This window comes from Alosa pseudoharengus, unplaced genomic scaffold, assembly GCF_046254945.1.
Source record: "Alosa pseudoharengus isolate Yale_2024_CS ecotype anadromous, Long Island Sound unplaced genomic scaffold, YU_APseudo_1.1 YU_APseudo_1.1_scf_33, whole genome shotgun sequence".
NCBI classification, from domain to species: Eukaryota; Metazoa; Chordata; class Actinopteri; order Clupeiformes; family Clupeidae; genus Alosa; species Alosa pseudoharengus.
Genome location: NW_027468734.1, coordinates 424,232 through 496,088, shown reverse-complemented (window position 1 = coordinate 496,088; position 71,857 = coordinate 424,232). Strand labels below are relative to the sequence as shown.

General features: G+C 47.2%; 2 protein-coding genes and 4 long non-coding RNA genes across 8 annotated transcripts; all 6 read right to left on the bottom strand.

Moving 5' to 3' along the window:
- Positions 1–35,292: 35,292 nt before the first annotated feature.
- Positions 35,293–37,048, bottom strand: LOC143101361 (uncharacterized). Its single transcript, XM_076264654.1, has 4 exons — positions 36,908–37,048; positions 36,609–36,795; positions 35,939–36,066; positions 35,293–35,845 (listed from the first exon to the last, which is right to left on the bottom strand). Exons 1-4 carry the CDS (start codon positions 37,046–37,048, stop codon positions 35,528–35,530), a joined length of 774 nt encoding a protein of 257 aa, XP_076120769.1. The 3' UTR covers positions 35,293–35,527.
- Positions 37,049–37,081: 33 nt separating this feature from the next.
- Positions 37,082–38,099, bottom strand: LOC143101356 (uncharacterized). Of its 2 annotated transcripts, XR_012982286.1 has the most exons (5): positions 38,047–38,099; positions 37,701–37,837; positions 37,513–37,606; positions 37,269–37,368; positions 37,082–37,167 (listed from the first exon to the last, which is right to left on the bottom strand). It is a non-coding gene; the product is annotated as an uncharacterized LOC143101356 (long non-coding RNA). The 2 variants fall into 2 exon arrangements; XR_012982285.1 differs by having other exon boundaries at positions 37,701–38,081.
- Positions 38,100–38,110: 11 nt separating this feature from the next.
- On the bottom strand, positions 38,111–38,712 carry LOC143101355 (uncharacterized). Its single transcript, XR_012982284.1, has 3 exons — positions 38,548–38,712; positions 38,321–38,461; positions 38,111–38,186 (listed from the first exon to the last, which is right to left on the bottom strand). It is a non-coding gene; the product is annotated as an uncharacterized LOC143101355 (long non-coding RNA).
- A 14,018-nt stretch (positions 38,713–52,730) lies between these two features.
- On the bottom strand, positions 52,731–54,486 carry LOC143101360 (uncharacterized). The gene is made up of 4 exons (XM_076264653.1): positions 54,346–54,486; positions 54,047–54,233; positions 53,377–53,504; positions 52,731–53,283 (listed from the first exon to the last, which is right to left on the bottom strand). The coding sequence occupies exons 1-4, from the start codon at positions 54,484–54,486 to the stop codon at positions 52,966–52,968; spliced, it is 774 nt and encodes a 257-aa protein (XP_076120768.1). The 3' UTR covers positions 52,731–52,965.
- Positions 54,487–54,519: 33 nt separating this feature from the next.
- Positions 54,520–55,537, bottom strand: LOC143101354 (uncharacterized). Of its 2 annotated transcripts, XR_012982283.1 has the most exons (5): positions 55,485–55,537; positions 55,139–55,275; positions 54,951–55,044; positions 54,707–54,806; positions 54,520–54,605 (listed from the first exon to the last, which is right to left on the bottom strand). It is a non-coding gene; the product is annotated as an uncharacterized LOC143101354 (long non-coding RNA). The 2 variants fall into 2 exon arrangements; XR_012982282.1 differs by having other exon boundaries at positions 55,139–55,519.
- Positions 55,538–55,548: 11 nt separating this feature from the next.
- LOC143101353 (uncharacterized) lies at positions 55,549–56,150 on the bottom strand. Its single transcript, XR_012982281.1, has 3 exons — positions 55,986–56,150; positions 55,759–55,899; positions 55,549–55,624 (listed from the first exon to the last, which is right to left on the bottom strand). It is a non-coding gene; the product is annotated as an uncharacterized LOC143101353 (long non-coding RNA).
- Between the last annotated feature and the right edge of the window lie 15,707 nt (positions 56,151–71,857).

The following is a 71,857-nucleotide window of genomic DNA, read 5'->3' as shown; positions in this document are numbered from 1 at the left end:
CGGCCTGAAGCACCGTCCGAATCGGCCGCTGGCTCACGTTGTTTTACGCGACGGTGCCCTCTGCTCAGCGTCTTCCCGATCGCCCGCGACATCTTATGAAGCAGAGAACCTGAGTGTTTGTAACTGTTTGCGTCCTGTTTCTAGTGTTTTTTTTACTGAGGGCAATCATATGAATCATTGATATCCATTGCAACACCCAGAGGAGTAAAAAATAATTTTACAAAATAGGGGAATGCCGCGATCAGCGGACTTTGACCTATGCACGCACGCAGTAGCCGGCAGTCACGAGACTCTGATCATGTATAATGAGCACTGCATTAATCAGCGTCTCCGTAGCACATATGGGAAAGGCAGCGCTGTGCTACATAGCACTTTAAGAATGGCGTCGCCGGTTCGAATCCGGCCTGAAGCACCGTCCGAATCGGCCGCTGTCTCACGTTGTTTTACGCGACGGTGCCCTCTGCTCAGCGTCTTCCCGATCGCCCGCGACATCTTATGAAGCAGAGAACCTGAGTGTTTGTAACTGTTTGCGTCCTGTTTCTTGTGTTTTTTTAATGAGGGCAATCATATGAATCATTGATATCCATTGCAACACCCAGAGGAGTAAAAAATAATTTTACAAAATAGGGGAATGCCGCGATCAGCGGACTTTGACCTACGCACGCACGCACGCAGTAGCCGGCAGTCACGAGACTCTAATCATGTATAATGAGCACTGCATTAATCAGCGTCTCCGTAGCACATATGGGAAAGGCAGCGCTGTGCTACATAGCACTTTAAGAATGGCGTCGCCGGTTCGAATCCGGCCTGAAGCACCGTCCGAATCGGCCGCTGTCTCACGTTGTTTTACGCGACGGTGCCCTCTGCTCAGCGTCTTCCCAATCGCCTGCGACATCTTATGAAGCAGAGAACCTGAGTGTTTGTAACTGTTTGCGTCCTGTTTCTTGTGTTTTTTTACTGAGGGCAATCATATGAATCATTGATATCCATTGCAACACCCAAAGGAGTAAAAAATAATTTTACAAAATAGGGGAATGCCGCGATCAGCGGACTTTGACCTACGCACGCACGCACGCAGTAGCCGGCAGTCACGAGACTCTAATCATGTATAATGAGCACTGCTTTAATCAGCGTCTCCGTAGCACACATGGGAAAGGCAGCGCTGTGCTACATAGCACTTTAAGAATGGCATCGCTGGTTCGAATCCGGCCTGAAGCACCGTCCGGCAGTTTCCGCGGACTCACGTTGTTTTACGCGACGGTGCCCTCTGCTCAGCGTCTTCCCGATCGCCCGCGACATCTTATGAAGCAGAGAACCTGAGTGTTTGTAACTGTTTGCGTCCTGTTTCTTGTGTTTTTTTAATGAGGGCAATCATATGAATCATTGATATCCATTGCAACACCCAGAGGAGTAAAAAATAATTTTACAAAATAGGGGAATGCCGCGATCAGCGGACTTTGACCTACGCACGCACGCACGCAGTAGCCGGCAGTCACGAGACTCTAATCATGTATAATGAGCACTGCATTAATCAGCGTCTCCGTAGCACATATGGGAAAGGCAGCGCTGTGCTACATAGCACTTTAAGAATGGCGTCGCCGGTTCGAATCCGGCCTGAAGCACCGTCCGAATCGGCCGCTGGCTCACGTTGTTTTACGCGACGGTGCCCTCTGCTCAGCGTCTTCCCGATCGCCCGCGACATCTTATGAAGCAGAGAACCTGAGTGTTTGTAACTGATTGCGTCCTGTTTCTTGTGTTTTTTTACTGAGGGCAATCATATGAATCATTGATATCCATTGCAACACCCAAAGGAGTAAAAAATAATTTTACAAAATAGGGGAATGCCACGATCAGCGGACTTTGACCTACGCACGCACGCACGCAGTAGCCGGCAGTCACGAGACTCTAATCATGTATAATGAGCACTGCATTAATCAGCGTCTCCGTAGCACACATGGGAAAGGCAGCGCTGTGCTACATAGCACTTTAAGAATGGCATCGCCGGTTCGAATCCGGCCTGAAGCACCATCCGGCAGTTTCCGCGGACTCACGTTGTTTTACGCGACGGTGCCCTCTGCTCAGCGTCTTCCCGATCGCCCGCGACATCTTATGAAGCAGAGAATCTGAGTGTTTGTAACTGTTTGCGTCCTGTTTCTTGTGTTTTTTTACTGAGGGCAATCATATGAATCATTGATATCCATTGCAACACCCAGAGGAGTAAAAAATAATTTTACAAAATAGGGGAATGCCGCGATCAGCGGACTTTGACCTACGCACGCACGCAGTAGCCGGCAGTCACAAGACTCTAATCATGTATAATGAGCACTGCATTAATCAACGTCTCCGTAGCACATATGGGAAAGGCAGCGCTGTACTACATAGCACTTTAAGAATGGCGTCGCCGGTTCGAATCCGGCCTGAAGCACCGTCCGAATCGGCCGCTGTCTCACGTTGTTTTACGCGACGGTGCCCTCTGCTCAGCGTCTTCCCGATCGCCCGCGACATCTTATGAAGCAGAGAACCTGAGTGTTTGTAACTGATTGCGTCCTGTTTCTTGTGTTTTTTTACTGAGGGCAATCATATGAATCATTGATATCCATTGCAACACCCAAAGGAGTAAAAAATAATTTTACAAAATAGGGGAATGCCACGATCAGCGGACTTTGACCTACGCACGCACGCACGCAGTAGCCGGCAGTCACGAGACTCTAATCATGTATAATGAGCACTGCATTAATCAGCGTCTCCGTAGCACACATGGGAAAGGCAGCGCTGTGCTACATAGCACTTTAAGAATGGCATCGCCGGTTCGAATCCGGCCTGAAGCACCGTCCGGCAGTTTCCGCGGACTCACGTTGTTTTACGCGACGGTGCCCTCTGCTCAGCGTCTTCCCGATCACCCGCGACATCTTATGAAGCAGAGAATCTGAGTGTTTGTAACTGTTTGCGTCCTGTTTCTTGTTTTTTTTTACTGAGGGCAATCATATGAATCATTGATATCCATTGCAACACCCAGAGGAGTAAAAAATAATTTTACAAAATAGGGGAATGCCGCGATCAGCGGACTTTGACCTACGCACGCACGCAGTAGCCGGCAGTCACGAGACACTAATCATGTATAATGAGCACTGCATTAATCAGCGTCTCCGTAGCACACATGGGAAAGGCAGCGCTGTGCTACATAGCACTTTAAGAATGGCGTTGCCGGTTCGAATCCGGCCTGAAGCACCGTCCGAATCGGCCGCTGTCTCACGTTGTTTTACGCGACGGTGCCCTCTGCTCAGCGTCTTCCCAATCGCCTGCGACATCTTATGAAGCAGAGAACCTGAGTGTTTGTAACTGTTTGCGTCCTGTTTCTTGTGTTTTTTTACTGAGGGCAATCATATGAATCATTGATATCCATTGCAACACCCAAAGGAGTAAAAAATAATTTTACAAAATAGGGGAATGCCGCGATCAGCGGACTTTGACCTACGCACGCACGCACGCAGTAGCCGGCAGTCACGAGACTCTAATCATGTATAATGAGCACTGCTTTAATCAGCGTCTCCGTAGCACACATGGGAAAGGCAGCGCTGTGCTACATAGCACTTTAAGAATGGCATCGCCGGTTCGAATCCGGCCTGATGCACCGTCCGGCAGTTTCCGCGGACTCAGGTTGTTTTACGCGACGGTGCCCTCTGCTCAGCGTCTTCCCGATCGCCCGCGACATCTTATGAAGCAGAGAATCTGAGTGTTTGTAACTGTTTGCGTCCTGTTTCTTGTTTTTTTTTACTGAGGGCAATCATATGAATCATTGATATCCATTGCAACACCCAGAGGAGTAAAAAATAATTTTACAAAATAGGGGAATGCCGCGATCAGCGGACTTTGACCTACGCACGCACGCAGTAGCCGGCAGTCACGAGACTCTAATCATGTATAATGAGCACTGCATTAATCAGCGTCTCCGTAGCACACATGGGAAAGGCAGCGCTGTGCTACACAGCACTTTAAGAATGGCGTCGCCGGTTCGAATCCGGCCTGAAGCACCGTCCGAATCGGCCGCTGGCTCACGTTGTTTTACGCGACGGTGCCCTCTGCTCAGCGTCTTCCCGATCGCCCGCGACATCTTATGAAGCAGAGAACCTGAGTGTTTGTAACTGTTTGCGTCCTGTTTCTAGTGTTTTTTTACTGAGGGCAATCATATGAATCATTGATATCCATTGCAACACCCAGAGGAGTAAAAAATAATTTTACAAAATAGGGGAATGCCGCGATCAGCGGACTTTGACCTATGCACGCACGCAGTAGCCGGCAGTCACGAGACTCTAATCATGTATAATGAGCACTGCATTAATCAGCGTCTCCGTAGCACACATGGGAAAAGCAGCGCTGTGCTACATAGCACTTTAAGAATGGCATCGCTGGTTCGAATCCGACCTGAAGCACCGTCCGGCAGTTTCCGCGGACTCACGTTGTTTTACGCGACGGTGCCCTCTGCTCAGCGTCTTCCCGATCGCCCGCGACATCTTATGAAGCAGAGAACCTGAGTGTTTGTAACTGTTTGCGTCCTGTTTCTTGTGTTTTTTTAATGAGGGCAATCATATGAATCATTGATATCCATTGCAACACCCAGAGGAGTAAAAAATAATTTTACAAAATAGGGGAATGCCGCGATCAGCGGACTTTGACCTACGCACGCACGCACGCAGTAGCCGGCAGTCACGAGACTCTAATCATGTATAATGAGCACTGCATTAATCAGCGTCTCCGTAGCACATATGGGAAAGGCAGCGCTGTGCTACATAGCACTTTAAGAATGGCGTCGCCGGTTCGAATCCGGCCTGAAGCACCGTCCGAATCGGCCGCTGTCTCACGTTGTTTTACGCGACGGTGCCCTCTGCTCAGCGTCTTCCCGATCGCCCGCGACATCTTATGAAGCAGAGAACCTGAGTGTTTGTAACTGATTGCGTCCTGTTTCTTGTGTTTTTTTACTGAGGGCAATCATATGAATCATTGATATCCATTGCAACACCCAAAGGAGTAAAAAATAATTTTACAAAATAGGGGAATGCCACGATCAGCGGACTTTGACCTACGCACGCACGCACGCAGTAGCCGGCAGTCACGAGACTCTAATCATGTATAATGAGCACTGCATTAATCAGCGTCTCCGTAGCACACATGGGAAAGGCAGCGCTGTGCTACATAGCACTTTAAGAATGGCATCGCCGGTTCGAATCCGGCCTGAAGCACCGTCCGGCAGTTTCCGCGGACTCACGTTGTTTTACGCGACGGTGCCCTCTGCTCAGCGTCTTCCCGATCACCCGCGACATCTTATGAAGCAGAGAATCTGAGTGTTTGTAACTGTTTGCGTCCTGTTTCTTGTTTTTTTTTACTGAGGGCAATCATATGAATCATTGATATCCATTGCAACACCCAGAGGAGTAAAAAATAATTTTACAAAATAGGGGAATGCCGCGATCAGCGGACTTTGACCTACGCACGCACGCAGTAGCCGGCAGTCACCAGACTCTAATCATGTATTGAGCACTGCATTAATCAGCGTCTCCGTAGCACACATGGGAAAGGCAGCGCTGTGCTACACAGCACTTTAAGAATGGCGTCGCCGGTTCGAATCCGGCCTGAAGCACCGTCCGAATCGGCCGCTGGCTCACGTTGTTTTACGCGACGGTGCCCTCTGCTCAGCGTCTTCCCGATCGCCCGCGACATCTTATGAAGCAGAGAACCTGAGTGTTTGTAACTGTTTGCGTCCTGTTTCTTGTGTTTTTTTAATGAGGGCAATCATATGAATCATTGATATCCATTGCAACACCCAGAGGAGTAAAAAATAATTTTACAAAATAGGGGAATGCCGCGATCAGCGGACTTTGACCTACGCACGCACGCACGCAGTAGCCGGCAGTCACGAGACTCTAATCATGTATAATGAGCACTGCATTAATCAGCGTCTCCGTAGCACATATGGGAAAGGCAGCGCTGTGCTACATAGCACTTTAAGAATGGCGTCGCCGGTTCGAATCCGGCCTGAAGCACCGTCCGAATCGGCCGCTGTCTCACGTTGTTTTACGCGACGGTGCCCTCTGCTCAGCGTCTTCCCAATCGCCTGCGACATCTTATGAAGCAGAGAACCTGAGTGTTTGTAACTGTTTGCGTCCTGTTTCTTGTGTTTTTTTACTGAGGGCAATCATATGAATCATTGATATCCATTGCAACACCCAAAGGAGTAAAAAATAATTTTACAAAATAGGGGAATGCCGCGATCAGCGGACTTTGACCTACGCACGCACGCACGCAGTAGCCGGCAGTCACGAGACTCTAATCATGTATAATGAGCACTGCTTTAATCAGCGTCTCCGTAGCACACATGGGAAAGGCAGCGCTGTGCTACATAGCACTTTAAGAATGGCATCGCTGGTTCGAATCCGGCCTGAAGCACCGTCCGGCAGTTTCCGCGGACTCACGTTGTTTTACGCGACGGTGCCCTCTGCTCAGCGTCTTCCCGATCGCCCGCGACATCTTATGAAGCAGAGAACCTGAGTGTTTGTAACTGTTTGCGTCCTGTTTCTTGTGTTTTTTTAATGAGGGCAATCATATGAATCATTGATATCCATTGCAACACCCAGAGGAGTAAAAAATAATTTTACAAAATAGGGGAATGCCGCGATCAGCGGACTTTGACCTACGCACGCACGCACGCAGTAGCCGGCAGTCACGAGACTCTAATCATGTATAATGAGCACTGCATTAATCAGCGTCTCCGTAGCACATATGGGAAAGGCAGCGCTGTGCTACATAGCACTTTAAGAATGGCGTCGCCGGTTCGAATCCGGCCTGAAGCACCGTCCGAATCGGCCGCTGGCTCACGTTGTTTTACGCGACGGTGCCCTCTGCTCAGCGTCTTCCCGATCGCCCGCGACATCTTATGAAGCAGAGAACCTGAGTGTTTGTAACTGATTGCGTCCTGTTTCTTGTGTTTTTTTACTGAGGGCAATCATATGAATCATTGATATCCATTGCAACACCCAAAGGAGTAAAAAATAATTTTACAAAATAGGGGAATGCCACGATCAGCGGACTTTGACCTACGCACGCACGCACGCAGTAGCCGGCAGTCACGAGACTCTAATCATGTATAATGAGCACTGCATTAATCAGCGTCTCCGTAGCACACATGGGAAAGGCAGCGCTGTGCTACATAGCACTTTAAGAATGGCATCGCCGGTTCGAATCCGGCCTGAAGCACCGTCCGGCAGTTTCCGCGGACTCACGTTGTTTTACGCGACGGTGCCCTCTGCTCAGCGTCTTCCCGATCACCCGCGACATCTTATGAAGCAGAGAATCTGAGTGTTTGTAACTGTTTGCGTCCTGTTTCTTGTTTTTTTTTACTGAGGGCAATCATATGAATCATTGATATCCATTGCAACACCCAGAGGAGTAAAAAATAATTTTACAAAATAGGGGAATGCCGCGATCAGCGGACTTTGACCTACGCACGCACGCAGTAGCCGGCAGTCACCAGACTCTAATCATGTATTGAGCACTGCATTAATCAGCGTCTCCGTAGCACACATGGGAAAGGCAGCGCTGTGCTACACAGCACTTTAAGAATGGCGTCGCAGGTTCGAATCCGGCCTGAAGCACCGTCCGAATCGGCCGCTGGCTCACGTTGTTTTACGCGACGGTGCCCTCTGCTCAGCGTCTTCCCGATCGCCCGCGACATCTTATGAAGCAGAGAACCTGAGTGTTTGTAACTGTTTGCGTCCTGTTTCTTGTGTTTTTTTAATGAGGGCAATCATATGAATCATTGATATCCATTGCAACACCCAGAGGAGTAAAAAATAATTTTACAAAATAGGGGAATGCCGCGATCAGCGGACTTTGACCTACGCACGCACGCACGCAGTAGCCGGCAGTCACGAGACTCTAATCATGTATAATGAGCACTGCATTAATCAGCGTCTCCGTAGCAAATATGGGAAAGGCAGCGCTGTGCTACATAGCACTTTAAGAATGGCGTCGCCGGTTCGAATCCGGCCTGAAGCACCGTCCGAATCGGCCGCTGTCTCACGTTGTTTTACGCGACGGTGCCCTCTGCTCAGCGTCTTCCCAATCGCCTGCGACATCTTATGAAGCAGAGAACCTGAGTGTTTGTAACTGTTTGCGTCCTGTTTCTTGTGTTTTTTTACTGAGGGCAATCATATGAATCATTGATATCCATTGCAACACCCAAAGGAGTAAAAAATAATTTTACAAAATAGGGGAATGCCGCGATCAGCGGACTTTGACCTACGCACGCACGCACGCAGTAGCCGGCAGTCACGAGACTCTAATCATGTATAATGAGCACTGCTTTAATCAGCGTCTCCGTAGCACACATGGGAAAGGCAGCGCTGTGCTACATAGCACTTTAAGAATGGCATCGCCGGTTCGAATCCGGCCTGAAGCACCGTCCGGCAGTTTCCGCGGACTCAGGTTGTTTTACGCGACGGTGCCCTCTGCTCAGCGTCTTCCCGATCGCCCGCGACATCTTATGAAGCAGAGAATCTGAGTGTTTGTAACTGTTTGCGTCCTGTTTCTTGTTTTTTTTTACTGAGGGCAATCATATGAATCATTGATATCCATTGCAACACCCAGAGGAGTAAAAAATAATTTTACAAAATAGGGGAATGCCGCGATCAGCGGACTTTGACCTACGCACGCACGCAGTAGCCGGCAGTCACGAGACTCTAATCATGTATAATGAGCACTGCATTAATCAGCGTCTCCGTAGCACACATGGGAAAGGCAGCGCTGTGCTACACAGCACTTTAAGAATGGCGTCGCCGGTTCGAATCCGGCCTGAAGCACCGTCCGAATCGGCCGCTGGCTCACGTTGTTTTACGCGACGGTGCCCTCTGCTCAGCGTCTTCCCGATCGCCCGCGACATCTTATGAAGCAGAGAACCTGAGTGTTTGTAACTGTTTGCGTCCTGTTTCTAGTGTTTTTTTACTGAGGGCAATCATATGAATCATTGATATCCATTGCAACACCCAGAGGAGTAAAAAATAATTTTACAAAATAGGGGAATGCCGCGATCAGCGGACTTTGACCTATGCACGCACGCAGTAGCCGGCAGTCACGAGACTCTAATCATGTATAATGAGCACTGCATTAATCAGCGTCTCCGTAGCACACATGGGAAAGGCAGCGCTGTGCTACATAGCACTTTAAGAATGGCATCGCTGGTTCGAATCCGGCCTGAAGCACCGTCCGGCAGTTTCCGCGGACTCACGTTGTTTTACGCGACGGTGCCCTCTGCTCAGCGTCTTCCCGATCGCCCGCGACATCTTATGAAGCAGAGAACCTGAGTGTTTGTAACTGTTTGCGTCCTGTTTCTTGTGTTTTTTTAATGAGGGCAATCATATGAATCATTGATATCCATTGCAACACCCAGAGGAGTAAAAAATAATTTTACAAAATAGGGGAATGCCGCGATCAGCGGACTTTGACCTACGCACGCACGCACGCAGTAGCCGGCAGTCACGAGACTCTAATCATGTATAATGAGCACTGCATTAATCAGCGTCTCCGTAGCACATATGGGAAAGGCAGCGCTGTGCTACATAGCACTTTAAGAATGGCGTCGCCGGTTCGAATCCGGCCTGAAGCACCGTCCGAATCGGCCGCTGTCTCACGTTGTTTTACGCGACGGTGCCCTCTGCTCAGCGTCTTCCCGATCGCCCGCGACATCTTATGAAGCAGAGAACCTGAGTGTTTGTAACTGATTGCGTCCTGTTTCTTGTGTTTTTTTACTGAGGGCAATCATATGAATCATTGATATCCATTGCAACACCCAAAGGAGTAAAAAATAATTTTACAAAATAGGGGAATGCCACGATCAGCGGACTTTGACCTACGCACGCACGCACGCAGTAGCCGGCAGTCACGAGACTCTAATCATGTATAATGAGCACTGCATTAATCAGCGTCTCCGTAGCACACATGGGAAAGGCAGCGCTGTGCTACATAGCACTTTAAGAATGGCATCGCCGGTTCGAATCCGGCCTGAAGCACCGTCCGGCAGTTTCCGCGGACTCACGTTGTTTTACGCGACGGTGCCCTCTGCTCAGCGTCTTCCCGATCACCCGCGACATCTTATGAAGCAGAGAATCTGAGTGTTTGTAACTGTTTGCGTCCTGTTTCTTGTTTTTTTTTACTGAGGGCAATCATATGAATCATTGATATCCATTGCAACACCCAGAGGAGTAAAAAATAATTTTACAAAATAGGGGAATGCCGCGATCAGCGGACTTTGACCTACGCACGCACGCAGTAGCCGGCAGTCACCAGACTCTAATCATGTATTGAGCACTGCATTAATCAGCGTCTCCGTAGCACACATGGGAAAGGCAGCGCTGTGCTACACAGCACTTTAAGAATGGCGTCGCCGGTTCGAATCCGGCCTGAAGCACCGTCCGAATCGGCCGCTGTCTCACGTTGTTTTACGCGACGGTGCCCTCTGCTCAGCGTCTTCCCAATCGCCTGTGACATCTTATGAAGCAGAGAACCTGAGTGTTTGTAACTGTTTGCGTCCTGTTTCTAGTGTTTTTTTACTGAGGGCAATCATATGAATCATTGATATCCATTGCAACACCCAGAGGAGTAAAAAATAATTTTACAAAATAGGGGAATGCCGCGATCAGCGGACTTTGACCTATGCACGCACGCAGTAGCCGGCAGTCACGAGACTCTAATCATGTATAATGAGCACTGCATTAATCAGCGTCTCCGTAGCACACATGGGAAAGGCAGCGCTGTGCTACATAGCACTTTAAGAATGGCATCGCTGGTTCGAATCCGGCCTGAAGCACCGTCCGGCAGTTTCCGCGGACTCACGTTGTTTTACGCGACGGTGCCCTCTGCTCAGCGTCTTCCCGATCGCCCGCGACATCTTATGAAGCAGAGAACCTGAGTGTTTGTAACTGTTTGCGTCCTGTTTCTTGTGTTTTTTTAATGAGGGCAATCATATGAATCATTGATATCCATTGCAACACCCAGAGGAGTAAAAAATAATTTTACAAAATAGGGGAATGCCGCGATCAGCGGACTTTGACCTACGCACGCACGCACGCAGTAGCCGGCAGTCACGAGACTCTAATCATGTATAATGAGCACTGCATTAATCAGCGTCTCCGTAGCAAATATGGGAAAGGCAGCGCTGTGCTACATAGCACTTTAAGAATGGCGTCGCCGGTTCGAATCCGGCCTGAAGCACCGTCCGAATCGGCCGCTGTCTCACGTTGTTTTACGCGACGGTGCCCTCTGCTCAGCGTCTTCCCAATCGCCTGCGACATCTTATGAAGCAGAGAACCTGAGTGTTTGTAACTGTTTGCGTCCTGTTTCTTGTGTTTTTTTACTGAGGGCAATCATATGAATCATTGATATCCATTGCAACACCCAAAGGAGTAAAAAATAATTTTACAAAATAGGGGAATGCCGCGATCAGCGGACTTTGACCTACGCACGCACGCACGCAGTAGCCGGCAGTCACGAGACTCTAATCATGTATAATGAGCACTGCTTTAATCAGCGTCTCCGTAGCACACATGGGAAAGGCAGCGCTGTGCTACATAGCACTTTAAGAATGGCATCGCCGGTTCGAATCCGGCCTGAAGCACCGTCCGGCAGTTTCCGCGGACTCAGGTTGTTTTACGCGACGGTGCCCTCTGCTCAGCGTCTTCCCGATCGCCCGCGACATCTTATGAAGCAGAGAATCTGAGTGTTTGTAACTGTTTGCGTCCTGTTTCTTGTTTTTTTTTACTGAGGGCAATCATATGAATCATTGATATCCATTGCAACACCCAGAGGAGTAAAAAATAATTTTACAAAATAGGGGAATGCCGCGATCAGCGGACTTTGACCTACGCACGCACGCAGTAGCCGGCAGTCACGAGACTCTAATCATGTATAATGAGCACTGCATTAATCAGCGTCTCCGTAGCACACATGGGAAAGGCAGCGCTGTGCTACACAGCACTTTAAGAATGGCGTCGCCGGTTCGAATCCGGCCTGAAGCACCGTCCGAATCGGCCGCTGGCTCACGTTGTTTTACGCGACGGTGCCCTCTGCTCAGCGTCTTCCCGATCGCCCGCGACATCTTATGAAGCAGAGAACCTGAGTGTTTGTAACTGTTTGCGTCCTGTTTCTAGTGTTTTTTTACTGAGGGCAATCATATGAATCATTGATATCCATTGCAACACCCAGAGGAGTAAAAAATAATTTTACAAAATAGGGGAATGCCGCGATCAGCGGACTTTGACCTATGCACGCACGCAGTAGCCGGCAGTCACGAGACTCTAATCATGTATAATGAGCACTGCATTAATCAGCGTCTCCGTAGCACACATGGGAAAGGCAGCGCTGTGCTACATAGCACTTTAAGAATGGCATCGCTGGTTCGAATCCGGCCTGAAGCACCGTCCGGCAGTTTCCGCGGACTCACGTTGTTTTACGCGACGGTGCCCTCTGCTCAGCGTCTTCCCGATCGCCCGCGACATCTTATGAAGCAGAGAACCTGAGTGTTTGTAACTGTTTGCGTCCTGTTTCTTGTGTTTTTTTAATGAGGGCAATCATATGAATCATTGATATCCATTGCAACACCCAGAGGAGTAAAAAAGAATTTTACAAAATAGGGGAATGCCGCGATCAGCGGACTTTGACCTACGCACGCACGCACGCAGTAGCCGGCAGTCACGAGACTCTAATCATGTATAATGAGCACTGCATTAATCAGCGTCTCCGTAGCACATATGGGAAAGGCAGCGCTGTGCTACATAGCACTTTAAGAATGGCGTCGCCGGTTCGAATCCGGCCTGAAGCACCGTCCGAATCGGCCGCTGTCTCACGTTGTTTTACGCGACGGTGCCCTCTGCTCAGCGTCTTCCCGATCGCCCGCGACATCTTATGAAGCAGAGAACCTGAGTGTTTGTAACTGATTGCGTCCTGTTTCTTGTGTTTTTTTACTGAGGGCAATCATATGAATCATTGATATCCATTGCAACACCCAAAGGAGTAAAAAATAATTTTACAAAATAGGGGAATGCCACGATCAGCGGACTTTGACCTACGCACGCACGCACGCAGTAGCCGGCAGTCACGAGACTCTAATCATGTATAATGAGCACTGCATTAATCAGCGTCTCCGTAGCACACATGGGAAAGGCAGCGCTGTGCTACATAGCACTTTAAGAATGGCATCGCCGGTTCGAATCCGGCCTGAAGCACCGTCCGGCAGTTTCCGCGGACTCACGTTGTTTTACGCGACGGTGCCCTCTGCTCAGCGTCTTCCCGATCACCCGCGACATCTTATGAAGCAGAGAATCTGAGTGTTTGTAACTGTTTGCGTCCTGTTTCTTGTTTTTTTTTACTGAGGGCAATCATATGAATCATTGATATCCATTGCAACACCCAGAGGAGTAAAAAATAATTTTACAAAATAGGGGAATGCCGCGATCAGCGGACTTTGACCTACGCACGCACGCAGTAGCCGGCAGTCACCAGACTCTAATCATGTATTGAGCACTGCATTAATCAGCGTCTCCGTAGCACACATGGGAAAGGCAGCGCTGTGCTACACAGCACTTTAAGAATGGCGTCGCCGGTTCGAATCCGGCCTGAAGCACCGTCCGAATCGGCCGCTGGCTCACGTTGTTTTACGCGACGGTGCCCTCTGCTCAGCGTCTTCCCGATCGCCCGCGACATCTTATGAAGCAGAGAACCTGAGTGTTTGTAACTGTTTGCGTCCTGTTTCTTGTGTTTTTTTAATGAGGGCAATCATATGAATCATTGATATCCATTGCAACACCCAGAGGAGTAAAAAATAATTTTACAAAATAGGGGAATGCCGCGATCAGCGGACTTTGACCTACGCACGCACGCACGCAGTAGCCGGCAGTCACGAGACTCTAATCATGTATAATGAGCACTGCATTAATCAGCGTCTCCGTAGCAAATATGGGAAAGGCAGCGCTGTGCTACATAGCACTTTAAGAATGGCGTCGCCGGTTCGAATCCGGCCTGAAGCACCGTCCGAATCGGCCGCTGTCTCACGTTGTTTTACGCGACGGTGCCCTCTGCTCAGCGTCTTCCCAATCGCCTGTGACATCTTATGAAGCAGAGAACCTGAGTGTTTGTAACTGTTTGCGTCCTGTTTCTAGTGTTTTTTTACTGAGGGCAATCATATGAATCATTGATATCCATTGCAACACCCAGAGGAGTAAAAAATAATTTTACAAAATAGGGGAATGCCGCGATCAGCGGACTTTGACCTATGCACGCACGCAGTAGCCGGCAGTCACGAGACTCTAATCATGTATAATGAGCACTGCATTAACCAGCGTCTCCGTAGCACACATGGGAAAGGCAGCGCTGTGCTACATAGCACTTTAAGAATGGCATCGCTGGTTCGAATCCGGCCTGAAGCACCGTCCGGCAGTTTCCGCGGACTCACGTTGTTTTACGCGACGGTGCCCTCTGCTCAGCGTCTTCCCGATCGCCCGCGACATCTTATGAAGCAGAGAACCTGAGTGTTTGTAACTGTTTGCGTCCTGTTTCTTGTGTTTTTTTAATGAGGGCAATCATATGAATCATTGATATCCATTGCAACACCCAGAGGAGTAAAAAATAATTTTACAAAATAGGGGAATGCCGCGATCAGCGGACTTTGACCTACGCACGCACGCACGCAGTAGCCGGCAGTCACGAGACTCTAATCATGTATAATGAGCACTGCATTAATCAGCGTCTCCGTAGCACATATGGGAAAGGCAGCGCTGTGCTACATAGCACTTTAAGAATGGCGTCGCCGGTTCGAATCCGGCCTGAAGCACCGTCCGAATCGGCCGCTGTCTCACGTTGTTTTACGCGACGGTGCCCTCTGCTCAGCGTCTTCCCGATCGCCCGCGACATCTTATGAAGCAGAGAACCTGAGTGTTTGTAACTGATTGCGTCCTGTTTCTTGTGTTTTTTTACTGAGGGCAATCATATGAATCATTGATATCCATTGCAACACCCAAAGGAGTAAAAAATAATTTTACAAAATAGGGGAATGCCACGATCAGCGGACTTTGACCTACGCACGCACGCACGCAGTAGCCGGCAGTCACGAGACTCTAATCATGTATAATGAGCACTGCATTAATCAGCGTCTCCGTAGCACACATGGGAAAGGCAGCGCTGTGCTACATAGCACTTTAAGAATGGCATCGCCGGTTCGAATCCGGCCTGAAGCACCGTCCGGCAGTTTCCGCGGACTCACGTTGTTTTACGCGACGGTGCCCTCTGCTCAGCGTCTTCCCGATCACCCGCGACATCTTATGAAGCAGAGAATCTGAGTGTTTGTAACTGTTTGCGTCCTGTTTCTTGTTTTTTTTTACTGAGGGCAATCATATGAATCATTGATATCCATTGCAACACCCAGAGGAGTAAAAAATAATTTTACAAAATAGGGGAATGCCGCGATCAGCGGACTTTGACCTACGCACGCACGCAGTAGCCGGCAGTCACCAGACTCTAATAATGTATTGAGCACTGCATTAATCAGCGTCTCCGTAGCACACATGGGAAAGGCAGCGCTGTGCTACACAGCACTTTAAGAATGGCGTCGCCGGTTCGAATCCGGCCTGAAGCACCGTCCGAATCGGCCGCTGGCTCACGTTGTTTTACGCGACGGTGCCCTCTGCTCAGCGTCTTCCCGATCGCCCGCGACATCTTATGAAGCAGAGAACCTGAGTGTTTGTAACTGTTTGCGTCCTGTTTCTTGTGTTTTTTTAATGAGGGCAATCATATGAATCATTGATATCCATTGCAACACCCAGAGGAGTAAAAAATAATTTTACAAAATAGGGGAATGCCGCGATCAGCGGACTTTGACCTACGCACGCACGCACGCAGTAGCCGGCAGTCACGAGACTCTAATCATGTATAATGAGCACTGCATTAATCAGCGTCTCCGTAGCAAATATGGGAAAGGCAGCGCTGTGCTACATAGCACTTTAAGAATGGCGTCGCCGGTTCGAATCCGGCCTGAAGCACCGTCCGAATCGGCCGCTGTCTCACGTTGTTTTACGCGACGGTGCCCTCTGCTCAGCGTCTTCCCAATCGCCTGCGACATCTTATGAAGCAGAGAACCTGAGTGTTTGTAACTGTTTGCGTCCTGTTTCTTGTGTTTTTTTACTGAGGGCAATCATATGAATCATTGATATCCATTGCAACACCCAAAGGAGTAAAAAATAATTTTACAAAATAGGGGAATGCCGCGATCAGCGGACTTTGACCTACGCACGCACGCACGCAGTAGCCGGCAGTCACGAGACTCTAATCATGTATAATGAGCACTGCTTTAATCAGCGTCTCCGTAGCACACATGGGAAAGGCAGCGCTGTGCTACATAGCACTTTAAGAATGGCATCGCCGGTTCGAATCCGGCCTGAAGCACCGTCCGGCAGTTTCCGCGGACTCAGGTTGTTTTACGCGACGGTGCCCTCTGCTCAGCGTCTTCCCGATCGCCCGCGACATCTTATGAAGCAGAGAATCTGAGTGTTTGTAACTGTTTGCGTCCTGTTTCTTGTTTTTTTTTACTGAGGGCAATCATATGAATCATTGATATCCATTGCAACACCCAGAGGAGTAAAAAATAATTTTACAAAATAGGGGAATGCCGCGATCAGCGGACTTTGACCTACGCACGCACGCAGTAGCCGGCAGTCACGAGACTCTAATCATGTATAATGAGCACTGCATTAATCAGCGTCTCCGTAGCACATATGGGAAAGGCAGCGCTGTGCTACATAGCACTTTAAGAATGGCGTCGCCGGTTCGAATCCGGCCTGAAGCACCGTCCGAATCGGCCGCTGTCTCACGTTGTTTTACGCGACGGTGCCCTCTGCTCAGCGTCTTCCCAATCGCCTGCGACATCTTATGAAGCAGAGAACCTGAGTGTTTGTAACTGTTTGCGTCCTGTTTCTTGTGTTTTTTTACTGAGGGCAATCATATGAATCATTGATATCCATTGCAACACCCAAAGGAGTAAAAAATAATTTTACAAAATAGGGGAATGCCGCGATCAGCGGACTTTGACCTACGCACGCACGCACGCAGTAGCCGGCAGTCACGAGACTCTAATCATGTATAATGAGCACTGCTTTAATCAGCGTCTCCGTAGCACACATGGGAAAGGCAGCGCTGTGCTACATAGCACTTTAAGAATGGCATCGCTGGTTCGAATCCGGCCTGAAGCACCGTCCGGCAGTTTCCGCGGACTCACGTTGTTTTACGCGACGGTGCCCTCTGCTCAGCGTCTTCCCGATCGCCCGCGACATCTTATGAAGCAGAGAACCTGAGTGTTTGTAACTGTTTGCGTCCTGTTTCTTGTGTTTTTTTAATGAGGGCAATCATATGAATCATTGATATCCATTGCAACACCCAGAGGAGTAAAAAATAATTTTACAAAATAGGGGAATGCCGCGATCAGCGGACTTTGACCTACGCACGCACGCACGCAGTAGCCGGCAGTCACGAGACTCTAATCATGTATAATGAGCACTGCATTAATCAGCGTCTCCGTAGCACATATGGGAAAGGCAGCGCTGTGCTACATAGCACTTTAAGAATGGCGTCGCCGGTTCGAATCCGGCCTGAAGCACCGTCCGAATCGGCCGCTGGCTCACGTTGTTTTACGCGACGGTGCCCTCTGCTCAGCGTCTTCCCGATCGCCCGCGACATCTTATGAAGCAGAGAACCTGAGTGTTTGTAACTGATTGCGTCCTGTTTCTTGTGTTTTTTTACTGAGGGCAATCATATGAATCATTGATATCCATTGCAACACCCAAAGGAGTAAAAAATAATTTTACAAAATAGGGGAATGCCACGATCAGCGGACTTTGACCTACGCACGCACGCACGCAGTAGCCGGCAGTCACGAGACTCTAATCATGTATAATGAGCACTGCATTAATCAGCGTCTCCGTAGCACACATGGGAAAGGCAGCGCTGTGCTACATAGCACTTTAAGAATGGCATCGCCGGTTCGAATCCGGCCTGAAGCACCGTCCGGCAGTTTCCGCGGACTCACGTTGTTTTACGCGACGGTGCCCTCTGCTCAGCGTCTTCCCGATCACCCGCGACATCTTATGAAGCAGAGAATCTGAGTGTTTGTAACTGTTTGCGTCCTGTTTCTTGTTTTTTTTTACTGAGGGCAATCATATGAATCATTGATATCCATTGCAACACCCAGAGGAGTAAAAAATAATTTTACAAAATAGGGGAATGCCGCGATCAGCGGACTTTGACCTACGCACGCACGCAGTAGCCGGCAGTCACCAGACTCTAATCATGTATTGAGCACTGCATTAATCAGCGTCTCCGTAGCACACATGGGAAAGGCAGCGCTGTGCTACACAGCACTTTAAGAATGGCGTCGCCGGTTCGAATCCGGCCTGAAGCACCGTCCGAATCGGCCGCTGGCTCACGTTGTTTTACGCGACGGTGCCCTCTGCTCAGCGTCTTCCCGATCGCCCGCGACATCTTATGAAGCAGAGAACCTGAGTGTTTGTAACTGTTTGCGTCCTGTTTCTTGTGTTTTTTTAATGAGGGCAATCATATGAATCATTGATATCCATTGCAACACCCAGAGGAGTAAAAAATAATTTTACAAAATAGGGGAATGCCGCGATCAGCGGACTTTGACCTACGCACGCACGCACGCAGTAGCCGGCAGTCACGAGACTCTAATCATGTATAATGAGCACTGCATTAATCAGCGTCTCCGTAGCAAATATGGGAAAGGCAGCGCTGTGCTACATAGCACTTTAAGAATGGCGTCGCCGGTTCGAATCCGGCCTGAAGCACCGTCCGAATCGGCCGCTGTCTCACGTTGTTTTACGCGACGGTGCCCTCTGCTCAGCGTCTTCCCAATCGCCTGCGACATCTTATGAAGCAGAGAACCTGAGTGTTTGTAACTGTTTGCGTCCTGTTTCTTGTGTTTTTTTACTGAGGGCAATCATATGAATCATTGATATCCATTGCAACACCCAAAGGAGTAAAAAATAATTTTACAAAATAGGGGAATGCCGCGATCAGCGGACTTTGACCTACGCACGCACGCACGCAGTAGCCGGCAGTCACGAGACTCTAATCATGTATAATGAGCACTGCTTTAATCAGCGTCTCCGTAGCACACATGGGAAAGGCAGCGCTGTGCTACATAGCACTTTAAGAATGGCATCGCCGGTTCGAATCCGGCCTGAAGCACCGTCCGGCAGTTTCCGCGGACTCAGGTTGTTTTACGCGACGGTGCCCTCTGCTCAGCATCTTCCCGATCGCCCGCGACATCTTATGAAGCAGAGAATCTGAGTGTTTGTAACTGTTTGCGTCCTGTTTCTTGTTTTTTTTTACTGAGGGCAATCATATGAATCATTGATATCCATTGCAACACCCAGAGGAGTAAAAAATAATTTTACAAAATAGGGGAATGCCGCGATCAGCGGACTTTGACCTACGCACGCACGCAGTAGCCGGCAGTCACGAGACTCTAATCATGTATAATGAGCACTGCATTAATCAGCGTCTCCGTAGCACACATGGGAAAGGCAGCGCTGTGCTACACAGCACTTTAAGAATGGCGTCGCCGGTTCGAATCCGGCCTGAAGCACCGTCCGAATCGGCCGCTGGCTCACGTTGTTTTACGCGACGGTGCCCTCTGCTCAGCGTCTTCCCGATCGCCCGCGACATCTTATGAAGCAGAGAACCTGAGTGTTTGTAACTGTTTGCGTCCTGTTTCTAGTGTTTTTTTTACTGAGGGCAATCATATGAATCATTGATATCCATTGCAACACCCAGAGGAGTAAAAAATAATTTTACAAAATAGGGGAATGCCGCGATCAGCGGACTTTGACCTATGCACGCACGCAGTAGCCGGCAGTCACGAGACTCTAATCATGTATAATGAGCACTGCATTAATCAGCGTCTCCGTAGCACACATGGGAAAGGCAGCGCTGTGCTACATAGCACTTTAAGAATGGCATCGCTGGTTCGAATCCGGCCTGAAGCACCGTCCGGCAGTTTCCGCGGACTCACGTTGTTTTACGCGACGGTGCCCTCTGCTCAGCGTCTTCCCGATCGCCCGCGACATCTTATGAAGCAGAGAACCTGAGTGTTTGTAACTGTTTGCGTCCTGTTTCTTGTGTTTTTTTAATGAGGGCAATCATATGAATCATTGATATCCATTGCAACACCCAGAGGAGTAAAAAATAATTTTACAAAATAGGGGAATGCCGCGATCAGCGGACTTTGACCTACGCACGCACGCACGCAGTAGCCGGCAGTCACGAGACTCTAATCATGTATAATGAGCACTGCATTAATCAGCGTCTCCGTAGCACATATGGGAAAGGCAGCGCTGTGCTACATAGCACTTTAAGAATGGCGTCGCCGGTTCGAATCCGGCCTGAAGCACCGTCCGAATCGGCCGCTGTCTCACGTTGTTTTACGCGACGGTGCCCTCTGCTCAGCGTCTTCCCGATCGCCCGCGACATCTTATGAAGCAGAGAACCTGAGTGTTTGTAACTGATTGCGTCCTGTTTCTTGTGTTTTTTTACTGAGGGCAATCATATGAATCATTGATATCCATTGCAACACCCAAAGGAGTAAAAAATAATTTTACAAAATAGGGGAATGCCACGATCAGCGGACTTTGACCTACGCACGCACGCACGCAGTAGCCGGCAGTCACGAGACTCTAATCATGTATAATGAGCACTGCATTAATCAGCGTCTCCGTAGCACACATGGGAAAGGCAGCGCTGTGCTACATAGCACTTTAAGAATGGCATCGCCGGTTCGAATCCGGCCTGAAGCACCGTCCGGCAGTTTCCGCGGACTCACGTTGTTTTACGCGACGGTGCCCTCTGCTCAGCGTCTTCCCGATCACCCGCGACATCTTATGAAGCAGAGAATCTGAGTGTTTGTAACTGTTTGCGTCCTGTTTCTTGTTTTTTTTTACTGAGGGCAATCATATGAATCATTGATATCCATTGCAACACCCAGAGGAGTAAAAAATAATTTTACAAAATAGGGGAATGCCGCGATCAGCGGACTTTGACCTACGCACGCACGCACGCAGTAGCCGGCAGTCACCAGACTCTAATCATGTATTGAGCACTGCATTAATCAGCGTCTCCGTAGCACACATGGGAAAGGCAGCGCTGTGCTACACAGCACTTTAAGAATGGCGTCGCCGGTTCGAATCCGGCCTGAAGCACCGTCCGAATCGGCCGCTGGCTCACGTTGTTTTACGCGACGGTGCCCTCTGCTCAGCGTCTTCCCGATCGCCCGCGACATCTTATGAAGCAGAGAACCTGAGTGTTTGTAACTGTTTGCGTCCTGTTTCTTGTGTTTTTTTAATGAGGGCAATCATATGAATCATTGATATCCATTGCAACACCCAGAGGAGTAAAAAATAATTTTACAAAATAGGGGAATGCCGCGATCAGCGGACTTTGACCTACGCACGCACGCACGCAGTAGCCGGCAGTCACGAGACTCTAATCATGTATAATGAGCACTGCATTAATCAGCGTCTCCGTAGCAAATATGGGAAAGGCAGCGCTGTGCTACATAGCACTTTAAGAATGGCGTCGCCGGTTCGAATCCGGCCTGAAGCACCGTCCGAATCGGCCGCTGTCTCACGTTGTTTTACGCGACGGTGCCCTCTGCTCAGCGTCTTCCCAATCGCCTGCGACATCTTATGAAGCAGAGAACCTGAGTGTTTGTAACTGTTTGCGTCCTGTTTCTTGTGTTTTTTTACTGAGGGCAATCATATGAATCATTGATATCCATTGCAACACCCAAAGGAGTAAAAAATAATTTTACAAAATAGGGGAATGCCGCGATCAGCGGACTTTGACCTACGCACGCACGCACGCAGTAGCCGGCAGTCACGAGACTCTAATCATGTATAATCAGCACTGCACTAATCAGCATCTCCGTAGCACACATGGGAAAGGCAGCGCTGTGCTACATAGCACTTTAAGAATGTCATCGCAGGTTCTAATCCGGCCTGAAACACCGTCTGGCCGTTTCCGCGGTCTCACGTTGTTTTACGCGACGGTGCCCTCTGCTCAGCGTCTTCCCGATCGCCTGCGACATCTTATGAAGCAGAGAACCTGAGTGTTTGTAACTGTTTGCGTCCTGTTTCTTGTGTTTTTTTACTGAGGGCAATCATATGAATCATTGATATCCATTGCAACACCCAAAGGAGTAAAAAATAATTTTACAAAATAGGGGAATGCCGCGATCAGCGGACTTTGACCTACGCACGCATGCAGTAGCCGGCAGTCACGAGACTCTAATCATGTATAATGAGCACTGCATTAATCAGCGTCTCCGTAGCACACATGGGAAAGGCAGCGCTGTGCTACATAGCACTTTAAGAATGGCATCGCTGGTTCGAATCCGGCCTGAAGCACCGTCCGGCAGTTTCCGCGGACTCACGTTGTTTTACGCGAAGGTGCCCTCTGCTCAGCGTCTTCCCGATCGCCCGCGACATCTTATGAAGCAGAGAACCTGAGTGTTTGTAACTGTTTGCGTCCTGTTTCTTGTGTTTTTTTACTGAGGGCAATCATATGAATCATTGATATCCATTGCAACACCCAGAGGAGTAAAAAATAATTTTACAAAATAGGGGAATGCCGCGATCAGCGGACTTTGACCTACGCACGCACGCAGTAGCCGGCAGTCACGAGACTCTAATCATGTATAATGAGCACTGCATTAATCAGCGTCTCCGTAGCACACATGGGAAAGGCAGCGCTGTGCTACATAGCACTTTAAGAATGTCATCGCAGGTTCTAATCCGGCCTAAAACACCGTCTGACCGTTTCCGCGGTCTCACGTTGTTTTACGCGACGGTGCCCTCTGCTCAGCGTCTTCCCGATCGCCCGCGACATCTTATGAAGCAGAGAACCTGAGTGTTTGTAACTGATTGCGTCCTGTTTCATGTGTTTTTTTACTGAGGGCAATCATATGAATCATTGATATCCATTGCAACACCCAGAGGAGTAAAAAATAATTTTACAAAATAGGGGAATGCCGCGATCAGCGGACTTTGACCTACGCACGCACGCACGCAGTAGCCGGCAGTCACGAGACTCTAATCATGTATAATGAGCACTGCATTAATCATCGTCTCCGTAGCACACATGGGAAAGGCAGCGCTGTGCTACATAGCACTTTAAAAATGGCATCGCCGGTTCGAATCCGGCCTGAAGCACCGTCCGGCAGTTTCCGCGGACTCAGGTTGTTTTACGCGACGGTGCCCTCTGCTCAGCGTCTTCCCGATCGCCCGCGACATCTTATGAAGCAGAGAATCTGAGTGTTTGTAACTGTTTGCGTCCTGTTTCTTGTTTTTTTTTACTGAGGGCAATCATATGAATCATTGATATCCATTGCAACACCCAGAGGAGTAAAAAATAATTTTACAAAATAGGGGAATGCCGCGATCAGCGGACTTTGACCTACGCACGCACGCAGTAGCCGGCAGTCACGAGACTCTAATCATGTATAATGAGCACTGCATTAATCATCGTCTCCGTAGCACACATGGGAAAGGCAGCGCTGTGCTACATAGCACTTTAAAAATGGCATCGCCGGTTCGAATCCGGCCTGAAGCACCGTCCGGCAGTTTCCGCGGACTCAGGTTGTTTTACGCGACGGTGCCCTCTGCTCAGCGTCTTCCCGATCGCCCGCGACATCTTATGAAGCAGAGAATCTGAGTGTTTGTAACTGTTTGCGTCCTGTTTCTTGTTTTTTTTTACTGAGGGCAATCATATGAATCATTGATATCCATTGCAACACCCAGAGGAGTAAAAAATAATTTTACAAAATAGGGGAATGCCGCGATCAGCGGACTTTGACCTACGCACGCACGCAGTAGCCGGCAGTCACGAGACTCTAATCATGTATAATGAGCACTGCATTAATCAGCGTCTCCGTAGCACACATGGGAAAGGCAGCGCTGTGCTACACAGCACTTTAAGACTGGCGTCGCCGGTTCGAATCCGGCCTGAAGCACCGTCCGAATCGGCCGCTGGCTCACGTTGTTTTACGCGACGGTGCCCTCTGCTCAGCGTCTTCCCGATCGCCCGCGACATCTTATGAAGCAGAGAACCTGAGTGTTTGTAACTGTTTGCGTCCTGTTTCTTGTGTTTTTTTACTGAGGGCAATCATATGAATCATTGATATCCATTGCAACACCCAGAGGAGTAAAAAATAATTTTACAAAATAGGGGAATGCCGCGATCAGCGGACTTTGACCTACGCACGCATGCACGCAGTAGCCGGCAGTCACGAGACTCTAATCATGTATAATGAGCACTGCATTAATCAGCGTCTCCGTAGCACACATGGCAAAGGCAGCGCTGTGCTACATAGCACTTTAAGAATGGCATTGCCGGTTCGAATCCGGCCTGAAGCACCGTCCGGCAGTTTCCGCGGACTCACGTTGTTTTACGCGACGGTGCCCTCTGCTCAGCGTCTTCCCGATCGCCCGCGACATCTTATGAAGCAGAGAACCTGAGTGTTTGTAACTGTTTGCGTCCTGTTTCTTGTCTTTTTTTACTGAGGGCAATCATATGAATCATTGATATTCATTGCAACACCCAGAGGAGTAAAAAATAATTTTACAAAATAGGGGAATGCCGCGATCAGCGGACTTTGACCTACACACCAAGCACGCAGTAGCCGGCAGTCACGAGACTCTAATCATGTATAATGAGCACTGCATTAATCAGCGTCTCCGTAGCACACATGGGAAAGGCAGCGCTGTGCTACATAGCACTTTAAGAATGTCATCGCAGGTTCTAATCCGGCCTAAAACACCGTCTGACCGTTTCCGCGGTCTCACGTTGTTTGACGCGACGGTGCCCTCTGCTCAGCGTCTTCCCGATCGCCCGTGACATCTTATGAAGCAGAGAACCTGAGTGTTTGTAACTGATTGCGTCCTGTTTCATGTGTTTTTTTACTGAGGGCAATCATATGAATCATTGATATCCATTGCAACACCCAGAGGAGTAAAAAATAATTTTACAAAATAGGGGAATGCCGCGATTGGCGGACTTTGACCTACGCACGCACGCACGCAGTAGCCGGCAGTCACGAGACTCTAATCATGTATAATGAGCACTGCACTAATCACCATCTCCGTAGCACACATGGGAAAGGCAGCGCTGTGCTACATAGCACTTTAAGAATGTCATCGCAGGTTCGAATCCAGCCTGAAGCACCGTCTGGCAGTTTCCGCGGTCTCACGTTGTTTTACGCGAAGGTGCCCTCTGCTCAGCGTCTTCCCGATCGCCCGCGACATCTTATGAAGCAGAGAACCTGAGTGTTTGTAACTGATTGCGTCCTGTTTCTTGTGTTTTTTTACTGAGGGCAATCATATGAATCATTGATATCCATTGCAACACCCAGAGGAGTAAAAAATAATTTTACAAAATAGGGGAATGCCGCGATTGGCGGACTTTGACCTACGCACGCACGCACGCAGTAGCCGGCAGTCACGAGACTCTAATCATGTATAATGAGCACTGCACTAATCAGCATCTCCGTAGCACACATGGGAAAGGCAGCGCTGTGCTACATAGCACTTTAAGAATAGCATCGCCGGTTTGAATCCGGCCTGAAGCACCTTCCAGCCGATTACGCTGTCTCACGTTGTTTTACGCGACGGTGCCCTCTGCTCAGCGTCTTCCCGATCGCCCGCGACATCTTATGAAGCAGAGAACCTGAGTGTTTGTAACTGATTGCGTCCTGTTTCTTGTGTTTTTTTACTGAGGGCAATCATATGCATCATTGATATCCATTGCAACACCCAGAGGAGTAAAAAATAATTTTACAAAATAGGGGAATGCCGCGATTGGCGGACTTTGACCTACGCACGCACGCAAGCAGTAGCCGGCAGTCACGAGACTCTAATCATGTATAATCAGCACTGCACTAATCAGCATCTCCGTAGCACACATGGGAAAGGCAGCGCTGTGCTACATAGCACTTTAAGAATGTCATCGCAGGTTCTAATCCGGCCTGAAACACCGTCTGGCCGTTTCCGCGGTCTCACGTTGTTTTACGCGACGGTGCCCTCTGCTCAGCGTCTTCCCGATCGCCTGCGACATCTTATGAAGCAGAGAACCTGAGTGTTTGTAACTGTTTGCGTCCTGTTTCTTGTGTTTTTTTACTGAGGGCAATCATATGAATCATTGATATCCATTGCAACACCCAAAGGAGTAAAAAATAATTTTACAAAATAGGGGAATGCCGCGATCAGCGGACTTTGACCTACGCACGCATGCAGTAGCCGGCAGTCACGAGACTCTAATCATGTATAATGAGCACTGCATTAATCAGCTTCTCCGTAGCACACATGGGAAAGGCAGCGCTGTGCTACATAGCACTTTAAGAATGGCATCGCTGGTTCGAATCCGGCCTGAAGCACCGTCCGGCAGTTTCCGCGGACTCACGTTGCTTTACGCGAAGGTGCCCTCTGCTCAGCGTCTTCCCGATCGCCCGCGACATCTTATGAAGCAGAGAACCTGAGTGTTTGTAACTGTTTGCGTCCTGTTTCTTGTGTTTTTTTACTGAGGGCAATCATATGAATCATTGATATCCATTGCAACACCCAGAGGAGTAAAAAATAATTTTACAAAATAGGGGAATGCCGCGATCAGCGGACTTTGACCTACGCACGCACGCAGTAGCCGGCAGTCACGAGACTCTAATCATGTATAATGAGCACTGCATTAATCAGCGTCTCCGTAGCACACATGGGAAAGGCAGCGCTGTGCTACATAGCACTTTAAGAATGTCATCGCAGGTTCTAATCCGGCCTAAAACACCGTCTGACCGTTTCCGCGGTCTCACGTTGTTTTACGCGACGGTGCCCTCTGCTCAGCGTCTTCCCGATCGCCCGCGACATCTTATGAAGCAGAGAACCTGAGTGTTTGTAACTGATTGCGTCCTGTTTCATGTGTTTTTTTACTGAGGGCAATCATATGAATCATTGATATCCATTGCAACACCCAGAGGAGTAAAAAATAATTTTACAAAATAGGGGAATGCCGCGATCAGCGGACTTTGACCTACGCACGCACGCACGCAGTAGCCGGCAGTCACGAGACTCTAATCATGTATAATGAGCACTGCATTAATCATCGTCTCCGTAGCACACATGGGAAAGGCAGCGCTGTGCTACATAGCACTTTAAAAATGGCATCGCCGGTTCGAATCCGGCCTGAAGCACCGTCCGGCAGTTTCCGCGGACTCAGGTTGTTTTACGCGACGGTGCCCTCTGCTCAGCGTCTTCCCGATCGCCCGCGACATCTTATGAAGCAGAGAATCTGAGTGTTTGTAACTGTTTGCGTCCTGTTTCTTGTTTTTTTTTACTGAGGGCAATCATATGAATCATTGATATCCATTGCAACACCCAGAGGAGTAAAAAATAATTTTACAAAATAGGGGAATGCCGCGATCAGCGGACTTTGACCTACGCACGCACGCAGTAGCCGGCAGTCACGAGACTCTAATCATGTATAATGAGCACTGCATTAATCAGCGTCTCCGTAGCACACATGGGAAAGGCAGCGCTGTGCTACACAGCACTTTAAGACTGGCGTCGCCGGTTCGAATCCGGCCTGAAGCACCGTCCGAATCGGCCGCTGGCTCACGTTGTTTTACGCGACGGTGCCCTCTGCTCAGCGTCTTCCCGATCGCCCGCGACATCTTATGAAGCAGAGAATCTGAGTGTTTGTAACTTTTTGCGTCCTGTTTCTTGTTTTTTTTTACTGAGGGCAATCATATGAATCATTGATATCCATTGCAACACCCAGAGGAGTAAAAAATAATTTTACAAAATAGGGGAATGCCGCGATCAGCGGACTTTGACCTACGCACGCACGCAGTAGCCGGCAGTCACGAGACTCTAATCATGTATAATGAGCACTGCATTAATCAGCGTCTCCGTAGCACACATGGGAAAGGCAGCGCTGTGCTACACAGCACTTTAAGAATGGCGTCGCCGGTTCGAATCCGGCCTGAAGCACCGTCCGAATCGGCCGCTGGCTCACGTTGTTTTACGCGACAGTGCCCTCTGCTCAGCGTCTTCCCGATCGCCCGCGACATCTTATGAAGCAGAGAACCTGAGTGTTTGTAACTGTTTGCGTCCTGTTTCTTGTGTTTTTTTACTGAGGGCAATCATATGAATCATTGATATCCATTGCAACACCCAGAGGAGTAAAAAATAATTTTACAAAATAGGGGAATGCCGCGATCAGCGGACTTTGACCTACGCACGCACGCAGTAGCCGGCAGTCACGAGACTCTAATCATGTATAATGAGCACTGCATTAATCAGCGTCTCCGTAGCACACATGGGAAAGGCAGCGCTGTGCTACATAGCACTTTAAGAATGTCATCGCAGGTTCTAATCCGGCCTAAAACACCGTCTGACCGTTTCCGCGGTCTCACGTTGTTTTAAGCGACGGTGCCCTCTGCTCAGCGTCTTCCCGATCGCCCGCGACATCTTATGAAGCAGAGAACCTGAGTGTTTGTAACTGATTGCGTCCTGTTTCATGTGTTTTTTTACTGAGGGCAATCATATGAATCATTGATATCCATTGCAACACCCAGAGGAGTAAAAAATAATTTTACAAAATAGGGGAATGCCGCGATCAGCGGACTTTGACCTACGCACGCACGCACGCAGTAGCCGGCAGTCACGAGACTCTAATCATGTATAATGAGCACTGCATTAATCAGCGTCTCCGTAGCACACATGGGAAAGGCAGCGCTGTGCTACATAGCACTTTAAGAATGTCATCGCAGGTTCTAATCCGGCCTAAAACACCGTCTGACCGTTTCCGCGGTCTCACGTTGTTTTACGCGACGGTGCCCTCTGCTCAGCGTCTTCCCGATCGCCCGCGACATCTTATGAAGCAGAGAACCTGAGTGTTTGTAACTGATTGCGTCCTGTTTCATGTGTTTTTTTACTGAGGGCAATCATATGAATCATTGATATCCATTGCAACACCCAGAGGAGTAAAAAATAATTTTACAAAATAGGGGAATGCCGCGATCAGCGGACTTTGACCTACGCACGCACGCACGCAGTAGCCGGCAGTCACGAGACTCTAATCATGTATAATGAGCACTGCATTAATCATCGTCTCCGTAGCACACATGGGAAAGGCAGCGCTGTGCTACATAGCACTTTAAAAATGGCATCGCCGGTTCGAATCCGGCCTGAAGCACCGTCCGGCAGTTTCCGCGGACTCAGGTTGTTTTACGCGACGGTGCCCTCTGCTCAGCGTCTTCCCGATCGCCCGCGACATCTTATGAAGCAGAGAATCTGAGTGTTTGTAACTGTTTGCGTCCTGTTTCTTGTTTTTTTTTACTGAGGGCAATCATATGAATCATTGATATCCATTGCAACACCCAGAGGAGTAAAAAATAATTTTACAAAATAGGGGAATGCCGCGATCAGCGGACTTTGACCTACGCACGCACGCAGTAGCCGGCAGTCACGAGACTCTAATCATGTATAATGAGCACTGCATTAATCAGCGTCTCCGTAGCACACATGGGAAAGGCAGCGCTGTGCTACACAGCACTTTAAGACTGGCGTCGCCGGTTCGAATCCGGCCTGAAGCACCGTCCGAATCGGCCGCTGGCTCACGTTGTTTTACGCGACGGTGCCCTCTGCTCAGCGTCTTCCCGATCGCCCGCGACATCTTATGAAGCAGAGAATCTGAGTGTTTGTAACTTTTTGCGTCCTGTTTCTTGTTTTTTTTTACTGAGGGCAATCATATGAATCATTGATATCCATTGCAACACCCAGAGGAGTAAAAAATAATTTTACAAAATAGGGGAATGCCGCGATCAGCGGACTTTGACCTACGCACGCACGCAGTAGCCGGCAGTCACGAGACTCTAATCATGTATAATGAGCACTGCATTAATCAGCGTCTCCGTAGCACACATGGGAAAGGCAGCGCTGTGCTACACAGCACTTTAAGAATGGCGTCGCCGGTTCGAATCCGGCCTGAAGCACCGTCCGAATCGGCCGCTGGCTCACGTTGTTTTACGCGACAGTGCCCTCTGCTCAGCGTCTTCCCGATCGCCCGCGACATCTTATGAAGCAGAGAACCTGAGTGTTTGTAACTGTTTGCGTCCTGTTTCTTGTGTTTTTTTACTGAGGGCAATCATATGAATCATTGATATCCATTGCAACACCCAGAGGAGTAAAAAATAATTTTACAAAATAGGGGAATGCCGCGATCAGCGGACTTTGACCTACGCACGCACGCAGTAGCCGGCAGTCACGAGACTCTAATCATGTATAATGAGCACTGCATTAATCAGCGTCTCCGTAGCACACATGGGAAAGGCAGCGCTGTGCTACATAGCACTTTAAGAATGTCATCGCAGGTTCTAATCCGGCCTAAAACACCGTCTGACCGTTTCCGCGGTCTCACGTTGTTTTAAGCGACGGTGCCCTCTGCTCAGCGTCTTCCCGATCGCCCGCGACATCTTATGAAGCAGAGAACCTGAGTGTTTGTAACTGATTGCGTCCTGTTTCATGTGTTTTTTTACTGAGGGCAATCATATGAATCATTGATATCCATTGCAACACCCAGAGGAGTAAAAAATAATTTTACAAAATAGGGGAATGCCGCGATCAGCGGACTTTGACCTACGCACGCACGCACGCAGTAGCCGGCAGTCACGAGACTCTAATCATGTATAATGAGCACTGCATTAATCATCGTCTCCGTAGCACACATGGGAAAGGCAGCGCTGTGCTACATAGCACTTTAAAAATGGCATCGCCGGTTCGAATCCGGCCTGAAGCACCGTCCGGCAGTTTCCGCGGACTCAGGTTGTTTTACGCGACGGTGCCCTCTGCTCAGCGTCTTCCCGATCGCCCGCGACATCTTATGAAGCAGAGAATCTGAGTGTTTGTAACTGTTTGCGTCCTGTTTCTTGTTTTTTTTTACTGAGGGCAATCATATGAATCATTGATATCCATTGCAACACCCAGAGGAGTAAAAAATAATTTTACAAAATAGGGGAATGCCGCGATCAGCGGACTTTGACCTACGCACGCACGCAGTAGCCGGCAGTCACGAGACTCTAATCATGTATAATGAGCACTGCATTAATCATCGTCTCCGTAGCACACATGGGAAAGGCAGCGCTGTGCTACATAGCACTTTAAAAATGGCATCGCCGGTTCGAATCCGGCCTGAAGCACCGTCCGGCAGTTTCCGCGGACTCAGGTTGTTTTACGCGACGGTGCCCTCTGCTCAGCGTCTTCCCGATCGCCCGCGACATCTTATGAAGCAGAGAATCTGAGTGTTTGTAACTGTTTGCGTCCTGTTTCTTGTTTTTTTTTACTGAGGGCAATCATATGAATCATTGATATCCATTGCAACACCCAGAGGAGTAAAAAATAATTTTACAAAATAGGGGAATGCCGCGATCAGCGGACTTTGACCTACACACGCACGCAGTAGCCGGCAGTCACGAGACTCTAATCATGTATAATGAGCACTGCATTAATCAGCGTCTCCGTAGCACACATGGGAAAGGCAGCGCTGTGCTACACAGCACTTTAAGACTGGCGTCGCCGGTTCGAATCCGGCCTGAAGCACCGTCCGAATCGGCCGCTGGCTCACGTTGTTTTACGCGACGGTGCCCTCTGCTCAGCGTCTTCCCGATCGCCCGCGACATCTTATGAAGCAGAGAACCTGAGTGTTTGTAACTGTTTGCGTCCTGTTTCTTGTGTTTTTTTACTGAGGGCAATCATATGAATCATTGATATCCATTGCAACACCCAGAGGAGTAAAAAATAATTTTACAAAATAGGGGAATGCCGCGATCAGCGGACTTTGACCTACGCACGCATGCACGCAGTAGCCGGCAGTCACGAGACTCTAATCATGTATAATGAGCACTGCATTAATCAGCGTCTCCGTAGCACACATGGCAAAGGCAGCGCTGTGCTACATAGCACTTTAAGAATGGCATTGCCGGTTCGAATCCGGCCTGAAGCACCGTCCGGCAGTTTCCGCGGACTCACGTTGTTTTACGCGACGGTGCCCTCTGCTCAGCGTCTTCCCGATCGCCCGCGACATCTTATGAAGCAGAGAACCTGAGTGTTTGTAACTGTTTGCGTCCTGTTTCTTGTCTTTTTTTACTGAGGGCAATCATATGAATCATTGATATTCATTGCAACACCCAGAGGAGTAAAAAATAATTTTACAAAATAGGGGAATGCCGCGATCAGCGGACTTTGACCTACACACCAAGCACGCAGTAGCCAGCAGTCACGAGACTCTAATCATGTATAATGAGCACTGCATTAATCAGCGTCTCCGTAGCACACATGGGAAAGGCAGCGCTGTGCTACATAGCACTTTAAGAATGTCATCGCAGGTTCTAATCCGGCCTAAAACACCGTCTGACCGTTTCAGCGGTCTCACGTTGTTTGACGCGACGGTGCCCTCTGCTCAGCGTCTTCCCGATCGCCCGTGACATCTTATGAAGCAGAGAACCTGAGTGTTTGTAACTGATTGCGTCCTGTTTCATGTGTTTTTTTACTGAGGGCAATCATATGAATCATTGATATCCATTGCAACACCCAGAGGAGTAAAAAATAATTTTACAAAATAGGGGAATGCCGCGATTGGCGGACTTTGACCTACGCACGCACGCACGCAGTAGCCGGCAGTCACGAGACTCTAATCATGTATAATGAGCACTGCACTAATCACCATCTCCGTAGCACACATGGGAAAGGCAGCGCTGTGCTACATAGCACTTTAAGAATGTCATCGCAGGTTCGAATCCAGCCTGAAGCACCGTCTGGCAGTTTCCGCGGTCTCACGTTGTTTTACGCGAAGGTGCCCTCTGCTCAGCGTCTTCCCGATCGCCCGCGACATCTTATGAAGCAGAGAACCTGAGTGTTTGTAACTGTTTGCGTCCTGTTTCTTGTCTTTTTTTACTGAGGGCAATCATATGAATCATTGATATTCATTGCAACACCCAGAGGAGTAAAAAATAATTTTACAAAATAGGGGAATGCCGCGATCAGCGGACTTTGACCTACACACCAAGCACGCAGTAGCCGGCAGTCACGAGACTCTAATCATGTATAATGAGCACTGCATTAATCAGCGTCTCCGTAGCACACATGGGAAAGGCAGCGCTGTGCTACATAGCACTTTAAGAATGTCATCGCAGGTTCTAATCCGGCCTAAAACACCGTCTGACCGTTTCAGCGGTCTCACGTTGTTTGACGCGACGGTGCCCTCTGCTCAGCGTCTTCCCGATCGCCCGTGACATCTTATGAAGCAGAGAACCTGAGTGTTTGTAACTGATTGCGTCCTGTTTCATGTGTTTTTTTACTGAGGGCAATCATATGAATCATTGATATCCATTGCAACACCCAGAGGAGTAAAAAATAATTTTACAAAATAGGGGAATGCCGCGATTGGCGGACTTTGACCTACGCACGCACGCACGCAGTAGCCGGCAGTCACGAGACTCTAATCATGTATAATGAGCACTGCACTAATCAGCATCTCCGTACACAGTAAATTTAGCTGTGTCAAATTAACACCTAAAGAGTTGAATTTAACACTATTTCAGAGTGTATTTGGTCCTACTCCAAACTGGTGTTAAACTCAAGTGTTAAAATATTAGAGTAAAATGTACTCTAAAGAGAGTTAAGAATTAACACTGGCGTACACTATATAGTGTTATTTAAAGTCAACACTACATGTTAAATAACTCTATGGAGAGTAAATTTAATTCTTAAGAGTGTTGATTATTTACTATAGCTAGAGTTAAGAATTAACACTGCTGTACACTATATAGTGTTATTTAAAGTCAACACTACATGTTAAATAACTCTATGGAGAGTAAATTTAATTCTTAAGAGTGTTGATAATTTACTCTGTTATAATGTCAAACCAGCTCTAATATGAGTTTAATTTATATGTTCAATAACACTGCATTGTTGTGCATTTAACACTGTCAATGAAAATCACCACTATTTGTTAAAATAGGTCTCTGTGGTGTTTAAAGGTGCTTTAAGGGATGCCACACGTTTTTTAGGCTAAAACATTTTGTCACTTACAGCAAACATCACCTCACCATCCGCTAGCTGCCTGTGTCCTGAATACACTGTACACTGTAAACGCCATCTCTGTGGACAGCCGCGGCACCAAAAACAACCTGGGCAAACCTAGCCCATAAAAAAACATAAACTGTTACAGCAAATCACCAACGAGATGCGTTTAGGAGTTTCAATTGCACGGGATGGAGGGGGAGGAATTAGCGAACTAGCTTTCTGTTTTCTTTGAACGTCAACAGAAGTGACGTTATCCAGCATCGTTTAGAGCACCTTTAACTAAAAGACACATTTATCCAAACAATCGAAGTTACAAACATAACATGAAATAGATAAAAATGACAATCACATAATACATTACAGCTTTATTTTACTTCTCAACATATAATCGCATAAAAAGTCACTCTTTTTTAAACTCTTTCTGGATGCAGCCTTGAATGCATGGTAATTATTATTATTTACATCAGTTGTCCACAAAGTAACACATCACACAGCAATTTTACAAAAAAAAAAAAAACAGCATCTCAAATGTTACGCAATACTGAGTCAGGACAGTATTCTGTACCATGAAAACACTGGTTGACAAAGAAGTTCCAAATTCGGAAGCACACGCACGCACACATAGAAACATACACACATGCATGCGCGCACACACACACACACACAGACACACAAACACATACACACACACACGCACGCACACACACATAAAGACAAACACGCACACACAAACACATAGACACACACACACATAAAGATAAAGACACACACAAATACACACATGCAGGCACAAAAAGACACGCATGAATGAATGCATGCACGCACACTCACACACAGGCAGGCACATGCACGAACGCATGCACACACATCCACACACACCCCTTCCAAATTTGGAAGCAATCTCTTGACCACTTTCAAGATCAGCAACTTTCACCTCTATCATTACTGAAGATCTCCTATTACACGACTCATCTACATTAGTCGTCACTGCCTTTCCATAACTGTTTATACGGACATCAGTGTCAACTTGCTGCTCAATACTGTCTGTGTGTTTGCTGTTTAAATGTTTACTAAAACCAGAAAATGTATCAAACAATGCATCCAGTCTGAAGAACACACCTCAGACAAAGGTTTTCCTCTCCAAAAAATAACCACTAACAAGTAAATAAACACCTAACAAGCATATTTGAACCATCCAAGCCAGCATCACAAACAAAACCACTTCATTATGAAGAAATAGAACAAGAAGTAGACAAGAAGTATTCACAACCAGCACTCAGTTCTATCGAAGCAGTCTTGCCCTATCGAAGCAGTCTTGCCCTAATTTCAGCTACACGAGGACTCTCTTTGACTTTGCCAACATCAATGTTGTACACTGTAGTCTGAATAAAAACAAACATGTTGTGCAGCATCGAGTTGTACAAAGTACCAAAGACAAAATGTGCCTTGAAGAGTTCATCGAAGGCACCGAGGGACGAGGTGGACCTGCATGGTATGGCGTTCTGGTCGAGGACTATGAAGAATTGGTGGAGCTCACTCTTCTTCGGTCCGACCGCCAGGAGATAGGGCTGAGTGCTGGTCCTGATGGCATCGAGATGTTCTTGGACACTTGTTCCACTCTGAGAAGACAAATACACATGGAGTGGCAATTAGAATATTATGTCTGTAATAATATCATAAACCTCTTGTCATGAATAATAATGTATACACACCTTCTTGAAAACAACAAGATGTTTTTCTGCTTGGGAGGCCGCCACTTTCCCTGGTCTCTTCCGACCCTGCGCCGTCGGTGGAATTAGATGTAGCAGCAGTAAAATTGATGCCAGATCACTGTCCCAACCTGTAAATAGCACAGGTTTCAATTAAGGTGAATTAAGAGTTCTAGGGGAAGGTGCAATATTAACATCTATGCATCTATTGACATCTAAGAGGGACTGTGCAATATAACTGTGAGTGTGTACTGTTAATATTTATTGTGCCGTACAACTACCCTGGAAATCCAGAATTCTCGCGAGAGCACAATGGAATTGCCTCTGCGAGACACTCTGGCAATGAGCAATGATACATGTTACTTTTACCCCTTGCATCCCGGGGAACCAATCAAATCGGCGTATCTGATATATGCTGGCCAGAGGCGAGCTAAACTGATGACGACAGCACTGCAACGTTGGAGGTCAGTAAACATTGGTCTAGTGTTATCCAATTGCGTCAAAGTCCGAAATCATTCAGAGTAAACATTGGTCTAGTGTTATCCAATTGCATGCAGTGCCACCCCTCAAGTTGGGCCATTACATTGTTCGTGGCCAGACCCTTAATCTTTCTAGATTACCAGGGTCTGGATTTTCCAGGCTACCATTCAACAGCACCTTAAAAGAAACTTACCAGAGTCAAAATCCACTTCAGTGCCATCCTCAAGAGGATCAGCGGCCAGCAGGAGTTCTTCAACTTCACTGATGGACGGAAGCTTTCTGCACTCTTTGATGATCTTTTTCTTAAATGTGGTTGGCCACCGCTCCAGAAGCTTGCCTGATACATCCTCTCCAAACATCAGAACAAAATCCTGTTCAATCTGGATTTTGGGACAATTTCAGAAGTATTTAGAAGTTAATAGCAGCAGGTTATTCTAGTTTCAATACTAGTCTACTGCTCAAAAATATTTTATATTGTGCCAAGATAATTACCAAGCCTTTGACGTCTTTGAAACGTGGGAAATCTGACAGTAAGTTGTTTGACTGCTGGGGGTTGAGGACCAAGTTGTGGCGATAGGCAAACGTCAACTTCATTTTTTTCATCACGGTGTCCTCATCCGTCAAGTGTTTCATCAGCGAGATTGCTTCCTTGCACTGATCTTCACTCAGGCTAGTCTCCGGTATGTATTGGGGCTCTCGTCTGACAGTTGGTCCTCCAGAAATGTCTTTACCTGATGGTCCTTCTGCTGAATCTACGCAATTAGGGAAAGTGTAGACATATCATTTCTATAACGTGTGATTGTCCAACAGGTTTGGTCATTACATTTCTACAATATTATCTTTTTAAAGTTACCTCCAAAAGATGCTCGTCTGTCTTTAGCAGTGCCTCTCTGAATCGTTTTAATCCTCCAAGCAAGGTATCCAGTGCCACTCTCACCATCATAATAGTGCTCCTTGAAGGATAAAAGGATACCATAAATCATATTTCCTCATTAGTAGGTTTTGAAAGTGGAAAATGGTTAACACACTGAATTTAAAACATGTAACTGTTTCATTCAATGTTTAGCATTTACCACAACCAACTGAATGTAACTTACATAGCCATTCTTAGAGAATGGATCACCGAGGTACGGGAATACGGTCACAATTCCTCTGGCATACTTTTCTTTCACCTGTCTGGGTGGTGATGTACTACAACAATGAAGGAAAGAATGTGTTAGATATCAATCTGAACTGAAGCTACAATGACAACACAAGAGCTAACTAAAAACATTTAGCAAATTACCCATTCCTCTCTGTCATATCAGCTGCCAGCATGTTCACCATTTTCCTTCTGGTTTCATCCGTCAAGGACTTGGTTCGGTTGTATTCATTTACTATACGTTCTCCACCAGGTTTCTTAGAAAGAATGGATTCTACCAACTTCAAACACAATACAAAACAATTCAACTTGTTAGGGATATATCCATTGCAATTCAAAATTAATATAACTGCAGGAAATAAAGCAATATGACTTCAACAATATGTTTATGATGTTATATGAAACACTGTTTTATGTCAAAATTAACTGATACAAGAAAAGATTCAGATACTTCACAAGCAAGCAGTGATATCTGTGTGTCAACCCTTACTTGCTTAGCTTCTGCATCCAGCCTCTGGCGTTTTCTGGAAGGGCTATCTGAAATGATGACCATCTCCTGTGAGTCCGAATTAAGGGATGAATTAAGGGATGATGGTTGGGAATACTCAGAAGCCACACTGGAGACAGACTCTGTCAAAAATTGAACAAAAAAAAGGGGGGAAACATTTCCCTTATACATTCATCTCATGAACAACGCAAACATTGCATTACACTACACAAGTATTTCCATTTAAATACAGATAGCCATTTTATCTGAAACAAACCTGTATCATATTTGATGGTTAACACCCCAGTTGAGGGATCATTTACTATATCCTCAAAAACATCCTCATCCACTTCGGTCCCAGAACTGTCAAAAACCTTCACACCTTCCATTACAGGTGGGACACCAAATTTAGCAAATGCTAAGAAATGAGCACAAAAGCTTGTGTTAGCAGACAGATTAATCCAATGAGCTAATGAACACTAACTACCGGTACACATTTCTTACCTGCACTCAGAAACACTGTAAGATCAAGCTCTGTTATTCTTACAAACTTCTGGACACCTCCAAGTTTTGCTTTAAGTAGCATCCTTCCTGCAGAAAACAGCATTAAGGTTAGTCCATACAAGTTCGCATACATTAAACATGTTAAACTATGTGCTCATGCATGCACAGAACTCAGTAACGTTAGCAAAGGCAATTTGTATGTGGTAAATCAATTCAAGCATAGATATTTTAAGTGGGAGGGGTTACTTTGCACAATTGACTTAACTTTAATGCTACCAACTTATAAAGCTGTCTAAAACGTTACAAAAATTGACAATAAACGATCAATAAGCCGAATACATGCGAGTTGTCAGCACGTGTTGAACCATATTGTGCTAACGTTAGACGGTACATGTGTCGCTAGTCAAACTAACATTAATTTAGCTAGCTGCTAATTTATAGTCTACTGCCCACACATGCAGGCGTTGCTATTTTCAAAATCACCATCCCTCCATAATGTAGGATCACAAGGTTATGATTACCTCGACTGGCTTGGTCTAATAAGACGTAGTTTGCCTAATGTCAAACTACTTCAACATTAAACTTACGTGACAGCCCGAGCTTTTAGTTTAAAATACAGCTAACGTTTGCTATTATAACTAACTCCCTTCATGTGCAGCCTTTGCTAAACCATGAATGTTGACAAACAGGATCTGATCACCCCTCTAACGTTACACGTTATCTCTACCGTTAATGCTAGTTCTGTCTAGTTAGCAACTAGCTTGCTTGCCTCATATTACAACATTACATTACAACATGGGGGATTTATTGAAGGACTATTAAATTAGGCTGCATTAACTTGTCGCTACATGTGATGTAACATAACAAATATAATCTTACATTAGCTCTTCTAGATAATTTTCCTGTGGTGGACTGTTGCACCGCAACAAATGTTAGCCATCAAGTCGCATTGGTAACGTTAACGTTAAGCACTTCAAAATCTGTTATTTTAAGACCAAAGACAAAGCCGGAGTATAAGATTAACATTAATGCAACGTCATTATATCATGCGAATTCTATTCAAATAACGTGAATTTTTCGTTTAATATGTGATTAGGAGACACTTACCGAAATCCTTGTAGGTGGAAAAAATGGCGCTGGAAAACTTCTGCTTCATTTGAAAACTGAGAAAAAAAGTAGGCGGAGCTCTCCAGAGCACTTCTGACACTACGTCTTTCAACTACGTGATTTTTCACTGACACTGTAAAGCATCTTACACTATGTGTTGTTGTAATTGCTCGGAAAGAGTAAATTTACTTTTACACTGCATATTTGACACTGGTGAATTTACTGTGTAGCACACATGGGAAAGGCAGCGCTGTGCTACATAGCACTTTAAGAATAGCATCGCCGGTTTGAATCCGGCCTGAAGCACCTTCCAGCCGATTACGCTGTCTCACGTTGTTTTACGCGACGGTGCCCTCTGCTCAGCGTCTTCCCGATCGCCCGCGACATCTTATGAAGCAGAGAACCTGAGTGTTTGTAACTGATTGCGTCCTGTTTCTTGTGTTTTTTTACTGAGGGCAATCATATGCATCATTGATATCCATTGCAACACCCAGAGGAGTAAAAAATAATTTTACAAAATAGGGGAATGCCGCGATCAGCGGACTTTGACCTACGCACGCATGCAGTAGCCGGCAGTCACGAGACTCTAATCATGTATAATGAGCACTGCATTAATCAGCGTCTCCGTAGCACACATGGGAAAGGCAGCGCTGTGCTACATAGCACTTTAAGAATGGCATCGCTGGTTCGAATCCGGCCTGAAGCACCGTCCGGCAGTTTCCGCGGACTCACGTTGTTTTACGCGAAGGTGCCCTCTGCTCAGCGTCTTCCCGATCGCCCGCGACATCTTATGAAGCAGATAATCTGAGTGTTTGTAACTGTTTGCGTCCTGTTTCTTGTTTTTTTTTACTGAGGGCAATCATATGAATCATTGATATCCATTGCAACACCCAGAGGAGTAAAAAATAATTTTACAAAATAGGGGAATGCCGCGATCAGCGGACTTTGACCTACGCACGCACGCAGTAGCCGGCAGTCACGAGACTCTAATCATGTATAATGAGCACTGCATTAATCATCGTCTCCGTAGCACACATGGGAAAGGCAGCGCTGTGCTACATAGCACTTTAAAAATGGCATCGCCGGTTCGAATCCGGCCTGAAGCACCGTCCGGCAGTTTCCGCGGACTCAGGTTGTTTTACGCGACGGTGCCCTCTGCTCAGCGTCTTCCCGATCGCCCGCGACATCTTATGAAGCAGAGAATCTGAGTGTTTGTAACTGTTTGCGTCCTGTTTCTTGTTTTTTTTTACTGAGGGCAATCATATGAATCATTGATATCCATTGCAACACCCAGAGGAGTAAAAAATAATTTTACAAAATAGGGGAATGCCGCGATCAGCGGACTTTGACCTACGCACGCACGCAGTAGCCGGCAGTCACGAGACTCTAATCATGTATAATGAGCACTGCATTAATCAGCGTCTCCGTAGCACACATGGGAAAGGCAGCGCTGTGCTACACAGCACTTTAAGACTGGCGTCGCCGGTTCGAATCCGGCCTGAAGCACCGTCCGAATCGGCCGCTGGCTCACGTTGTTTTACGCGACGGTGCCCTCTGCTCAGCGTCTTCCCGATCGCCCGCGACATCTTATGAAGCAGAGAATCTGAGTGTTTGTAACTTTTTGCGTCCTGTTTCTTGTTTTTTTTTACTGAGGGCAATCATATGAATCATTGATATCCATTGCAACACCCAGAGGAGTAAAAAATAATTTTACAAAATAGGGGAATGCCGCGATCAGCGGACTTTGACCTACGCACGCACGCAGTAGCCGGCAGTCACGAGACTCTAATCATGTATAATGAGCACTGCATTAATCAGCGTCTCCGTAGCACACATGGGAAAGGCAGCGCTGTGCTACACAGCACTTTAAGAATGGCGTCGCCGGTTCGAATCCGGCCTGAAGCACCGTCCGAATCGGCCGCTGGCTCACGTTGTTTTACGCGACGGTGCCCTCTGCTCAGCGTCTTCCCGATCGCCCGCGACATCTTATGAAGCAGAGAACCTGAGTGTTTGTAACTGTTTGCGTCCTGTTTCTTGTGTTTTTTTACTGAGGGCAATCATATGAATCATTGATATCCATTGCAACACCCAGAGGAGTAAAAAATAATTTTACAAAATAGGGGAATGCCGCGATCAGCGGACTTTGACCTACGCACGCACGCAGTAGCCGGCAGTCACGAGACTCTAATCATGTATAATGAGCACTGCATTAATCAGCGTCTCCGTAGCACACATGGGAAAGGCAGCGCTGTGCTACATAGCACTTTAAGAATGTCATCGCAGGTTCTAATCCGGCCTAAAACACCGTCTGACCGTTTCCGCGGTCTCACGTTGTTTTAAGCGACGGTGCCCTCTGCTCAGCGTCTTCCCGATCGCCCGCGACATCTTATGAAGCAGAGAACCTGAGTGTTTGTAACTGATTGCGTCCTGTTTCATGTGTTTTTTTACTGAGGGCAATCATATGAATCATTGATATCCATTGCAACACCCAGAGGAGTAAAAAATAATTTTACAAAATAGGGGAATGCCGCGATCAGCGGACTTTGACCTACGCACGCACGCACGCAGTAGCCGGCAGTCACGAGACTCTAATCATGTATAATGAGCACTGCATTAATCAGCGTCTCCGTAGCACACATGGGAAAGGCAGCGCTGTGCTACATAGCACTTTAAGAATGTCATCGCAGGTTCTAATCCGGCCTAAAACACCGTCTGACCGTTTCCGCGGTCTCACGTTGTTTTACGCGACGGTGCCCTCTGCTCAGCGTCTTCCCGATCGCCCGCGACATCTTATGAAGCAGAGAACCTGAGTGTTTGTAACTGATTGCGTCCTGTTTCATGTGTTTTTTTACTGAGGGCAATCATATGAATCATTGATATCCATTGCAACACCCAGAGGAGTAAAAAATAATTTTACAAAATAGGGGAATGCCGCGATCAGCGGACTTTGACCTACGCACGCACGCACGCAGTAGCCGGCAGTCACGAGACTCTAATCATGTATAATGAGCACTGCATTAATCATCGTCTCCGTAGCACACATGGGAAAGGCAGCGCTGTGCTACATAGCACTTTAAAAATGGCATCGCCGGTTCGAATCCGGCCTGAAGCACCGTCCGGCAGTTTCCGCGGACTCAGGTTGTTTTACGCGACGGTGCCCTCTGCTCAGCGTCTTCCCGATCGCCCGCGACATCTTATGAAGCAGAGAATCTGAGTGTTTGTAACTGTTTGCGTCCTGTTTCTTGTTTTTTTTTACTGAGGGCAATCATATGAATCATTGATATCCATTGCAACACCCAGAGGAGTAAAAAATAATTTTACAAAATAGGGGAATGCCGCGATCAGCGGACTTTGACCTACGCACGCACGCAGTAGCCGGCAGTCACGAGACTCTAATCATGTATAATGAGCACTGCATTAATCAGCGTCTCCGTAGCACACATGGGAAAGGCAGCGCTGTGCTACACAGCACTTTAAGACTGGCGTCGCCGGTTCGAATCCGGCCTGAAGCACCGTCCGAATCGGCCGCTGGCTCACGTTGTTTTACGCGACGGTGCCCTCTGCTCAGCGTCTTCCCGATCGCCCGCGACATCTTATGAAGCAGAGAATCTGAGTGTTTGTAACTTTTTGCGTCCTGTTTCTTGTTTTTTTTTACTGAGGGCAATCATATGAATCATTGATATCCATTGCAACACCCAGAGGAGTAAAAAATAATTTTACAAAATAGGGGAATGCCGCGATCAGCGGACTTTGACCTACGCACGCACGCAGTAGCCGGCAGTCACGAGACTCTAATCATGTATAATGAGCACTGCATTAATCAGCGTCTCCGTAGCACACATGGGAAAGGCAGCGCTGTGCTACACAGCACTTTAAGAATGGCGTCGCCGGTTCGAATCCGGCCTGAAGCACCGTCCGAATCGGCCGCTGGCTCACGTTGTTTTACGCGACAGTGCCCTCTGCTCAGCGTCTTCCCGATCGCCCGCGACATCTTATGAAGCAGAGAACCTGAGTGTTTGTAACTGTTTGCGTCCTGTTTCTTGTGTTTTTTTACTGAGGGCAATCATATGAATCATTGATATCCATTGCAACACCCAGAGGAGTAAAAAATAATTTTACAAAATAGGGGAATGCCGCGATCAGCGGACTTTGACCTACGCACGCACGCAGTAGCCGGCAGTCACGAGACTCTAATCATGTATAATGAGCACTGCATTAATCAGCGTCTCCGTAGCACACATGGGAAAGGCAGCGCTGTGCTACATAGCACTTTAAGAATGTCATCGCAGGTTCTAATCCGGCCTAAAACACCGTCTGACCGTTTCCGCGGTCTCACGTTGTTTTACGCGACGGTGCCCTCTGCTCAGCGTCTTCCCGATCGCCCGCGACATCTTATGAAGCAGAGAACCTGAGTGTTTGTAACTGATTGCGTCCTGTTTCATGTGTTTTTTTACTGAGGGCAATCATATGAATCATTGATATCCATTGCAACACCCAGAGGAGTAAAAAATAATTTTACAAAATAGGGGAATGCCGCGATCAGCGGACTTTGACCTACGCACGCACGCACGCAGTAGCCGGCAGTCAGGAGACTCTAATCATGTATAATGAGCACTGCATTAATCATCGTCTCCGTAGCACACATGGGAAAGGCAGCGCTGTGCTACATAGCACTTTAAAAATGGCATCGCCGGTTCGAATCCGGCCTGAAGCACCGTCCGGCAGTTTCCGCGGACTCAGGTTGTTTTACGCGACGGTGCCCTCTGCTCAGCGTCTTCCCGATCGCCCGCGACATCTTATGAAGCAGAGAATCTGAGTGTTTGTAACTGTTTGCGTCCTGTTTCTTGTTTTTTTTTACTGAGGGCAATCATATGAATCATTGATATCCATTGCAACACCCAGAGGAGTAAAAAATAATTTTACAAAATAGGGGAATGCCGCGATCAGCGGACTTTGACCTACGCACGCACGCACGCAGTAGCCGGCAGTCACGAGACTCTAATCATGTATAATGAGCACTGCATTAATCATCGTCTCCGTAGCACACATGGGAAAGGCAGCGCTGTGCTACATAGCACTTTAAAAATGGCATCGCCGGTTCGAATCCGGCCTGAAGCACCGTCCGGCAGTTTCCGCGGACTCAGGTTGTTTTACGCGACGGTGCCCTCTGCTCAGCGTCTTCCCGATCGCCCGCGACATCTTATGAAGCAGAGAATCTGAGTGTTTGTAACTGTTTGCGTCCTGTTTCTTGTTTTTTTTTACTGAGGGCAATCATATGAATCATTGATATCCATTGCAACACCCAGAGGAGTAAAAAATAATTTTACAAAATAGGGGAATGCCGCGATCAGCGGACTTTGACCTACGCACGCACGCAGTAGCCGGCAGTCACGAGACTCTAATCATGTATAATGAGCACTGCATTAATCAGCGTCTCCGTAGCACACATGGGAAAGGCAGCGCTGTGCTACACAGCACTTTAAGACTGGCGTCGCCGGTTCGAATCCGGCCTGAAGCACCGTCCGAATCGGCCGCTGGCTCACGTTGTTTTACGCGACGGTGCCCTCTGCTCAGCGTCTTCCCGATCGCCCGCGACATCTTATGAAGCAGAGAATCTGAGTGTTTGTAACTTTTTGCGTCCTGTTTCTTGTTTTTTTTTACTGAGGGCAATCATATGAATCATTGATATCCATTGCAACACCCAGAGGAGTAAAAAATAATTTTACAAAATAGGGGAATGCCGCGATCAGCGGACTTTGACCTACGCACGCACGCAGTAGCCGGCAGTCACGAGACTCTAATCATGTATAATGAGCACTGCATTAATCAGCGTCTCCGTAGCACACATGGGAAAGGCAGCGCTGTGCTACACAGCACTTTAAGAATGGCGTCGCCGGTTCGAATCCGGCCTGAAGCACCGTCCGAATCGGCCGCTGGCTCACGTTGTTTTACGCGACAGTGCCCTCTGCTCAGCGTCTTCCCGATCGCCCGCGACATCTTATGAAGCAGAGAACCTGAGTGTTTGTAACTGTTTGCGTCCTGTTTCTTGTGTTTTTTTACTGAGGGCAATCATATGAATCATTGATATCCATTGCAACACCCAGAGGAGTAAAAAATAATTTTACAAAATAGGGGAATGCCGCGATCAGCGGACTTTGACCTACGCACGCACGCAGTAGCCGGCAGTCACGAGACTCTAATCATGTATAATGAGCACTGCATTAATCAGCGTCTCCGTAGCACACATGGGAAAGGCAGCGCTGTGCTACATAGCACTTTAAGAATGTCATCGCAGGTTCTAATCCGGCCTAAAACACCGTCTGACCGTTTCCGCGGTCTCACGTTGTTTTAAGCGACGGTGCCCTCTGCTCAGCGTCTTCCCGATCGCCCGCGACATCTTATGAAGCAGAGAACCTGAGTGTTTGTAACTGATTGCGTCCTGTTTCATGTGTTTTTTTACTGAGGGCAATCATATGAATCATTGATATCCATTGCAACACCCAGAGGAGTAAAAAATAATTTTACAAAATAGGGGAATGCCGCGATCAGCGGACTTTGACCTACGCACGCACGCACGCAGTAGCCGGCAGTCACGAGACTCTAATCATGTATAATGAGCACTGCATTAATCAGCGTCTCCGTAGCACACATGGGAAAGGCAGCGCTGTGCTACATAGCACTTTAAGAATGTCATCGCAGGTTCTAATCCGGCCTAAAACACCGTCTGACCGTTTCCGCGGTCTCACGTTGTTTTACGCGACGGTGCCCTCTGCTCAGCGTCTTCCCGATCGCCCGCGACATCTTATGAAGCAGAGAACCTGAGTGTTTGTAACTGATTGCGTCCTGTTTCATGTGTTTTTTTACTGAGGGCAATCATATGAATCATTGATATCCATTGCAACACCCAGAGGAGTAAAAAATAATTTTACAAAATAGGGGAATGCCGCGATCAGCGGACTTTGACCTACGCACGCACGCACGCAGTAGCCGGCAGTCACGAGACTCTAATCATGTATAATGAGCACTGCATTAATCATCGTCTCCGTAGCACACATGGGAAAGGCAGCGCTGTGCTACATAGCACTTTAAAAATGGCATCGCCGGTTCGAATCCGGCCTGAAGCACCGTCCGGCAGTTTCCGCGGACTCAGGTTGTTTTACGCGACGGTGCCCTCTGCTCAGCGTCTTCCCGATCGCCCGCGACATCTTATGAAGCAGAGAATCTGAGTGTTTGTAACTGTTTGCGTCCTGTTTCTTGTTTTTTTTTACTGAGGGCAATCATATGAATCATTGATATCCATTGCAACACCCAGAGGAGTAAAAAATAATTTTACAAAATAGGGGAATGCCGCGATCAGCGGACTTTGACCTACGCACGCACGCAGTAGCCGGCAGTCACGAGACTCTAATCATGTATAATGAGCACTGCATTAATCAGCGTCTCCGTAGCACACATGGGAAAGGCAGCGCTGTGCTACACAGCACTTTAAGACTGGCGTCGCCGGTTCGAATCCGGCCTGAAGCACCGTCCGAATCGGCCGCTGGCTCACGTTGTTTTACGCGACGGTGCCCTCTGCTCAGCGTCTTCCCGATCGCCCGCGACATCTTATGAAGCAGAGAATCTGAGTGTTTGTAACTTTTTGCGTCCTGTTTCTTGTTTTTTTTTACTGAGGGCAATCATATGAATCATTGATATCCATTGCAACACCCAGAGGAGTAAAAAATAATTTTACAAAATAGGGGAATGCCGCGATCAGCGGACTTTGACCTACGCACGCACGCAGTAGCCGGCAGTCACGAGACTCTAATCATGTATAATGAGCACTGCATTAATCAGCGTCTCCGTAGCACACATGGGAAAGGCAGCGCTGTGCTACACAGCACTTTAAGAATGGCGTCGCCGGTTCGAATCCGGCCTGAAGCACCGTCCGAATCGGCCGCTGGCTCACGTTGTTTTACGCGACAGTGCCCTCTGCTCAGCGTCTTCCCGATCGCCCGCGACATCTTATGAAGCAGAGAACCTGAGTGTTTGTAACTGTTTGCGTCCTGTTTCTTGTGTTTTTTTACTGAGGGCAATCATATGAATCATTGATATCCATTGCAACACCCAGAGGAGTAAAAAATAATTTTACAAAATAGGGGAATGCCGCGATCAGCGGACTTTGACCTACGCACGCACGCAGTAGCCGGCAGTCACGAGACTCTAATCATGTATAATGAGCACTGCATTAATCAGCGTCTCCGTAGCACACATGGGAAAGGCAGCGCTGTGCTACATAGCACTTTAAGAATGTCATCGCAGGTTCTAATCCGGCCTAAAACACCGTCTGACCGTTTCCGCGGTCTCACGTTGTTTTAAGCGACGGTGCCCTCTGCTCAGCGTCTTCCCGATCGCCCGCGACATCTTATGAAGCAGAGAACCTGAGTGTTTGTAACTGATTGCGTCCTGTTTCATGTGTTTTTTTACTGAGGGCAATCATATGAATCATTGATATCCATTGCAACACCCAGAGGAGTAAAAAATAATTTTACAAAATAGGGGAATGCCGCGATCAGCGGACTTTGACCTACGCACGCACGCACGCAGTAGCCGGCAGTCACGAGACTCTAATCATGTATAATGAGCACTGCATTAATCATCGTCTCCGTAGCACACATGGGAAAGGCAGCGCTGTGCTACATAGCACTTTAAAAATGGCATCGCCGGTTCGAATCCGGCCTGAAGCACCGTCCGGCAGTTTCCGCGGACTCAGGTTGTTTTACGCGACGGTGCCCTCTGCTCAGCGTCTTCCCGATCGCCCGCGACATCTTATGAAGCAGAGAATCTGAGTGTTTGTAACTGTTTGCGTCCTGTTTCTTGTTTTTTTTTACTGAGGGCAATCATATGAATCATTGATATCCATTGCAACACCCAGAGGAGTAAAAAATAATTTTACAAAATAGGGGAATGCCGCGATCAGCGGACTTTGACCTACGCACGCACGCAGTAGCCGGCAGTCACGAGACTCTAATCATGTATAATGAGCACTGCATTAATCATCGTCTCCGTAGCACACATGGGAAAGGCAGCGCTGTGCTACATAGCACTTTAAAAATGGCATCGCCGGTTCGAATCCGGCCTGAAGCACCGTCCGGCAGTTTCCGCGGACTCAGGTTGTTTTACGCGACGGTGCCCTCTGCTCAGCGTCTTCCCGATCGCCCGCGACATCTTATGAAGCAGAGAATCTGAGTGTTTGTAACTGTTTGCGTCCTGTTTCTTGTTTTTTTTTACTGAGGGCAATCATATGAATCATTGATATCCATTGCAACACCCAGAGGAGTAAAAAATAATTTTACAAAATAGGGGAATGCCGCGATCAGCGGACTTTGACCTACACACGCACGCAGTAGCCGGCAGTCACGAGACTCTAATCATGTATAATGAGCACTGCATTAATCAGCGTCTCCGTAGCACACATGGGAAAGGCAGCGCTGTGCTACACAGCACTTTAAGACTGGCGTCGCCGGTTCGAATCCGGCCTGAAGCACCGTCCGAATCGGCCGCTGGCTCACGTTGTTTTACGCGACGGTGCCCTCTGCTCAGCGTCTTCCCGATCGCCCGCGACATCTTATGAAGCAGAGAACCTGAGTGTTTGTAACTGTTTGCGTCCTGTTTCTTGTGTTTTTTTACTGAGGGCAATCATATGAATCATTGATATCCATTGCAACACCCAGAGGAGTAAAAAATAATTTTACAAAATAGGGGAATGCCGCGATCAGCGGACTTTGACCTACGCACGCATGCACGCAGTAGCCGGCAGTCACGAGACTCTAATCATGTATAATGAGCACTGCATTAATCAGCGTCTCCGTAGCACACATGGCAAAGGCAGCGCTGTGCTACATAGCACTTTAAGAATGGCATTGCCGGTTCGAATCCGGCCTGAAGCACCGTCCGGCAGTTTCCGCGGACTCACGTTGTTTTACGCGACGGTGCCCTCTGCTCAGCGTCTTCCCGATCGCCCGCGACATCTTATGAAGCAGAGAACCTGAGTGTTTGTAACTGTTTGCGTCCTGTTTCTTGTCTTTTTTTACTGAGGGCAATCATATGAATCATTGATATTCATTGCAACACCCAGAGGAGTAAAAAATAATTTTACAAAATAGGGGAATGCCGCGATCAGCGGACTTTGACCTACACACCAAGCACGCAGTAGCCGGCAGTCACGAGACTCTAATCATGTATAATGAGCACTGCATTAATCAGCGTCTCCGTAGCACACATGGGAAAGGCAGCGCTGTGCTACATAGCACTTTAAGAATGTCATCGCAGGTTCTAATCCGGCCTAAAACACCGTCTGACCGTTTCAGCGGTCTCACGTTGTTTGACGCGACGGTGCCCTCTGCTCAGCGTCTTCCCGATCGCCCGTGACATCTTATGAAGCAGAGAACCTGAGTGTTTGTAACTGATTGCGTCCTGTTTCATGTGTTTTTTTACTGAGGGCAATCATATGAATCATTGATATCCATTGCAACACCCAGAGGAGTAAAAAATAATTTTACAAAATAGGGGAATGCCGCGATTGGCGGACTTTGACCTACGCACGCACGCACGCAGTAGCCGGCAGTCACGAGACTCTAATCATGTATAATGAGCACTGCACTAATCACCATCTCCGTAGCACACATGGGAAAGGCAGCGCTGTGCTACATAGCACTTTAAGAATGTCATCGCAGGTTCGAATCCAGCCTGAAGCACCGTCTGGCAGTTTCCGCGGTCTCACGTTGTTTTACGCGAAGGTGCCCTCTGCTCAGCGTCTTCCCGATCGCCCGCGACATCTTATGAAGCAGAGAACCTGAGTGTTTGTAACTGTTTGCGTCCTGTTTCTTGTCTTTTTTTACTGAGGGCAATCATATGAATCATTGATATTCATTGCAACACCCAGAGGAGTAAAAAATAATTTTACAAAATAGGGGAATGCCGCGATCAGCGGACTTTGACCTACACACCAAGCACGCAGTAGCCGGCAGTCACGAGACTCTAATCATGTATAATGAGCACTGCATTAATCAGCGTCTCCGTAGCACACATGGGAAAGGCAGCGCTGTGCTACATAGCACTTTAAGAATGTCATCGCAGGTTCTAATCCGGCCTAAAACACCGTCTGACCGTTTCAGCGGTCTCACGTTGTTTGACGCGACGGTGCCCTCTGCTCAGCGTCTTCCCGATCGCCCGTGACATCTTATGAAGCAGAGAACCTGAGTGTTTGTAACTGATTGCGTCCTGTTTCATGTGTTTTTTTACTGAGGGCAATCATATGAATCATTGATATCCATTGCAACACCCAGAGGAGTAAAAAATAATTTTACAAAATAGGGGAATGCCGCGATTGGCGGACTTTGACCTACGCACGCACGCACGCAGTAGCCGGCAGTCACGAGACTCTAATCATGTATAATGAGCACTGCACTAATCAGCATCTCCGTACACAGTAAATTTAGCTGTGTCAAATTAACACCTAAAGAGTTGAATTTAACACTATTTCAGAGTGTATTTGGTCCTACTCCAAACTGGTGTTAAACTCAAGTGTTAAAATATTAGAGTAAAATGTACTCTAAAGAGAGTTAAGAATTAACACTGGCGTACACTATATAGTGTTATTTAAAGTCAACACTACATGTTAAATAACTCTATGGAGAGTAAATTTAATTCTTAAGAGTGTTGATTATTTACTATAGCTAGAGTTAAGAATTAACACTGCTGTACACTATATAGTGTTATTTAAAGTCAACACTACATGTTAAATAACTCTATGGAGAGTAAATTTAATTCTTAAGAGTGTTGATAATTTACTCTGTTATAATGTCAAACCAGCTCTAATATGAGTTTAATTTATATGTTCAATAACACTGCATTGTTGTGCATTTAACACTGTCAATGAAAATCACCACTATTTGTTAAAATAGGTCTCTGTGGTGTTTAAAGGTGCTTTAAGGGATGCCACACGTTTTTTAGGCTAAAACATTTTGTCACTTACAGCAAACATCACCTCACCATCCGCTAGCTGCCTGTGTCCTGAATACACTGTACACTGTAAACGCCATCTCTGTGGACAGCCGCGGCACCAAAAACAACCTGGGCAAACCTAGCCCATAAAAAAACATAAACTGTTACAGCAAATCACCAACGAGATGCGTTTAGGAGTTTCAATTGCACGGGATGGAGGGGGAGGAATTAGCGAACTAGCTTTCTGTTTTCTTTGAACGTCAACAGAAGTGACGTTATCCAGCATCGTTTAGAGCACCTTTAACTAAAAGACACATTTATCCAAACAATCGAAGTTACAAACATAACATGAAATAGATAAAAATGACAATCACATAATACATTACAGCTTTATTTTACTTCTCAACATATAATCGCATAAAAAGTCACTCTTTTTTAAACTCTTTCTGGATGCAGCCTTGAATGCATGGTAATTATTATTATTTACATCAGTTGTCCACAAAGTAACACATCACACAGCAATTTTACAAAAAAAAAAAAAACAGCATCTCAAATGTTACGCAATACTGAGTCAGGACAGTATTCTGTACCATGAAAACACTGGTTGACAAAGAAGTTCCAAATTCGGAAGCACACGCACGCACACATAGAAACATACACACATGCATGCGCGCACACACACACACACACAGACACACAAACACATACACACACACACGCACGCACACACACATAAAGACAAACACGCACACACAAACACATAGACACACACACACATAAAGATAAAGACACACACAAATACACACATGCAGGCACAAAAAGACACGCATGAATGAATGCATGCACGCACACTCACACACAGGCAGGCACATGCACGAACGCATGCACACACATCCACACACACCCCTTCCAAATTTGGAAGCAATCTCTTGACCACTTTCAAGATCAGCAACTTTCACCTCTATCATTACTGAAGATCTCCTATTACACGACTCATCTACATTAGTCGTCACTGCCTTTCCATAACTGTTTATACGGACATCAGTGTCAACTTGCTGCTCAATACTGTCTGTGTGTTTGCTGTTTAAATGTTTACTAAAACCAGAAAATGTATCAAACAATGCATCCAGTCTGAAGAACACACCTCAGACAAAGGTTTTCCTCTCCAAAAAATAACCACTAACAAGTAAATAAACACCTAACAAGCATATTTGAACCATCCAAGCCAGCATCACAAACAAAACCACTTCATTATGAAGAAATAGAACAAGAAGTAGACAAGAAGTATTCACAACCAGCACTCAGTTCTATCGAAGCAGTCTTGCCCTATCGAAGCAGTCTTGCCCTAATTTCAGCTACACGAGGACTCTCTTTGACTTTGCCAACATCAATGTTGTACACTGTAGTCTGAATAAAAACAAACATGTTGTGCAGCATCGAGTTGTACAAAGTACCAAAGACAAAATGTGCCTTGAAGAGTTCATCGAAGGCACCGAGGGACGAGGTGGACCTGCATGGTATGGCGTTCTGGTCGAGGACTATGAAGAATTGGTGGAGCTCACTCTTCTTCGGTCCGACCGCCAGGAGATAGGGCTGAGTGCTGGTCCTGATGGCATCGAGATGTTCTTGGACACTTGTTCCACTCTGAGAAGACAAATACACATGGAGTGGCAATTAGAATATTATGTCTGTAATAATATCATAAACCTCTTGTCATGAATAATAATGTATACACACCTTCTTGAAAACAACAAGATGTTTTTCTGCTTGGGAGGCCGCCACTTTCCCTGGTCTCTTCCGACCCTGCGCCGTCGGTGGAATTAGATGTAGCAGCAGTAAAATTGATGCCAGATCACTGTCCCAACCTGTAAATAGCACAGGTTTCAATTAAGGTGAATTAAGAGTTCTAGGGGAAGGTGCAATATTAACATCTATGCATCTATTGACATCTAAGAGGGACTGTGCAATATAACTGTGAGTGTGTACTGTTAATATTTATTGTGCCGTACAACTACCCTGGAAATCCAGAATTCTCGCGAGAGCACAATGGAATTGCCTCTGCGAGACACTCTGGCAATGAGCAATGATACATGTTACTTTTACCCCTTGCATCCCGGGGAACCAATCAAATCGGCGTATCTGATATATGCTGGCCAGAGGCGAGCTAAACTGATGACGACAGCACTGCAACGTTGGAGGTCAGTAAACATTGGTCTAGTGTTATCCAATTGCGTCAAAGTCCGAAATCATTCAGAGTAAACATTGGTCTAGTGTTATCCAATTGCATGCAGTGCCACCCCTCAAGTTGGGCCATTACATTGTTCGTGGCCAGACCCTTAATCTTTCTAGATTACCAGGGTCTGGATTTTCCAGGCTACCATTCAACAGCACCTTAAAAGAAACTTACCAGAGTCAAAATCCACTTCAGTGCCATCCTCAAGAGGATCAGCGGCCAGCAGGAGTTCTTCAACTTCACTGATGGACGGAAGCTTTCTGCACTCTTTGATGATCTTTTTCTTAAATGTGGTTGGCCACCGCTCCAGAAGCTTGCCTGATACATCCTCTCCAAACATCAGAACAAAATCCTGTTCAATCTGGATTTTGGGACAATTTCAGAAGTATTTAGAAGTTAATAGCAGCAGGTTATTCTAGTTTCAATACTAGTCTACTGCTCAAAAATATTTTATATTGTGCCAAGATAATTACCAAGCCTTTGACGTCTTTGAAACGTGGGAAATCTGACAGTAAGTTGTTTGACTGCTGGGGGTTGAGGACCAAGTTGTGGCGATAGGCAAACGTCAACTTCATTTTTTTCATCACGGTGTCCTCATCCGTCAAGTGTTTCATCAGCGAGATTGCTTCCTTGCACTGATCTTCACTCAGGCTAGTCTCCGGTATGTATTGGGGCTCTCGTCTGACAGTTGGTCCTCCAGAAATGTCTTTACCTGATGGTCCTTCTGCTGAATCTACGCAATTAGGGAAAGTGTAGACATATCATTTCTATAACGTGTGATTGTCCAACAGGTTTGGTCATTACATTTCTACAATATTATCTTTTTAAAGTTACCTCCAAAAGATGCTCGTCTGTCTTTAGCAGTGCCTCTCTGAATCGTTTTAATCCTCCAAGCAAGGTATCCAGTGCCACTCTCACCATCATAATAGTGCTCCTTGAAGGATAAAAGGATACCATAAATCATATTTCCTCATTAGTAGGTTTTGAAAGTGGAAAATGGTTAACACACTGAATTTAAAACATGTAACTGTTTCATTCAATGTTTAGCATTTACCACAACCAACTGAATGTAACTTACATAGCCATTCTTAGAGAATGGATCACCGAGGTACGGGAATACGGTCACAATTCCTCTGGCATACTTTTCTTTCACCTGTCTGGGTGGTGATGTACTACAACAATGAAGGAAAGAATGTGTTAGATATCAATCTGAACTGAAGCTACAATGACAACACAAGAGCTAACTAAAAACATTTAGCAAATTACCCATTCCTCTCTGTCATATCAGCTGCCAGCATGTTCACCATTTTCCTTCTGGTTTCATCCGTCAAGGACTTGGTTCGGTTGTATTCATTTACTATACGTTCTCCACCAGGTTTCTTAGAAAGAATGGATTCTACCAACTTCAAACACAATACAAAACAATTCAACTTGTTAGGGATATATCCATTGCAATTCAAAATTAATATAACTGCAGGAAATAAAGCAATATGACTTCAACAATATGTTTATGATGTTATATGAAACACTGTTTTATGTCAAAATTAACTGATACAAGAAAAGATTCAGATACTTCACAAGCAAGCAGTGATATCTGTGTGTCAACCCTTACTTGCTTAGCTTCTGCATCCAGCCTCTGGCGTTTTCTGGAAGGGCTATCTGAAATGATGACCATCTCCTGTGAGTCCGAATTAAGGGATGAATTAAGGGATGATGGTTGGGAATACTCAGAAGCCACACTGGAGACAGACTCTGTCAAAAATTGAACAAAAAAAAGGGGGGAAACATTTCCCTTATACATTCATCTCATGAACAACGCAAACATTGCATTACACTACACAAGTATTTCCATTTAAATACAGATAGCCATTTTATCTGAAACAAACCTGTATCATATTTGATGGTTAACACCCCAGTTGAGGGATCATTTACTATATCCTCAAAAACATCCTCATCCACTTCGGTCCCAGAACTGTCAAAAACCTTCACACCTTCCATTACAGGTGGGACACCAAATTTAGCAAATGCTAAGAAATGAGCACAAAAGCTTGTGTTAGCAGACAGATTAATCCAATGAGCTAATGAACACTAACTACCGGTACACATTTCTTACCTGCACTCAGAAACACTGTAAGATCAAGCTCTGTTATTCTTACAAACTTCTGGACACCTCCAAGTTTTGCTTTAAGTAGCATCCTTCCTGCAGAAAACAGCATTAAGGTTAGTCCATACAAGTTCGCATACATTAAACATGTTAAACTATGTGCTCATGCATGCACAGAACTCAGTAACGTTAGCAAAGGCAATTTGTATGTGGTAAATCAATTCAAGCATAGATATTTTAAGTGGGAGGGGTTACTTTGCACAATTGACTTAACTTTAATGCTACCAACTTATAAAGCTGTCTAAAACGTTACAAAAATTGACAATAAACGATCAATAAGCCGAATACATGCGAGTTGTCAGCACGTGTTGAACCATATTGTGCTAACGTTAGACGGTACATGTGTCGCTAGTCAAACTAACATTAATTTAGCTAGCTGCTAATTTATAGTCTACTGCCCACACATGCAGGCGTTGCTATTTTCAAAATCACCATCCCTCCATAATGTAGGATCACAAGGTTATGATTACCTCGACTGGCTTGGTCTAATAAGACGTAGTTTGCCTAATGTCAAACTACTTCAACATTAAACTTACGTGACAGCCCGAGCTTTTAGTTTAAAATACAGCTAACGTTTGCTATTATAACTAACTCCCTTCATGTGCAGCCTTTGCTAAACCATGAATGTTGACAAACAGGATCTGATCACCCCTCTAACGTTACACGTTATCTCTACCGTTAATGCTAGTTCTGTCTAGTTAGCAACTAGCTTGCTTGCCTCATATTACAACATTACATTACAACATGGGGGATTTATTGAAGGACTATTAAATTAGGCTGCATTAACTTGTCGCTACATGTGATGTAACATAACAAATATAATCTTACATTAGCTCTTCTAGATAATTTTCCTGTGGTGGACTGTTGCACCGCAACAAATGTTAGCCATCAAGTCGCATTGGTAACGTTAACGTTAAGCACTTCAAAATCTGTTATTTTAAGACCAAAGACAAAGCCGGAGTATAAGATTAACATTAATGCAACGTCATTATATCATGCGAATTCTATTCAAATAACGTGAATTTTTCGTTTAATATGTGATTAGGAGACACTTACCGAAATCCTTGTAGGTGGAAAAAATGGCGCTGGAAAACTTCTGCTTCATTTGAAAACTGAGAAAAAAAGTAGGCGGAGCTCTCCAGAGCACTTCTGACACTACGTCTTTCAACTACGTGATTTTTCACTGACACTGTAAAGCATCTTACACTATGTGTTGTTGTAATTGCTCGGAAAGAGTAAATTTACTTTTACACTGCATATTTGACACTGGTGAATTTACTGTGTAGCACACATGGGAAAGGCAGCGCTGTGCTACATAGCACTTTAAGAATAGCATCGCCGGTTTGAATCCGGCCTGAAGCACCTTCCAGCCGATTACGCTGTCTCACGTTGTTTTACGCGACGGTGCCCTCTGCTCAGCGTCTTCCCGATCGCCCGCGACATCTTATGAAGCAGAGAACCTGAGTGTTTGTAACTGATTGCGTCCTGTTTCTTGTGTTTTTTTACTGAGGGCAATCATATGCATCATTGATATCCATTGCAACACCCAGAGGAGTAAAAAATAATTTTACAAAATAGGGGAATGCCGCGATTGGCGGACTTTGACCTACGCACGCACGCAAGCAGTAGCCGGCAGTCACGAGACTCTAATCATGTATAATCAGCACTGCACTAATCAGCATCTCCGTAGCACACATGGGAAAGGCAGCGCTGTGCTACATAGCACTTTAAGAATGTCATCGCAGGTTCTAATCCGGCCTGAAACACCGTCTGGCCGTTTCCGCGGTCTCACGTTGTTTTACGCGACGGTGCCCTCTGCTCAGCGTCTTCCCGATCGCCTGCGACATCTTATGAAGCAGAGAACCTGAGTGTTTGTAACTGTTTGCGTCCTGTTTCTTGTGTTTTTTTACTGAGGGCAATCATATGAATCATTGATATCCATTGCAACACCCAAAGGAGTAAAAAATAATTTTACAAAATAGGGGAATGCCGCGATCAGCGGACTTTGACCTACGCACGCATGCAGTAGCCGGCAGTCACGAGACTCTAATCATGTATAATGAGCACTGCATTAATCAGCGTCTCCGTAGCACACATGGGAAAGGCAGCGCTGTGCTACATAGCACTTTAAGAATGGCATCGCTGGTTCGAATCCGGCCTGAAGCACCGTCCGGCAGTTTCCGCGGACTCACGTTGTTTTACGCGACGGTGCCCTCTGCTCAGCGTCTTCCCGATCGCCCGCGACATCTTATGAAGCAGAGAATCTGAGTGTTTGTAACTGTTTGCGTCCTGTTTCTTGTTTTTTTTTACTGAGGGCAATCATATGAATCATTGATATCCATTGCAACACCCAGAGGAGTAAAAAATAATTTTACAAAATAGGGGAATGCCGCGATCAGCGGACTTTGACCTACGCACGCACGCAGTAGCCGGCAGTCACGAGACTCTAATCATGTATAATGAGCACTGCATTAATCATCGTCTCCGTAGCACACATGGGAAAGGCAGCGCTGTGCTACATAGCACTTTAAAAATGGCATCGCCGGTTCGAATCCGGCCTGAAGCACCGTCCGGCAGTTTCCGCGGACTCAGGTTGTTTTACGCGACGGTGCCCTCTGCTCAGCGTCTTCCCGATCGCCCGCGACATCTTATGAAGCAGAGAATCTGAGTGTTTGTAACTGTTTGCGTCCTGTTTCTTGTTTTTTTTTACTGAGGGCAATCATATGAATCATTGATATCCATTGCAACACCCAGAGGAGTAAAAAATAATTTTACAAAATAGGGGAATGCCGCGATCAGCGGACTTTGACCTACGCACGCACGCAGTAGCCGGCAGTCACGAGACTCTAATCATGTATAATGAGCACTGCATTAATCAGCGTCTCCGTAGCACACATGGGAAAGGCAGCGCTGTGCTACACAGCACTTTAAGACTGGCGTCGCCGGTTCGAATCCGGCCTGAAGCACCGTCCGAATCGGCCGCTGGCTCACGTTGTTTTACGCGACGGTGCCCTCTGCTCAGCGTCTTCCCGATCGCCCGCGACATCTTATGAAGCAGAGAATCTGAGTGTTTGTAACTTTTTGCGTCCTGTTTCTTGTTTTTTTTTACTGAGGGCAATCATATGAATCATTGATATCCATTGCAACACCCAGAGGAGTAAAAAATAATTTTACAAAATAGGGGAATGCCGCGATCAGCGGACTTTGACCTACGCACGCACGCAGTAGCCGGCAGTCACGAGACTCTAATCATGTATAATGAGCACTGCATTAATCAGCGTCTCCGTAGCACACATGGGAAAGGCAGCGCTGTGCTACACAGCACTTTAAGAATGGCGTCGCCGGTTCGAATCCGGCCTGAAGCACCGTCCGAATCGGCCGCTGGCTCACGTTGTTTTACGCGACGGTGCCCTCTGCTCAGCGTCTTCCCGATCGCCCGCGACATCTTATGAAGCAGAGAACCTGAGTGTTTGTAACTGTTTGCGTCCTGTTTCTTGTGTTTTTTTACTGAGGGCAATCATATGAATCATTGATATCCATTGCAACACCCAGAGGAGTAAAAAATAATTTTACAAAATAGGGGAATGCCGCGATCAGCGGACTTTGACCTACGCACGCACGCAGTAGCCGGCAGTCACGAGACTCTAATCATGTATAATGAGCACTGCATTAATCAGCGTCTCCGTAGCACACATGGGAAAGGCAGCGCTGTGCTACATAGCACTTTAAGAATGTCATCGCAGGTTCTAATCCGGCCTAAAACACCGTCTGACCGTTTCCGCGGTCTCACGTTGTTTTAAGCGACGGTGCCCTCTGCTCAGCGTCTTCCCGATCGCCCGCGACATCTTATGAAGCAGAGAACCTGAGTGTTTGTAACTGATTGCGTCCTGTTTCATGTGTTTTTTTACTGAGGGCAATCATATGAATCATTGATATCCATTGCAACACCCAGAGGAGTAAAAAATAATTTTACAAAATAGGGGAATGCCGCGATCAGCGGACTTTGACCTACGCACGCACGCACGCAGTAGCCGGCAGTCACGAGACTCTAATCATGTATAATGAGCACTGCATTAATCAGCGTCTCCGTAGCACACATGGGAAAGGCAGCGCTGTGCTACATAGCACTTTAAGAATGTCATCGCAGGTTCTAATCCGGCCTAAAACACCGTCTGACCGTTTCCGCGGTCTCACGTTGTTTTACGCGACGGTGCCCTCTGCTCAGCGTCTTCCCGATCGCCCGCGACATCTTATGAAGCAGAGAACCTGAGTGTTTGTAACTGATTGCGTCCTGTTTCATGTGTTTTTTTACTGAGGGCAATCATATGAATCATTGATATCCATTGCAACACCCAGAGGAGTAAAAAATAATTTTACAAAATAGGGGAATGCCGCGATCAGCGGACTTTGACCTACGCACGCACGCACGCAGTAGCCGGCAGTCACGAGACTCTAATCATGTATAATGAGCACTGCATTAATCATCGTCTCCGTAGCACACATGGGAAAGGCAGCGCTGTGCTACATAGCACTTTAAAAATGGCATCGCCGGTTCGAATCCGGCCTGAAGCACCGTCCGGCAGTTTCCGCGGACTCAGGTTGTTTTACGCGACGGTGCCCTCTGCTCAGCGTCTTCCCGATCGCCCGCGACATCTTATGAAGCAGAGAATCTGAGTGTTTGTAACTGTTTGCGTCCTGTTTCTTGTTTTTTTTTACTGAGGGCAATCATATGAATCATTGATATCCATTGCAACACCCAGAGGAGTAAAAAATAATTTTACAAAATAGGGGAATGCCGCGATCAGCGGACTTTGACCTACGCACGCACGCAGTAGCCGGCAGTCACGAGACTCTAATCATGTATAATGAGCACTGCATTAATCAGCGTCTCCGTAGCACACATGGGAAAGGCAGCGCTGTGCTACACAGCACTTTAAGACTGGCGTCGCCGGTTCGAATCCGGCCTGAAGCACCGTCCGAATCGGCCGCTGGCTCACGTTGTTTTACGCGACGGTGCCCTCTGCTCAGCGTCTTCCCGATCGCCCGCGACATCTTATGAAGCAGAGAATCTGAGTGTTTGTAACTTTTTGCGTCCTGTTTCTTGTTTTTTTTTACTGAGGGCAATCATATGAATCATTGATATCCATTGCAACACCCAGAGGAGTAAAAAATAATTTTACAAAATAGGGGAATGCCGCGATCAGCGGACTTTGACCTACGCACGCACGCAGTAGCCGGCAGTCACGAGACTCTAATCATGTATAATGAGCACTGCATTAATCAGCGTCTCCGTAGCACACATGGGAAAGGCAGCGCTGTGCTACACAGCACTTTAAGAATGGCGTCGCCGGTTCGAATCCGGCCTGAAGCACCGTCCGAATCGGCCGCTGGCTCACGTTGTTTTACGCGACAGTGCCCTCTGCTCAGCGTCTTCCCGATCGCCCGCGACATCTTATGAAGCAGAGAACCTGAGTGTTTGTAACTGTTTGCGTCCTGTTTCTTGTGTTTTTTTACTGAGGGCAATCATATGAATCATTGATATCCATTGCAACACCCAGAGGAGTAAAAAATAATTTTACAAAATAGGGGAATGCCGCGATCAGCGGACTTTGACCTACGCACGCACGCAGTAGCCGGCAGTCACGAGACTCTAATCATGTATAATGAGCACTGCATTAATCAGCGTCTCCGTAGCACACATGGGAAAGGCAGCGCTGTGCTACATAGCACTTTAAGAATGTCATCGCAGGTTCTAATCCGGCCTAAAACACCGTCTGACCGTTTCCGCGGTCTCACGTTGTTTTAAGCGACGGTGCCCTCTGCTCAGCGTCTTCCCGATCGCCCGCGACATCTTATGAAGCAGAGAACCTGAGTGTTTGTAACTGATTGCGTCCTGTTTCATGTGTTTTTTTACTGAGGGCAATCATATGAATCATTGATATCCATTGCAACACCCAGAGGAGTAAAAAATAATTTTACAAAATAGGGGAATGCCGCGATCAGCGGACTTTGACCTACGCACGCACGCACGCAGTAGCCGGCAGTCACGAGACTCTAATCATGTATAATGAGCACTGCATTAATCATCGTCTCCGTAGCACACATGGGAAAGGCAGCGCTGTGCTACATAGCACTTTAAAAATGGCATCGCCGGTTCGAATCCGGCCTGAAGCACCGTCCGGCAGTTTCCGCGGACTCAGGTTGTTTTACGCGACGGTGCCCTCTGCTCAGCGTCTTCCCGATCGCCCGCGACATCTTATGAAGCAGAGAATCTGAGTGTTTGTAACTGTTTGCGTCCTGTTTCTTGTTTTTTTTTACTGAGGGCAATCATATGAATCATTGATATCCATTGCAACACCCAGAGGAGTAAAAAATAATTTTACAAAATAGGGGAATGCCGCGATCAGTGGACTTTGACCTACGCACGCACGCAGTAGCCGGCAGTCACGAGACTCTAATCATGTATAATGAGCACTGCATTAATCAGCGTCTCCGTAGCACACATGGGAAAGGCAGCGCTGTGCTACACAGCACTTTAAGAATGGCGTCGCCGGTTCGAATCCGGCCTGAAGCACCGTCCGAATCGGCCGCTGGCTCACGTTGTTTTACGCGACGGTGCCCTCTGCTCAGCGTCTTCCCGATCGCCCGCGACATCTTATGAAGCAGAGAACCTGAGTGTTTGTAACTGTTTGCGTCCTGTTTCTTGTGTTTTTTTACTGAGGGCAATCATATGAATCATTGATATCCATTGCAACACCCAGAGGAGTAAAAAATAATTTTACAAAATAGGGGAATGCCGCGATCAGCGGACTTTGACCTACGCACGCACGCAGTAGCCGGCAGTCACGAGACTCTAATCATGTATAATGAGCACTGCATTAATCAGCGTCTCCGTAGCACACATGGGAAAGGCAGCGCTGTGCTACATAGCACTTTAAGAATGTCATCGCAGGTTCTAATCCGGCCTAAAACACCGTCTGACCGTTTCCGCGGTCTCACGTTGTTTTACGCGACGGTGCCCTCTGCTCAGCGTCTTCCCGATCGCCCGCGACATCTTATGAAGCAGAGAACCTGAGTGTTTGTAACTGATTGCGTCCTGTTTCATGTGTTTTTTTACTGAGGGCAATCATATGAATCATTGATATCCATTGCAACACCCAGAGGAGTAAAAAATAATTTTACAAAATAGGGGAATGCCGCGATCAGCGGACTTTGACCTACGCACGCACGCACGCAGTAGCCGGCAGTCACGAGACTCTAATCATGTATAATGAGCACTGCATTAATCATCGTCTCCGTAGCACACATGGGAAAGGCAGCGCTGTGCTACATAGCACTTTAAAAATGGCATCGCCGGTTCGAATCCGGCCTGAAGCACCGTCCGGCAGTTTCCGCGGACTCAGGTTGTTTTACGCGACGGTGCCCTCTGCTCAGCGTCTTCCCGATCGCCCGCGACATCTTATGAAGCAGAGAATCTGAGTGTTTGTAACTGTTTGCGTCCTGTTTCTTGTTTTTTTTTACTGAGGGCAATCATATGAATCATTGATATCCATTGCAACACCCAGAGGAGTAAAAAATAATTTTACAAAATAGGGGAATGCCGCGATCAGCGGACTTTGACCTACACACGCACGCAGTAGCCGGCAGTCACGAGACTCTAATCATGTATAATGAGCACTGCATTAATCAGCGTCTCCGTAGCACACATGGGAAAGGCAGCGCTGTGCTACACAGCACTTTAAGACTGGCGTCGCCGGTTCGAATCCGGCCTGAAGCACCGTCCGAATCGGCCGCTGGCTCACGTTGTTTTACGCGACGGTGCCCTCTGCTCAGCGTCTTCCCGATCGCCCGCGACATCTTATGAAGCAGAGAACCTGAGTGTTTGTAACTGTTTGCGTCCTGTTTCTTGTGTTTTTTTACTGAGGGCAATCATATGAATCATTGATATCCATTGCAACACCCAGAGGAGTAAAAAATAATTTTACAAAATAGGGGAATGCCGCGATCAGCGGACTTTGACCTACGCACGCATGCACGCAGTAGCCGGCAGTCACGAGACTCTAATCATGTATAATGAGCACTGCATTAATCAGCGTCTCCGTAGCACACATGGCAAAGGCAGCGCTGTGCTACATAGCACTTTAAGAATGGCATTGCCGGTTCGAATCCGGCCTGAAGCACCGTCCGGCAGTTTCCGCGGACTCACGTTGTTTTACGCGACGGTGCCCTCTGCTCAGCGTCTTCCCAATCGCCCGCGACATCTTATGAAGCAGAGAACCTGAGTGTTTGTAACTGTTTGCGTCCTGTTTCTTGTCTTTTTTTACTGAGGGCAATCATATGAATCATTGATATTCATTGCAACACCCAGAGGAGTAAAAAATAATTTTACAAAATAGGGGAATGCCGCGATCAGCGGACTTTGACCTACACACCAAGCACGCAGTAGCCGGCAGTCACGAGACTCTAATCATGTATAATGAGCACTGCATTAATCAGCGTCTCCGTAGCACACATGGGAAAGGCAGCGCTGTGCTACATAGCACTTTAAGAATGTCATCGCAGGTTCTAATCCGGCCTAAAACACCGTCTGACCGTTTCCGCGGTCTCACGTTGTTTGACGCGACGGTGCCCTCTGCTCAGCGTCTTCCCGATCGCCCGTGACATCTTATGAAGCAGAGAACCTGAGTGTTTGTAACTGATTGCGTCCTGTTTCATGTGTTTTTTTACTGAGGGCAATCATATGAATCATTGATATCCATTGCAACACCCAGAGGAGTAAAAAATAATTTTACAAAATAGGGGAATGCCGCGATCAGCGGACTTTGACCTACGCACGCACGCACGCAGTAGCCGGCAGTCACGAGACTCTAATCATGTATAATGAGCACTGCATTAATCATCGTCTCCGTAGCACACATGGGAAAGGCAGCGCTGTGCTACATAGCACTTTAAAAATGGCATCGCCGGTTCGAATCCGGCCTGAAGCACCGTCCGGCAGTTTCCGCGGACTCAGGTTGTTTTACGCGACGGTGCCCTCTGCTCAGCGTCTTCCCGATCGCCCGCGACATCTTATGAAGCAGAGAATCTGAGTGTTTGTAACTGTTTGCGTCCTGTTTCTTGTTTTTTTTTACTGAGGGCAATCATATGAATCATTGATATCCATTGCAACACCCAGAGGAGTAAAAAATAATTTTACAAAATAGGGGAATGCCGCGATCAGCGGACATTGACCTACGCACGCACGCAGTAGCCGGCAGTCACGAGACTCTAATCATGTATAATGAGCACTGCATTAATCAGCGTCTCCGTAGCACACATGGGAAAGGCAGCGCTGTGCTACACAGCACTTTAAGACTGGCGTCGCCGGTTCGAATCCGGCCTGAAGCACCGTCCGAATCGGCCGCTGGCTCACGTTGTTTTACGCGACGGTGCCCTCTGCTCAGCGTCTTCCCGATCGCCCGCGACATCTTATGAAGCAGAGAATCTGAGTGTTTGTAACTTTTTGCGTCCTGTTTCTTGTTTTTTTTTACTGAGGGCAATCATATGAATCATTGATATCCATTGCAACACCCAGAGGAGTAAAAAATAATTTTACAAAATAGGGGAATGCCGCGATCAGCGGACTTTGACCTACGCACGCACGCAGTAGCCGGCAGTCACGAGACTCTAATCATGTATAATGAGCACTGCATTAATCAGCGTCTCCGTAGCACACATGGGAAAGGCAGCGCTGTGCTACACAGCACTTTAAGAATGGCGTCGCCGGTTCGAATCCGGCCTGAAGCACCGTCCGAATCGGCCGCTGGCTCACGTTGTTTTACGCGACAGTGCCCTCTGCTCAGCGTCTTCCCGATCGCCCGCGACATCTTATGAAGCAGAGAACCTGAGTGTTTGTAACTGTTTGCGTCCTGTTTCTTGTGTTTTTTTACTGAGGGCAATCATATGAATCATTGATATCCATTGCAACACCCAGAGGAGTAAAAAATAATTTTACAAAATAGGGGAATGCCGCGATCAGCGGACTTTGACCTACGCACGCACGCAGTAGCCGGCAGTCACGAGACTCTAATCATGTATAATGAGCACTGCATTAATCAGCGTCTCCGTAGCACACATGGGAAAGGCAGCGCTGTGCTACATAGCACTTTAAGAATGTCATCGCAGGTTCTAATCCGGCCTAAAACACCGTCTGACCGTTTCCGCGGTCTCACGTTGTTTTAAGCGACGGTGCCCTCTGCTCAGCGTCTTCCCGATCGCCCGCGACATCTTATGAAGCAGAGAACCTGAGTGTTTGTAACTGATTGCGTCCTGTTTCATGTGTTTTTTTACTGAGGGCAATCATATGAATCATTGATATCCATTGCAACACCCAGAGGAGTAAAAAATAATTTTACAAAATAGGGGAATGCCGCGATCAGCGGACTTTGACCTACGCACGCACGCACGCAGTAGCCGGCAGTCACGAGACTCTAATCATGTATAATGAGCACTGCATTAATCATCGTCTCCGTAGCACACATGGGAAAGGCAGCGCTGTGCTACATAGCACTTTAAAAATGGCATCGCCGGTTCGAATCCGGCCTGAAGCACCGTCCGGCAGTTTCCGCGGACTCAGGTTGTTTTACGCGACGGTGCCCTCTGCTCAGCGTCTTCCCGATCGCCCGCGACATCTTATGAAGCAGAGAATCTGAGTGTTTGTAACTGTTTGCGTCCTGTTTCTTGTTTTTTTTTACTGAGGGCAATCATATGAATCATTGATATCCATTGCAACACCCAGAGGAGTAAAAAATAATTTTACAAAATAGGGGAATGCCGCGATCAGTGGACTTTGACCTACGCACGCACGCAGTAGCCGGCAGTCACGAGACTCTAATCATGTATAATGAGCACTGCATTAATCAGCGTCTCCGTAGCACACATGGGAAAGGCAGCGCTGTGCTACACAGCACTTTAAGAATGGCGTCGCCGGTTCGAATCCGGCCTGAAGCACCGTCCGAATCGGCCGCTGGCTCACGTTGTTTTACGCGACGGTGCCCTCTGCTCAGCGTCTTCCCGATCGCCCGCGACATCTTATGAAGCAGAGAACCTGAGTGTTTGTAACTGTTTGCGTCCTGTTTCTTGTGTTTTTTTACTGAGGGCAATCATATGAATCATTGATATCCATTGCAACACCCAGAGGAGTAAAAAATAATTTTACAAAATAGGGGAATGCCGCGATCAGCGGACTTTGACCTACGCACGCACGCAGTAGCCGGCAGTCACGAGACTCTAATCATGTATAATGAGCACTGCATTAATCAGCGTCTCCGTAGCACACATGGGAAAGGCAGCGCTGTGCTACATAGCACTTTAAGAATGTCATCGCAGGTTCTAATCCGGCCTAAAACACCGTCTGACCGTTTCCGCGGTCTCACGTTGTTTTACGCGACGGTGCCCTCTGCTCAGCGTCTTCCCGATCGCCCGCGACATCTTATGAAGCAGAGAACCTGAGTGTTTGTAACTGATTGCGTCCTGTTTCATGTGTTTTTTTACTGAGGGCAATCATATGAATCATTGATATCCATTGCAACACCCAGAGGAGTAAAAAATAATTTTACAAAATAGGGGAATGCCGCGATCAGCGGACTTTGACCTACGCACGCACGCACGCAGTAGCCGGCAGTCAGGAGACTCTAATCATGTATAATGAGCACTGCATTAATCATCGTCTCCGTAGCACACATGGGAAAGGCAGCGCTGTGCTACATAGCACTTTAAAAATGGCATCGCCGGTTCGAATCCGGCCTGAAGCACCGTCCGGCAGTTTCCGCGGACTCAGGTTGTTTTACGCGACGGTGCCCTCTGCTCAGCGTCTTCCCGATCGCCCGCGACATCTTATGAAGCAGAGAATCTGAGTGTTTGTAACTGTTTGCGTCCTGTTTCTTGTTTTTTTTTACTGAGGGCAATCATATGAATCATTGATATCCATTGCAACACCCAGAGGAGTAAAAAATAATTTTACAAAATAGGGGAATGCCGCGATCAGCGGACTTTGACCTACGCACGCACGCACGCAGTAGCCGGCAGTCACGAGACTCTAATCATGTATAATGAGCACTGCATTAATCATCGTCTCCGTAGCACACATGGGAAAGGCAGCGCTGTGCTACATAGCACTTTAAAAATGGCATCGCCGGTTCGAATCCGGCCTGAAGCACCGTCCGGCAGTTTCCGCGGACTCAGGTTGTTTTACGCGACGGTGCCCTCTGCTCAGCGTCTTCCCGATCGCCCGCGACATCTTATGAAGCAGAGAATCTGAGTGTTTGTAACTGTTTGCGTCCTGTTTCTTGTTTTTTTTTACTGAGGGCAATCATATGAATCATTGATATCCATTGCAACACCCAGAGGAGTAAAAAATAATTTTACAAAATAGGGGAATGCCGCGATCAGCGGACTTTGACCTACGCACGCACGCAGTAGCCGGCAGTCACGAGACTCTAATCATGTATAATGAGCACTGCATTAATCAGCGTCTCCGTAGCACACATGGGAAAGGCAGCGCTGTGCTACACAGCACTTTAAGACTGGCGTCGCCGGTTCGAATCCGGCCTGAAGCACCGTCCGAATCGGCCGCTGGCTCACGTTGTTTTACGCGACGGTGCCCTCTGCTCAGCGTCTTCCCGATCGCCCGCGACATCTTATGAAGCAGAGAATCTGAGTGTTTGTAACTTTTTGCGTCCTGTTTCTTGTTTTTTTTTACTGAGGGCAATCATATGAATCATTGATATCCATTGCAACACCCAGAGGAGTAAAAAATAATTTTACAAAATAGGGGAATGCCGCGATCAGCGGACTTTGACCTACGCACGCACGCAGTAGCCGGCAGTCACGAGACTCTAATCATGTATAATGAGCACTGCATTAATCAGCGTCTCCGTAGCACACATGGGAAAGGCAGCGCTGTGCTACACAGCACTTTAAGAATGGCGTCGCCGGTTCGAATCCGGCCTGAAGCACCGTCCGAATCGGCCGCTGGCTCACGTTGTTTTACGCGACAGTGCCCTCTGCTCAGCGTCTTCCCGATCGCCCGCGACATCTTATGAAGCAGAGAACCTGAGTGTTTGTAACTGTTTGCGTCCTGTTTCTTGTGTTTTTTTACTGAGGGCAATCATATGAATCATTGATATCCATTGCAACACCCAGAGGAGTAAAAAATAATTTTACAAAATAGGGGAATGCCGCGATCAGCGGACTTTGACCTACGCACGCACGCAGTAGCCGGCAGTCACGAGACTCTAATCATGTATAATGAGCACTGCATTAATCAGCGTCTCCGTAGCACACATGGGAAAGGCAGCGCTGTGCTACATAGCACTTTAAGAATGTCATCGCAGGTTCTAATCCGGCCTAAAACACCGTCTGACCGTTTCCGCGGTCTCACGTTGTTTTAAGCGACGGTGCCCTCTGCTCAGCGTCTTCCCGATCGCCCGCGACATCTTATGAAGCAGAGAACCTGAGTGTTTGTAACTGATTGCGTCCTGTTTCATGTGTTTTTTTACTGAGGGCAATCATATGAATCATTGATATCCATTGCAACACCCAGAGGAGTAAAAAATAATTTTACAAAATAGGGGAATGCCGCGATCAGCGGACTTTGACCTACGCACGCACGCACGCAGTAGCCGGCAGTCACGAGACTCTAATCATGTATAATGAGCACTGCATTAATCATCGTCTCCGTAGCACACATGGGAAAGGCAGCGCTGTGCTACATAGCACTTTAAAAATGGCATCGCCGGTTCGAATCCGGCCTGAAGCACCGTCCGGCAGTTTCCGCGGACTCAGGTTGTTTTACGCGACGGTGCCCTCTGCTCAGCGTCTTCCCGATCGCCCGCGACATCTTATGAAGCAGAGAATCTGAGTGTTTGTAACTGTTTGCGTCCTGTTTCTTGTTTTTTTTTACTGAGGGCAATCATATGAATCATTGATATCCATTGCAACACCCAGAGGAGTAAAAAATAATTTTACAAAATAGGGGAATGCCGCGATCAGTGGACTTTGACCTACGCACGCACGCAGTAGCCGGCAGTCACGAGACTCTAATCATGTATAATGAGCACTGCATTAATCAGCGTCTCCGTAGCACACATGGGAAAGGCAGCGCTGTGCTACACAGCACTTTAAGAATGGCGTCGCCGGTTCGAATCCGGCCTGAAGCACCGTCCGAATCGGCCGCTGGCTCACGTTGTTTTACGCGACGGTGCCCTCTGCTCAGCGTCTTCCCGATCGCCCGCGACATCTTATGAAGCAGAGAACCTGAGTGTTTGTAACTGTTTGCGTCCTGTTTCTTGTGTTTTTTTACTGAGGGCAATCATATGAATCATTGATATCCATTGCAACACCCAGAGGAGTAAAAAATAATTTTACAAAATAGGGGAATGCCGCGATCAGCGGACTTTGACCTACGCACGCACGCAGTAGCCGGCAGTCACGAGACTCTAATCATGTATAATGAGCACTGCATTAATCAGCGTCTCCGTAGCACACATGGGAAAGGCAGCGCTGTGCTACATAGCACTTTAAGAATGTCATCGCAGGTTCTAATCCGGCCTAAAACACCGTCTGACCGTTTCCGCGGTCTCACGTTGTTTTACGCGACGGTGCCCTCTGCTCAGCGTCTTCCCGATCGCCCGCGACATCTTATGAAGCAGAGAACCTGAGTGTTTGTAACTGATTGCGTCCTGTTTCATGTGTTTTTTTACTGAGGGCAATCATATGAATCATTGATATCCATTGCAACACCCAGAGGAGTAAAAAATAATTTTACAAAATAGGGGAATGCCGCGATCAGCGGACTTTGACCTACGCACGCACGCACGCAGTAGCCGGCAGTCAGGAGACTCTAATCATGTATAATGAGCACTGCATTAATCATCGTCTCCGTAGCACACATGGGAAAGGCAGCGCTGTGCTACATAGCACTTTAAAAATGGCATCGCCGGTTCGAATCCGGCCTGAAGCACCGTCCGGCAGTTTCCGCGGACTCAGGTTGTTTTACGCGACGGTGCCCTCTGCTCAGCGTCTTCCCGATCGCCCGCGACATCTTATGAAGCAGAGAATCTGAGTGTTTGTAACTGTTTGCGTCCTGTTTCTTGTTTTTTTTTACTGAGGGCAATCATATGAATCATTGATATCCATTGCAACACCCAGAGGAGTAAAAAATAATTTTACAAAATAGGGGAATGCCGCGATCAGCGGACTTTGACCTACGCACGCACGCACGCAGTAGCCGGCAGTCACGAGACTCTAATCATGTATAATGAGCACTGCATTAATCATCGTCTCCGTAGCACACATGGGAAAGGCAGCGCTGTGCTACATAGCACTTTAAAAATGGCATCGCCGGTTCGAATCCGGCCTGAAGCACCGTCCGGCAGTTTCCGCGGACTCAGGTTGTTTTACGCGACGGTGCCCTCTGCTCAGCGTCTTCCCGATCGCCCGCGACATCTTATGAAGCAGAGAATCTGAGTGTTTGTAACTGTTTGCGTCCTGTTTCTTGTTTTTTTTTACTGAGGGCAATCATATGAATCATTGATATCCATTGCAACACCCAGAGGAGTAAAAAATAATTTTACAAAATAGGGGAATGCCGCGATCAGCGGACTTTGACCTACGCACGCACGCAGTAGCCGGCAGTCACGAGACTCTAATCATGTATAATGAGCACTGCATTAATCAGCGTCTCCGTAGCACACATGGGAAAGGCAGCGCTGTGCTACACAGCACTTTAAGACTGGCGTCGCCGGTTCGAATCCGGCCTGAAGCACCGTCCGAATCGGCCG

Coding starts and splice junctions, on each gene's coding strand:
- LOC143101361 (XM_076264654.1), bottom strand. CDS start 37,048: ATGAAACACTTGACGGATGAGGACACCGTGATGAAAAAAATGAAGTTG. Junction 36,796..36,907: donor TCAAAGACGTCAAAGGCTTG/GTAATTATCTTG, acceptor CCCAAAATCCAG/ATTGAACAGGATTTTGTTCT. Junction 35,846..35,938: donor ATCTTGTTGTTTTCAAGAAG/GTGTGTATACAT, acceptor TTGTCTTCTCAG/AGTGGAACAAGTGTCCAAGA.
- LOC143101360 (XM_076264653.1), bottom strand. CDS start 54,486: ATGAAACACTTGACGGATGAGGACACCGTGATGAAAAAAATGAAGTTG. Junction 54,234..54,345: donor TCAAAGACGTCAAAGGCTTG/GTAATTATCTTG, acceptor CCCAAAATCCAG/ATTGAACAGGATTTTGTTCT. Junction 53,284..53,376: donor ATCTTGTTGTTTTCAAGAAG/GTGTGTATACAT, acceptor TTGTCTTCTCAG/AGTGGAACAAGTGTCCAAGA.